Source organism: Dromiciops gliroides, chromosome 2 (genome assembly GCF_019393635.1).
Source record: "Dromiciops gliroides isolate mDroGli1 chromosome 2, mDroGli1.pri, whole genome shotgun sequence".
Taxonomy (NCBI): Eukaryota; Metazoa; Chordata; class Mammalia; order Microbiotheria; family Microbiotheriidae; genus Dromiciops; species Dromiciops gliroides.
In genome coordinates, this window is record NC_057862.1 from 301857331 (window position 1) to 301929419 (window position 72089).

The window sequence follows — 72089 nt, forward strand, 5'->3', positions numbered from 1 at the left end:
CAATAATGGACAATGAGAAAAGAAATTAAAAATTAATGGGAAATTAAATAATATAATCCTAAAAAACAAGTGGGTTAAAGAGCAAATCTTAGAAACAATTGTTAATTTCATTAAAGAAAATGGCAATAATAAGACAACATATTACAATGAGATACAATAAAAACTGTAGGGGGAAATTTATATCTTTAAGTGCTTACAATTTATACCTTTAATATATATCATATATGCATCATAATTTAAATTTTAAGTGCAATAAGACAGAGAAAAAACAGATCAATGAATTGGGCATGCAACTAAAAAAACTAGAAAATGAACAAATGAAAAATCCCCAATTAAACACCAAAGTGAATCCTGAAAATCAAAGGAGAGAATAATAAAATTAAAAGTAAGAAAATCATTGAACTAATGAATAAAATAGAAGCTGGTTTTATTTTAAAAAACATAATAAAATATATAAACTATTGCTTTATTTGACTTTTAAAAAGGAAAGAAAGCCAAATTACTAGTATCAAAAATGAAAGGGGTGAACTCACTACCAGTGAAAAGGAAATTAAGACAATTGTTAGAAGATATTTTGTCCAATTACATGCTAATAAATCTGACAATCTAAATGAAATGGATGAATACCTACAAAAATATAAATTACACAGATTAACAGAAGAGGAAATAAAATATTTAAATACCCGAATTTTAGGAAAATAAATTGAACACACCATTAATGAACTAACAAAGAAAAAAAAAACCCAGGAGCAGATAGATTCATAAGAGAATTCTATGAAACATTTGAGGAACAATTAATCCCAATACTAAATAAATTATTTGGGCAAATAGGTGACGAATGAGTCCTATTAAATTCCTTTTATGATATAAGTATGGTATTGATACCCAAACCAGGAAGAACCATAACAGAGAAAGCAAATTATAGACCAATTTCCTTAATGAAAATTGAGGCAAAATTTTTAAATAAAATATTAGCAAAGAGATTTCATCAATTTGTCACAAGGATCATATGCTATGACCAGGTGGGATTTATACCAGGAATACTGGGCTGGTTTAATATTAGGAAAACTATCAGCATAATTTACCACATCAAAAACAAAGACCAACAAAAAATCATATCATTATCTCAATAGATACCAAACAAACCTTTGATAAAATATATCACTCATTCCTATTTTTAAAAATATACCAGAGAGTATAGGAATAAATGGAACCCACCTTAAAATGATAAGTAATATTTATCTAAAACCATCAACAAGCATTATCTGTAATGGGGATAAGCTAGAAGCCTTCCCAATACAATCAGGGGCAAAGCAAGGATATCCATTATCACCTCTATTTTTGAATATTGTAGTAGAAATTTTAGCTATAGCAACAAGACAAAGAAATTGAAGGAATTATAATACCCAATGAAGAAATAGAATTATCACTCTTTGTAGATGATATGCTATATTTAGAAAATCCTAGAGAATCAACTAAAAAACTACTTGAAATTATTAACAACTTTAGCAAAGTTGCAGGATATCAAAAAAAAAATCACCCACATACATCATCAGGATTTTTACATATTACCAACAAAGTTCAGCAGCAACAGATAGAAAGAGAAACCTCATTTAAAATAATTATAGACAATATAAAATATTTGGGAGTCTACTTGCCAAGACAAACCCAGGAACTAAATGCTTATTAGCTGTCTAAAGTCCTGTGAGTCCACATCTAGTACTTCTAGTACTACAGGAGAAGAAGGATAAGAACTGCAGAGAATAAGAAGGAACAGAGGGATGGTAAGTCCACAGAAGTAGAAGAAGTGTCCATAACAATGAGCTCATAGATGATCTACTTTTAACTATAAAGAAAACTATGTACAACATTGCATTAGTTGTGCAGAGCAAGCACTTGATGCCATAAAGACTCCAACAGGTTGGGGTGGTCCCCTATAGTAAGATGATTTATAATTTGTTATTTATTAAGATGAAAGAGAAGCTAGCAGGATTTTCTTTAAGTATCATTCTTCCATCAGCAAAATGAGACCAACAAAAGAGAAATATAATGTATCATTGCATTCTGATATGTGTCAACTTAGAATTTCAAATACAATTATAAGATTCTTTTTTTTTTTTGGTCCAGCAATTGGAGTTAAGTGACTTGCCCAGGGTCACACAGCTAGTAAGTGTTAAGTGTCTGAGGCCAGATTTGAACTCAAGTCCTCCTGACTCCAGGGCCAGTGCTCTATCCACTGCGCCACCTAGCTACCCCATAAGATCCTTCTAATAATAATATAGGATGGCAAATAAGGCCCAAGGCCAATCAGAGGTGGCAAGAAATGACTAATAGTGTTTTCTTTCTTTTACTTCCTTTCTTTCTTTCTTTCTTTTTTTTTTTGGTGAGGCAATTGGGGTTAAGTGACTTGCCCAGGGTCACACAGCTTGTACATGTCAAGTGTCTGAGGCTACATTTGAACTCAGGTCCTCCTGAATCCAGGGCCAGTGCTCTATCCACTGCGCCACCTAGCTTCCCCAATAGTGTTTTGCATAAAAGCAGCTGAGGCTGACAATTCTGAGGATAATATTGTGGTCAAGTCAGAAGAATCAAAAGTTTAAAAGCATTTAATGTTAATTCTCATCACTCATACATACACACACACACACACACACACACACACACACACACCTCCTTTTTTCCATATTCATAGGCAGTAGCATGCATACATATTCATTATAAAGATCTTTAATGCAAAAAAGATAATATTAAAATTTTCATTTAAAATAAAGACTGTCCAGGGACACACTTTGTGTACTTTGTCCCCTACTCCAAGCAGGTAAAAGTGGAGATACTTATGGCTAAAATAAAACTGAAGTAAAAAATATAGGGGCAGCTAGGTGGTGCAGTAGATAAAGCACTGGCCCTGGACTCAGGAGGACCTGAGTTCAAATCAGGAGTCAGACACTTGACACTTCTTAGCTGTGTGACCCTGGGCAAGTCACTCATTGGCTACAATCCAGGCAAATTTCCTTGAGCCATAAACTTCCTTTCTAGGAAAAGATGTGATATTAAGAAGTGTGGAAATTTATTTTGATTTGGGGACCCTACCTTTGGGCTGAGATTAGAAAGCCTTAGGCCCTCAGGTTTTTCTTCTCTGTGTGGGAGGGGCTGGTGCCCCTCCCCCTCGGCTTCAGCTGAGGCAAAAAAGCCCCCTGGGCTATACAAAAAGCCAGGTCAGATGGCTGGCGGTAAAAGCCCCAGCTCCTTCTCCCCTGAGCAGATCTATCCGAGAGATCCCAGGCTCTTCCAGGCCGGCCTCTGGCGTAGCCCGTGCAGAGGTCCCTGGGTGCACAGCAAGGGGCACGGGCCCCTGGAGCCCTGGGTGTGGTACGCACGGGACGGAGCCCTGGGTGTGGTACGCACGGGACGAGTTCCCCACCCCTCCAGCCACAGCCCTAGTGCAGCAGGCAGATTAGCTTGTAGCTTGGTGTGTGTGGGGGGGGGGGTGCAGGGAGCCCCGAGGTTTGAGTGCTTAGAAGGAAGATATATATACAAGGGAGTTAGACAAGAAGGGAGGAACAGACAGAAAGAGGGGCACCAGAGGACTAGGAGGCTGCGGAGAGTACAGAAGAGGTCAGCACAGGGTACAGGTTGGAGAAAGCAAAGATTAAGAGAACAGAAAGGCTGGAGCCCTAACAGACGGGGAAGGAGAAAAAGCTAAGAGCAAGAAGGGACGGCGGCCGATACAGAGCGAGGGAGCTTTTCAGTGAAGGGAATGCTAGAAGAAGGTCTGCTGGTACACAGGAAGAGACTAAAAAAGTTCCAGGCGCAGAAGGAGGAAAGAGACGCGCCAGAACGCAGTCAGGTTGTACATTTTATTTCCTTGTATTCCTAATTTTAAATTGTATCTCATAAATAAACCCTCTGCTGTTAAAATGGAAGAGGCTTCTTAATCTTTTGCTTATCAATTTGGGAGCAGTGTGGTGGAACTTTATAAACGGCCCATATTAAATTAATAGCAGTCAGATAACCAAACAGTCAACAGTCCCAGATTAAGTACCCCAGTCAGATTAGCCCCCCCCCCCAAATTAGGCCAGTAAATCAAAATATTCTTACATTTGAATGGTGACTGCAGCAGGACTTATAGCCCAATTATAATTTTTCTAAACTTATAATTTTTCATATAATCATATTTTTATAAGTACAGTTATATATTTTTTTCAGACTAGATTAGTTAGTTAATAATTTTTTTTACAGAAGTGACGGCTTTACCAGGAGCTCCTAAAGAAGTTACTAGTAAATGGAAGCACAATGGTGGTCAATATTCACTAATTCTAAAATAACTGAATATAACTTTCAAAGTTTTCTCAGTCATTTGAAGGAACTACCTCATGCTCTGGCTTAATTTTTGAAACCCTATCAACTATCAATACTAGCAACTATTTGAAATACTATCAACTATTTGGCTTTGGATGATTGTGGCTATCTGAATTTTCGTGTAATCTCCCACAAAGCTGTTTGAAAGTTGGAGTTATTTAAAAAAATTTTATGTCCCCCAGTGCCTACCACAGTGCTCTGTATATAACACATAAATGTTTGTTGTATTGGATAGATTAGAGTCACTGTTTGCAGCAGAATGTTGCTAGTGGTGCTATTCCTAGGGAGAGGCTCAAAAGGCAGCTCTGGTGCAGTGACAAGAGTACTCAATGGGTCATTAGAAATCAAGATTCTTGTCTTGCTTCTCACTTGACTTTGCTGTGTTATGTTGAAAATTACTTCCTATCTCTTTAAATTTACTCATCTGTATAGATGAAGGGGTTGGACTAGATGAAATAATGGTTAACCCTTATTATAGAACTTTAAGGTTTGCAAAACATTAACATATGATGTGTGATTTGATCCTCACATTAAAGCCACAAGTTAGGTGCTGTTAATTATTCCCATTTAACAGATGAGCACGTTAGGGATGATAGATGTTAAATCCTTTGACCAAAATCATAAATGTTTGAATTTGAAGCAGGATTTGAACTCAGTTCTTCTTAACTATGTCTAGTATTGTATGCATTTTGCCACCTAACTATATTTAAAAGGCAGCATGGTATAATAGAGAATGGGCTAGGCTTGGAGTCAGATATCATTCAGTTATTTCAGTCATATCTGACTACTTGATCCTATTTGGGATTTTCTTGCCAAAAATATAGAGTGGATTGCCATTTCCTTCTCCAGTTCATTTCTCGGATGAAGAAACTGAGGCAAATAGGATTAAGTCACTTATCCAGGGTCACACAGTTAGCAAATATCTGAAGCCAGATTTGAACTCAGGAAGATGAGTCTTCTTGATTTCAAGCCAAGCACTCTATCCACTGTACTACCTAGTCAGAGTATCTGCATTCGAATCCTAGCTCTGGCAATTCAGTACCCTTATAACTTCTCTCTGTCTCAGTTTCCTCTGTAAAAGAAAGTGGCTGGATTAGATAACTTCTAGTGCTCCTTTCCACTCTGATTCTATGATTTTAAAATCCCTTCCCAATTCTAGTAATCTAGGGTTCTAATACATACCTGATTACAAACGCAAACCTCCAAAGAGAATCTAGCTTCACTTTTGTCTGTATCACGAATTCCATCGCACTGGTTGGTTGACAAACTTTCCACAATGGCAAAACTATGGCAAAAAAATATTTTGACAATTATTCTTAAAGTAAGCAAGTAGCATAAGATCAGCGAAAATTTTATTTTTTTAATCAATTTGATTCTAAGTCTGATACTGTTAATAACTTCCGTAGTAAGAAAGACCTTACTGGTTGGATTATGGGTTTCCTGAAGGCAGGAATTGTTTTCTTTATTTTTATATCCTCAGTGCCTAACACAGTGTTTGCCAAATAGTAAGTGCTTAATAATTGTTTGCTGATTGATTGATCAACATGATTATGTGCTGCTTATAAATATCATATAATTGTGAACAATTCTATGTGGGATAGCTCACCTTATACGTGATTTCCCAATGATTTTCTTTTTTCCCTTTATTTACTAATATTGATGTTTCGGAGAACTATGTAAGTTGACTGCTTTTTGGAAAAAAAAGTTTAACTTTTGCTTTTAAATTCAATGTGTGTCATTTCTAAATGTCTTCATAGCTTTGCCAGAGCTACTGTTTTTAATATAGTAAAGTAATACGCAATAAGCATCAGAATAAATAGCAGTAATCAAGAATTGGAGAAAAGCAACATATTTGTGTATCTGCTATATTTGATTCTTGGACTAGATTTGTGGATATTTGTTCCATGGTCAGAGTCATGCTAATTATTTTCACTTTGTCTTATTTCTTCAAACTTATCTGTTTTATCCAATTATCTATAATGGACCCTAGTGAAAGAAATATTGATATTTTTAAGAGGTAGAATACAAATAGACACTGATAATTTTCCATAATTTTTCACTTCTACTGAGTAAGAACCATTAATCAACTGATTGTGAACCATACAATAATGATAATACACCCAATTATTGATTCTATGAAAAAAAAACAACATTTTAGTCAGATGATTAATTTTGACCTGGCTGAATGTACAAATCACACACAATGGGTTTGCTCTACATACAAGTTTATCTTTTAACACTTTTTGCTTTGCAGAACCATGGGAGTTATTCTGTCAAACAACACAATTCGATAGAATACATTCTGAGAAAAAGGGTATCAGATAGTGCTTATATAAATGTGCATCACTCATCTCAAGGACAATCAGGTTTACATGTAAATGGCTCAGTACAAACCCATTCCCACCACTAGAAAATTCAAAGATCATTTTCTATTAATGAGGACAGAGGCTGGGAAGTCAATAATACTTTATATGGAAAGGGTGACACCTGTCTGAATTTTTAAATATTATTCTATAATTTCATTATTTTAAATAGTTACAAAGACAGTCATTTAAGATACTCTTTTGAAAACTTAACTCCCTCTCACTCAATCCCCAATGTCATAGCCTTAAAGTCTACTGTGCAATTGAAGACTTGGAAGCCATAGGTAATATCAGAAATAAACAATAGCTAATTAGCTGTAATTACTGCCAAATGATAGAATTAGTGATTTCAAAATGTTTGGTCCTTTAGAAGCATTTTTTCTTGTTTTTATCCTTCCCATTTTTCTCCCTATTTCTTAGTGAGCTATAATAAAATCAATATGATAAGATAAAAAGGGCCTGGGATTTAGTCAGAGGACATATAGGTTAGAATCCTGCTTCCATTATTTAAGACCTATGAATGTATACAAGTCACTTCTCTCTAGGTTTCAGTTTTCTATTCTACAAAATAAGGAAGTTGGATGAGATGATTTTTGTAAATACTAAATTCCATAATCCTACAATTCATAGTCTCCTAATTTCAATCATATAATTTCAGAGCTTATAGTATGAAAGTATTGGATTTGGAATTCAGATTACCTGGATTCAAAGCTTGCTTTAGGCACATGTTACCTATATGAGCATGGGCATGTCACTTAAACTTTTCAGAGCTTCGATTTTTTCATCTGTAAAGTGGGAATAGTGATGTTAACACATCTATTGTAAACCTCACAGGATTGTTAGGAGGAAAACACTTTGAAAACCTTAAAGTATTGTACAAATATAAGTAACTTTTGGTGACAAAACTTGAGGTCCAGAATAAATGAGTTGGCTAAAAGGGATTAGTTATTGGAAGAACCCAGGGCCAGAACCTAGATTTCTAATGGTCAGTCCAGTCTAATAGTCAGTTCCATTACCATATGACCTCCATAAGCTTCCTCTTTAGACCTTTTTATAAATCTAGACTCCCTAGTGAGGGATCAGTGAGCTGAACATGCAAGAAAAATTGGATGTTTGCAGTCACAAAAATGAGAACAAAAAGTGTGTGTTGGAAGGGGGTGTTAAAAAAGGCAAGGGTATGAACAATAATGCTGTTGTCAAGACATGGTGAAAAAAAAAATCAGCTATCCTTAAAGGGATGACATAATAAATCCTTTGCCTATCTTTCCAGATAAAGGTCCAATCCGTTCACTAGCCAGAGTACAACAGAATCATAGATGAACAAAATCACTACATGGGGTTTAACTTGTTTGAAGAAAAGGTGAATTAACTGGGACAGAAGAAAAGTTAGATTTCTGGAATAAAAAATGGCACCGTATAATTTTAAAGAGAGTGATAACATTGAGCAGTACCAGATATATTCAACTTATAGCAATTCACATCAATGGAAGGCAACAGTGGCAGAGAAAATTCAAAATCACAGATAATCCAAGTAATTTTTCCTTGGCTTTAAAAAATGATTGTTTTGCAACAAATTTACTTTCTTAACTGAATATAAATTACCTTTTGGAAAAGGGAGGATGACCAGAAATGTGTTGCAAATAGGATTATCATTCCTATCCCTTTAAAATTGCCACAGAATAAAACAAGCTATGGCCTGATGAATCCCTGGGGGCACTTCCTGACCTCTGATGGATCCCACCCTTCCTTAAGATGCTCAAATACCTGCAGGTTAGCACCTAATTGTAGGGGAAAGCAAAACCCTGGATCCTAAATTTGGGACAGTGGTGCCAAATACAGGACTTCACCTATGGGACGCATTAAATGTGTTTACCGATTTGAACTGAGCACTAGGGATTAGAGGAAAAATGGCTTTAGATGGAATCCGAGGATTTATGTTCAAGTTCTGATTTTATCACTAACTATATGTGTGGCCTTGGGGAATCATTTATTTAACTCCTCAGTGCTTTAGTTTCCAGGGGGTTGGATTTGATGACCTCTGAAATCCTTTCCAGTCTTATATCTAAATAATATCCACAAGCAGATAATTAAAGTTAACTTATGTTGAAAAAAAATCTGCTATTCCTCTAAATTCAGGATTCATTCATCCACTAAAATTCTGTAGAAAGAGGAAAAGAGGAATAGGAGAAAGGTGGAAAACACCCCTCCTTTTAACATAGTGGCCAATGCCAATTAACTTTTTTTTCCCACAGAATAAGATCTTTTTTCTTCTCCCTTCACCTTACCCACCCTCTCCAAAAAAGTGGGTCAAACTCACACTCCTTAGGTAGTAAGCAGCTGGAAGGAAAGATAGGAAGGCAAAATAACCGATTATCTCAGGAGATAAGAAATAGGCAACAGATTCTCAGAGATCTTAATCAACAGGGCCACCGCCTCCTCCGCCCCCTCCTCCCTCCACAACGTAGGGTCCCAGGGCCAGAGTTTTATCTTCAAGCCCAAGGCTTTACCCTCAACTACCTGGCCCGGTGCCTGTGATTTCAAGCAAAGATTAGTGAAGATGGGGCATAATTCTAAGTACATTTTGAGGGGATGAAATACCATAGCATAAACATAGAGGAGGGAAGAAAAGCCAACAAAACCCACTACGAGAACAGAAATGGTAACGAAATCGTAGATTTCGGCATTTCCTGTGTCTCGGTTGGCACCAGCTGCGAAGTACCCTGGGAAGTAACTGTGTGGCAGCAGGCCAAGGTCAATGAGCAGCGCGCTTCCTCGGTCACACAGAGCCCAGGTGCAAGGACAGCGTTGCTCGCCTGCGCCCTTCACACAAAGCCCCCAAATCCCCGGCAGCGGCTAAACAAAAGGCACCACACTCTTCCGGCCGTTCCAAGGAGAACTAGTCCGCCTTATTTCAAAGTGACTTTCAGATTTACTTGGCCTGGCCCCTTGGGCGGGGGGTGGAGATGAAGATGGGAAGGTCAGGAAGGCAGATTTGCGCCTGTTGCTTGAGTCTGTCTCTCCAAGTTCGGAAGAAAGCAAGGGATGGTATTTAGTCTCTCGGGATGTTGGCAAACGGAGGTGGTTAACTAACCAGATTCGGAAACAAAAGCTTCTTCCCTATCAGGGAGCTATCATCTGGGTAAACAGATGGTGTGGACGAAAACCCTTCCCCAGCTAGGGGCCTGACACTGATGTAGCTCACGGTTTGGCATTTCGGCTCAGGCTTGGCTCCCACACCTGTGTTTGCAAAAGAAGGCGGGAAAGGCAGCCTTGTTCAACCCCAGAGAAATAGGTCAAGCGGACTGGCAGCCTGCAGGTTTCTCTCCTTTGCTGGGAGACCACAAAGTTTTAAGTTCTGCACCCTGCAGAAAAAGCACGGGACACCTTTAAGGTCGGGTCTTGGGTCTGGTCCTTGCTTCCCAGAAAGCGCAAGCGAGCGAACAATCACCTCTCTTTTCAGCTCCCCATCACTTACAGGGTGCTTGCTGACGCTTCTCCCAGGGAAGCACCCGGGACACAAATTCCTAATCTGGTGGAGGTGTGGGACAAGGGCAGGTGTTTAGCTCCCTGTAAAACTTTGTGGCTTCTTAGGGGTTTCCAACCCGGTATGCACTTCCTCTCCCTCCCTCCTTGGGGTGTGTGTGTGTGTGTGTGTGTGTGTCCAACCGCTTCTTCCTTTCATTTCCTACTCATTCTTTGGTTCTTCCTAAAGGCTGGATTAGCTAGGGCCAGGGGATTTTCTTTTCTTCAACAGGTGAAGTGGGTTTATAAAGACGGGACATACTCAAATTAGTTTCAAAAGGGTTTATTGAGGGGTCGCTTTCTGACTCCACTGAAGTGCAAATTCGCTTGGCCACACCACCACGATTCGTTGAGTTCATTTTAAGAGGGAAGGGTTCTGGACGAGATGATCTTCATGCACCATTCCACTTCTAAACAGTATGATTCGAGTTTGGTGTCCATCTCAAGAATGCCTGGGTGCAGCCCTTTGCAAACGAAGCCCCACGCATGTATAGATGAGCTTAGGAGGGACTGTTTGATAAGGCTTTGGATTCCCATACCTCTATTTTTCTGTTCAACGCTCTTTTTTAGATGAAAAATATCACAAGCGTATAAAACCCCAACACGTAAGCCTACTATGCAGTTTAGTTTATGCATCAGCTTTCCGGAAACAAGAGTTTAAATTAGCTAGCGTTGTTTTCAAATAATTACGTCGTCATTTCATTCCAGTAAGTGCAAAAACAAAAACAAAAACAAAAACCTACTGTTGGAGACTCGGATGCTATTGTGAAAGGGATCTCGAAGTAATCAATAAATTAGTTTGTTATGGCAGTCCTGAAACTGGAAATAAAGCTGCTATCATGAATATTCAGGGTTTTTGTTTTGCTCTTTTGTTCTTTTTTTTTTTTAATTTAAGAGAGACCCTGCTTTGAAACTAGTGATTTTCTTTCAATCGACTTTTAAATGTTTTTCAGATTTTAGTCTATAGTCCCGTTAATTAAACTCTGAAACTTTTGGTTTCGGTGAAAGAAAAATAATTTTGTACCAACAAGAAAGAAATTAAAGTTTTAGGCTAATCAAATAAAGAGCGCTCTCTCGCGCGCTCTCTCTCTGTCCCTCCCTCCCTCTCTCTCTTCCTCTCTCCCTTTTTCTCTCACTCCTTTTCTCCTTCTTTCTCTCATTATAATCTTACAATTCTTGATTCTAAGAAATTTACTTTGGAAAAGCAAACTTTGTTATTCTTTTAAAGTAATCATAAAAAGAGTTGATACTTGAGGATCATCTTTTCCCGGCCAGGCTTGTCCACAGTTCTGCAAAGACAGGGCCCTCCATGGAGGAGAAAAAAGAGAAAGCAATCAGAATGGAAAAGATATGACTTTGCAGCATAGGAGGCTGAATGAAGATGTAAGATAGCATTTACCAGTCCTGGGGTTAAAGCAAAATTAAAAAGTGACATATCAAGCCATAAAAGAGCGTTCACAGGTAAATCTCCTAGTATTGTTAATTTTTTATAAAGCTTTTGAAAGATTAAGAACACCAAAAATAGAAGAGAAAGTCACAAAGCCCAAACTGGTAAACATCTGGTGTTCTTCAAATGATAAATTCCTGTGTTGTTTTATGTGTGTATTCAAATATTATTACTTAATTTGCAAATCGAAATGTATATTTTTCTTGCTTTTGTAATATGACATTTGAAAGAAGGCTTAAAGTCTTAGCCCCCTCCCCTCCAAAAAAGATCATTTACAATATATAAATACTTCAGTGTTTATGAATAAGAAAAGATGAAAATTGCATTTTAAAATCAAACACATTCATTAAAACCATCATCAGATATTATTCTCACAACATTTTGCAATATTAAATTTAGCAAAATGAAAGAGAAGTCCAAATCTGACTTTAAAAAATATTTGCTCTCATTTTAAATTTTCAGCATACAACTTGTCTCTTAAAACATATGGAAAATTATTTACTCGTCAGTAAGTTGTACATTCCATGCATTTTTTCCAAGTTCCACAATAACATTGTGAAGTACATGTTTGTATAGTAGTGATAAAGGAGAAAAAGAGTAGATAGAAAATTAGAGAAAAGTGTTTTTCTCTAAAACCTACCAGGTTCTGTGTTCGTGCAGTACATTTCCAAAAATAACCTCATACAAAGGATATCATGATGAGAAAAACATTCTTCTTTGTGCTTTAAGAGATTTAGCACACACAAAAAATTAATAAAGACATTTTCCAAAAATGTGTAACCCTCATACTCTACAGGAAGAGCAGTGACTAGGCACTAAGTTAATAGTTATACTGTTAAAAGCTTTGAATTAATGTATACATAGGCACACACACACACACACACACACACACACACACATACATACTTAAAAGGGCAGCTTCAAGAGGTGGTGGATCTCCTACCCAAGACATTTTTAAGAAGAGGCTGAAGGATCACTTGAAAACATCACAGAGGTTTCTTAGTCAGGTTCAGGCTGCTTGAGATGGTCCTTCCTACTTTGAGAATGAGAGTGCCAAAGGAAAACAAAACTCAGAGGTCTCCTACCAGGTGGGATGGGGAGGGTGGTAGATGTGGAGTGCAAGTTTTAATTTTTATTTATGTTCGACAATCTGCAGTACTTTTCCTACCTTTTTTACTTTTGTAAATGAAGCAAAGTACATATGTTGTTGCTATCTTTTAGTCATGTCTAACTCTTTGTGATCCTGTGGACCAGCAGGCCAATACTGTTCATGGGGTTTTCTTGGCAAGGATATGGAGTAGTTCGCAATTTCCTTCTCTAATGGATTAAAGCAAACAAAGGTTAAATGACTTGCCCTGGGTCACATAGCTAGTAAGTGTCTAAAATCAAATTTGAACTCAGGTCTTCCTGACTCCAGGCCCAGTATTCTATGCACTGAGCCACCTAGCTGTCTCAAAGCACATATACTAACCAAGGAATTTGGAAAAAGGAAGAGAACTAGCATAAGTTTCCTCATGCATTAATGCTATATGCAAAAGAGAGCTTATGATAATTTATTTCATATTTTAAATTTTTGTTTATTTTTAAACTAACAAATGCAGTATTTTATTCCCAGTACTGATGAAATTTAGCACTAATTAATTAGGATGGAAGGGTTTCTTCACCTCCATGAATTTACCTACCATTCACTACCAAGAGAAAAGGTTCTTTAAATTAGCCTTGGGGTTGAGAAACAGATATTGAGATAAATGCTCAGATTGAAAATCATTTCTATCTGGAAGTAAAGCAGCAGATACTGTTCAAATATCTCAAACCTGAAAATTAGACTATCAGACTATGACTGCTTGAAAATAAAAATACATTCTAACTTTGCCTGGATTTAATACTTGCCTTGTCAGCTAGGACACTTTTCTTGACACCATAGAGGTCAACTTGAGTGAAATTAATGTCCACTTGTGTTAGCCATGAGCTATCATTCCACTCATTAAAATGTCAGCAACCCTTTCTCATAATCCTTGAACAACCCTCTGAAAGTTTCTGTCTGAGAATTGAAATGAGCTAGGAATCAGAGTTGAGTATGCTCTTCCCTCACCCTTCTCCAAAAAGAGGAAGAAGAATCTGGCCAAGTACCATATATAAGCACTGAGACAACATAATGGCTTGAGTCTGGTAGGGGTTCAATATCTCCCTGTTCTTATTCTTATCTCTTATCTTTAAAAAAAAAAAAAACTTGTCTTAACCAGGTTAGGCCTTGACAATGGAGGTAGAACTTGATTGATTTGCCAGTGGGATTTGCAACTCCTAATATTTGAATGGCTAAATTTGAAGCTTAAACAATTAAAATAACCTATATTTGTATATTACTGTACAGTTTACAAAGCTGTTCTCTCCTTTGATATTCACAACGACTCTGTGAAGTGAGTAATACCAGCGTCATTCCCACTTTACAAAAGAAGAAACTGAGGCTGAGAGGTTAAGTGTTCTGCACGAGTCATACAAGGTGTAAGTGGCAGGGCTGGGGCTTGAAACTAGGTTTTCTGATTCCAAATCTAATACTTTTTCATATACTGTGATACTGAAGACACACATACACAAATACGCAGGGTTTTTTTTTCTTGAAAGCTGAGAATTTACTTGGCAGAAGCTCATTTATTTTATAATGCTTCAGAAGGTTAGAAGGGAGGAGGTCTCTCTGAACCTGAAAATGAGCACTAGTGTCAATTTTGAAGTTTGCCAATGCCTTTCTAAAATGTAGTACCCAGAACTGAACACAATATTCCAGATGAAATCTGACCTGGTGGATATCACTGAAGATTTTCAAGAACATACATGAGAACCTAGACTCTATGCATCTTAGAGTATTAAGATTGCAATTAGGGGCAGCTAGGTGGCGCAGTGGATAGAGCACTGGCCCTGGAATCAGGAGGACCTGAGTTCAAATCCGGCCTCAGACACTTTACACACTTACTAGCTGTGTGACTTTGGGCAAGTCACTTAAGCCCAATTGCCTTATAAAAAAAAAAAAGATTGCAATTAAAGTTAAATGCCAGTAAAACCTCCTTTGGTTTATATATACAGGGTGTCCCAAAATTCTTAATGCAATTTTAAGCATTAATAACATATATTTGTGTGTATATACATAGTGGATACAGTGCCGACCCTGGGGACAGGAGGACCTGAGTTCAAACTTGGCCTCAGATACTTATTAGCTGTGTAGTCCTGGGCCAATCACTTAACCCTGTTTGCCTCAGTTTCCTCATCTGTAAAATGAACTGGAGAAATAAATGGCAAACAACTCCAGTACCTTTTTTTTTTGTAGGGCAATGAGGGTTAAGTGACTTGCCCAGGGTCACACAGCTAGTAAGCGCCAAGTATCTGAGGTTGGATTTGAACTCAGGGCCTCTTGAATCCAGGGCTGGTGCTTTATCTACTGCACCACTTAGCTGCCCCCTAACTCCAGTATCTTTGCCAAGCAAACTCTAAATGGGGTCATGAAGAGTTGAACATGACTGAAAAAAAATGGCTGAATAACAATGTATACGTATATGTATATATAAATGCATAAGTATAGAGAAGAGAGAGATGCTAAGCACTATACTATGGACTGAGCATACAAAGAAAGGCAAAAGACAGTCCCTCCTGAAGAAGCTCACAATCTAAGGTGGGGTGACAACATGAAAACAACTATATCAACAATTAGGAACAGGAATGATTTTCTGTAGAAGATGAGATTTTAGTTGAAATTTAAAGGAAGCCTTGGAAACCAGGAATCAGATATGAGGACAGAGAGGGTTCCAGGCATGGGAGTCAGTCAGTGAAAATATCTTTGTTCCTATGAATATTAGGCTATTAAACTGCCTACTCCATCAATGAATGGCAGTCTTGAGAAAAACAAGATGCTGGTTAACCCTGGTGCCTTGGTCTAGGATCTGCTTCTTTCTCTGCCCAACCCCTGGCTTCTCAACCTTCACAATCAATCATCTTTTTCCCTTTTAATTTTTCATCTTAAATGTTAGGATTCAATCTCTTACAAGGGAGTTAACATTGAAGCTAAAACCAACTCTGCCACTGTTTGAAGAAAGCCAAAAAAATAAAAATAATAATGCTGATGTTATTATCGATGACAGTAGTGAGATTCTTTTAACAGAGGCAAAGTATCCAGAAAAGTTTACCACAGTGGATAAAGAGCTAGCCTCAGAGTCAGGTGCTGCTGGTTACATGATATTAGGCAAATCATTTAACTTCTTAGTGCTCCAGAAATTCTCTAAAGTTGTAGAGAATTTGGCAATTGCTACTGAAAGAACTCTCTACTCCAATGAATTCTCCAATACTGTCAAAAACAAACAAACAAACCAGGAATCTATCAGGAAAAAGGTTGTAATTCTATTGTTATCTGCCTTGACAGACCTCATCTAGAGTATTATGTTCAATTCTGAGCACCACATTACAAAAGGGATATTGATAAGCTGTAGTTTATCCCTAAGAGTGCAATCAAAATGGTGATAGGGCTAGAGACTATTTATTTCATTTGCAGATTGGCTGGAAGAATAGAGGTTGTTTTATTGGAAGATTTCTTTCTGGGGGTGTGGGGGTGAGGGATGAGTAGGAGGAGACCCTTTACTGTTATCTTCAATTATTTCAAAGGGCTATCATGTAAAAGAAGCATTTGACTTATTCTGAAGACAGACGTATTCCCAGTGGATGTTGGAAAACTGAGAAAAGTAAATAGAGGTATCCTAAATTGGAGTGAGATACCTCAGAAGATAATTAAGTTGTACATCCCTAGAGGGATATGGTAGAAGGGAATCCTTTTGAGGCAAAGGCTGGATTAGATGATTTCTGTCACTCTGTATGAATTCTGAAGCCCTCTTTAAATCTTACTTTGCAATTTTGTATAATAAGAGAGTTGGACTGAGGGTCTCCTCCTGTTTCACATCCTTTTAAAATGCCTTCTTACTCTACCACTTTATGTTTCTAAGTTCAATCCTAGCTCTAATAGTCTTTGATTTTACTTTTAAAAATTATGTCGATTGAGTTTTGGATTAGGTCAGGCACTTTGGGAAACTACAATCCTCTTTAAGATCATAAAGGAGCCATTTAGTGCAGTGAAGCCTGAGTGTACTAAACACTGTTAAGTAGCCTAATGCTGCTTTCCAAAATGCCTGACTTATTCCCATGAAGCAAATTATCTATACTAAGAACTATGGCTCATTGTCAACACTTGTTTAGTTACCTGAACTACATATTACCTTCTCCACTCTGTACACCGATGTGATTGAAGAATAGACAACTACACAATGACAACATTGTCATATACCCTTCCTCACCTCCCCCATAATAATAATTCAAATATAAACAGTACTTTAAGTTTTATAAAATATTTTTCTCACAACCACCCTGTGAGGTAGCTATTATCCTCATTTTCCATATTAGGAAACTGTGACTCAGAGAGTTGAAATGACTTATGCAAGATCATACATCTATCTAGTGATTTTTTAGCTTAGCAATTTTAGGCAAAAAGTAGGTGTTAAAAAGGTGTTTTCTGAGTGACTGACTAAGATTCAAATATCCAGGTCCCTGGACACCAAGTTTAGTTCTCATTCCATTAGACCACATGGCCTCACATGCAAGACATTATTTGCAATGCCATGTGTATATAATACAAAACTGAGATTTGGAACCTATCAAGCTTGGGCAATTATTCCATAATCATTATTTTCATCCGCCCTGGTTGTATAGCTGTATACATACCTGTACTTTTTTTGTTGTTTGTTTTTTGGGTGAATCTTTGTCTCATCTATGTGTACTTTAAAATTGCATGCTCCCAGTAGGCATTTAATGTACTTTGTGAACTGCTCAGTTCATAACAGAGAGAGACAGAGAGAGAAGGAAAAAAAGAAAAGAGAAAGAGAATATAAAAGGTGAAGTTTTTGTTGTTGTTTTTAAAATTTCAGTGGCTAGTTTCTTATTCCTAATTACACTTTTACAGTGTTTCGGGAAACTTCATTCTCAGCCATCTGCACAGGGGAAAAACCTGATTAGTCTATCACTTTTAGGTCTTAGGGTAATAGCTGCTTTTACCTTCCTAGTTTGAGTCACTACATTTGCAAAGCCTTAAATCTGTCAATTTGGCACTGACTTCTATCATATGCATATTAATAGGAATAATAACCACAACATCAGTGATTTGGGACTTTATAACTGAATTATTTTCCATAAGTGCTAGTGCCTAGTTGGCTTGAGAGTCACACAAATATTGCAAAGGATTTTTTTTAAACATTTATCTTCTAACTTAACCAGTGATATTTGAGACTTGAAAGAAGGACCTATAAATTATTGCTCTGTCAGATTCATAATGGCCTTTCCAACTTGGGTGTTCTTCTTGGCCAAAAGAATGGACTTTCTCACATTGAGTACAACAGAACTAAGGAAAAGCTACGTGTTGAAAATAGCAACTCTCTGAAAATAATACTTATTTGGAATGCAGTAGATGCTATTTATGGTAATACAATAATATGGAATCCCCTAACATTGACTCATCATTATATGTTTTTCTGTGATTTTTTTAAAAGTTTTTCTCAAGTTAATAAAATCTATTTCCATTTAAAACAAGGCAAAACTGGTGATTTTTGAGCCTTATAATTTTTGCTTTATACCTGTAGGTCTTTTCTTGTTTAGCATCAGGCTGGAATTTTTTCACTGTTTAAATTTTTTTTTTTAAAGGAGCTGCTTTTAAACGTGCCACACCGTTATAAAGCCTGCTAGCTACCTTAGACAATTTTATTTGCAGATTTCACAGTTGTTAAATTGTAAAACAGCAATTGTTCCATAGAATATACTAAAAGTGCTCTTAAACATCTTCCCAATTTGTATTATTTCAAATATTTGTGTTATCATTATTTTGTTTTTTAAATGAACTGTCAGCCATGGAAATTCATATGGAGAGAAAATATATTTGGGTCAGTTCAGATACTTACTAACCCTAACTTCACCCCAAATATTACTGTTTCATCTATTTTGTTTTTGTTTGGAGAATAAGTATAGGCACAGAGCTTTAGGCCAAATAAAACAATTTGTCACTCAGAGGAAAATAGATAGTCCCTGATGACTATATATAGCCTCCAAACTTCATTTTGTACCATAATAAATACAACTACCAATTATTTAGCACTCTTAGGCTTATTCCCCACCACAAGCCTGTGAAGTAGGAAGTGCAAGTGTTATTATCATCATTTAGAGATAAGTTAAGTGAATCCCAAGAAAGTGAATTCAGCTTTGTAAAGTCAGTCACAGCTAAGTATAGGAACCATTTCTTGAACTATCTACTTGACCATTCCTACTACACTAACCTGACTTGAACACAATACAAAACAATAAATTCCTTCTGTCAGAAAACTCTAAAAAAAAAAAAAAGGAATTTAAGTAATTTTTTACTCTGTGGACTGAGGAAGCTTTGGCTTTACTTTTGCTAGACATCTCAGCATTTTTGCCATATGTACCACCTACACACCTAACACTTCACTGATAATCCTATGCCATTTTCCCCCAAACACAATGGAAAGTTAATTGAATGTTTTATGCTTTAGTAATATCAAAGAAATGAAAAGAATGTTGGTTTCAACCATATTTCAATAATAAATGCATTAATTTTTACCTTTTAACTGACACTTGTACTAATTTCCTTAAATGCTCTCTTTTGCTCCCTTTTGATCTGTCTGGCTTTGTCGGGGCTGATGATGAGGACTTACTTCAAATGCAAAAAGATTAGCTCTCTTTCCTTTAATAGCACAATTACAGCCCGTGTGATGTCTAAATCATGAAAGATATCAGGGACAGACTTCTAAAGTCGCATCAGTTTATTACAAAAGTGGCAGTAATAATTTTAATTACTTTCCTTTACAAAAGATATCAAAATTGCTCTAATTACCTAGTGGCATTTAGGAATTGTTGGGAGGTGGAGGTGGTTGGGGGGAGGAAATTTAGTTGTCCTTTTCTTAAATTTGACTTAAGCGACCGTTTTAGGGAAAACCACAGAAGAAAAAGGATTGTGAGATGTCTTAACCCTGACCCACTCTATTTCAGAGAGAGACTACAGCCCCGAGTATGAAAAATTCACGAGTTATATAATATTTGTGATATATCTAATACTACATCTAGTTAGATTTATGGCTTACTATTTAAAGCTCATTAAATATAAGGAATTAATTTTCTTTATTTTGTCAAACATACAGTTGTTTGACAGAAAAGGTTCAAAAGACCAGATTTCTGTAGTATATAAATGATTATTTTGTATACTGTCTTTACCTACCATTCAAGCCATAACTCAAAATAAATGGTTATGGTTGCATTTTTATGCTTAAAGAATAATAACTAGATTGCATTATATTTAAAGCATTTACAATTTATCATAGAAAGCCAAAAGAGAGGGAGAATGAGAAAGACACCTATATACCCTTACAGATAAATGAAATTAAGTTCATGAATAAGAAGAAACATTGATCTCAAAAGAGAAAAGACCAGCTCTAATGCATTTAGGTTCATCGGAGATAAACTGAAGCAGTCTGACCCATTGTCAGCCTATTTTAAGATGAACATGTGTTAAATTCTGTTGAAAAATGTAGCACTTAAACTTTGGCAATGAAACAATAAGTTTTTACATGACTTGAATAAAGCCCTATTGAATTAAAAAAAAAAAGCTGTGTGAAATAAACACTTTCTAAAAACATTTCTGAAAGATTCAATGTTCTGGCAAAATTACATACTTTGAAGCAAGAGTAAAAGTATCAGTTTAGAATTTAGAAAACTGTCTAAAACCAAGATAATCTTGAGCAGATTGCATTTCAATAGCTGAAAAAGACATTACTCAGGTTCCTTCCAGGAAGGAATTTTCTGGCCACAGATTTATTAATTTAAAAAACAGGTCCTAATAAATGGTTCTTGCTTAAAAAGAATTCATCAGATCTACAAGTTTCAGGTAAGTGCATCACACCAAGGTATACTTTAAAAATCATTTTTAGTAAATCTGTTAAGATTTTTTTCTAATCCTTAGTTTCATAAAATGATGATTATAAAAAGCTGCGACCTGAGTGAAAAATTCTTTTCTCACTCAATGATACTTACCTTTAAGTGGTATAACATATGCAAATTGCTTTGTAAACCTTAAATCGCCATATAAATAATAGCTGTTATTCTTATTTCTCCTGGCTGTGTAAAGATCAAAATGAGAAGGACCTAATTTTTCAAAGGAAATATTTGAGCTAAAAAATCATACTAGTTGGCTGAGAAAGTACAAGGACATTTTAAAGCTAAATTATACATCATTTAAAGCCCAATTTTGCTAAGATTGACATGGGATTCATTAACTTGATAAGGTTTATCTCAAGTTGTAGGAAGTAGCTTAGAAGGGCATTAACCATGAGCTTCATGCTACCTCCTTCAGGATGCCTTTTCCTGTTCCCTTTCAGCCAGAAATAGCACTTGGCTACATTCATTCCTTCAACAAATAGGTGCACCGCTACCATGAACTTACCACATTTGCCTTGTGTCATTTATTTGTGTATATGCCACATACTCTCCCTACCCCTCAGTAAGCTCCTTAGGGAACAGAAACCCTGTTGTTTTTAATTGTGGTATCTGTAGCACTTAGCAATGTGCATTGCAAATAATAAGTACTTAACAAACAGTTGCATTTTAATTGTTCAAAACAGATCTTTTATACTTGCTTTGGCTAATATCAGGACTACTAGACTCATTTCAATTTTAAGAGTTTGAATTTTAGCCATAACAAAGTTATGCTATTGATTTTCTCCAGTAAAGAGAGAAGAGTCAATGAGAGAGACTGGGACATTTAAAGAATGTACATTTTTTTTCTAAGTTAATTCTATAAATATTACACATACTAATAAAGGTAAATGTAACCTCAGAAAGACACAAAGGTTCAAAAGTCATCAACTATTGCAAAGGTTGCTAAACTTAACCCAAGTACAATTAGGAATGAACTGGCCTCTCTCCGGGGTATCAAATATAATACAGCCTTAATGGTGTCTTGGTGGCCATTTAATGGCTTACCCGCTACTAACATGCTCCTTTTTCTATATTAATAACTGCTCCAAATGATGTGTCTTTTCATATTAGCGTGCTGTTCTGTCAGCAGTTTGAGCCTGATGGAAAAAAGATCGTGAGGCAGAGGAGTCTTTGCCAAAATTGGGAATGTGTGACACCGCAAGAAAGACATCGTCAAGAGCAGTTGCTAATTTATTTTAAGTGCCCCCTGAGTTTTTAATTTATCTGAAAAAATAAATAGATAAATGAAAGGCTCGCTGTGCCAGCCCACCCCAGCACCAACAGTGGTGTGGTCGTTTGTAGGAGGCAGTATCTGTTGCCAGAGAGAGGTGTCAGAATGTTCAGCCAACAGAAACATCTCATTGACTGAATATTTCTGATTATATATGTAATATATATACATATATATTTATAAAAGGATATATCACATTTGTATACAGCCGACCTTTCCTTTTCCTAACTTGGCTGGTGATGCACATGCTAAGTGTTTTTTAATCAGCCTATAGTACCAAGCAGAACTGGTGGCTTCTTAAAACATGGATTCTGGTTTGGAATCTTATCAGTCGAGTTTGGAAATTCATTATCAAAGTGAGGAGCACAGTGAATGCTATAGTTTCATGAATATGCAGATTGTGTTTATTTAAACATTTTTTATTACACTTTGTGTTTTTCTAAATTGGGTCATCATTTTCAATATAATTGGAATGTGATGTGTGTCCTGTTTTCCTTAAAAAGCCATCTGGTTCACTTTACACACTCAGACTCCAAATTCTTTGTTGTAATATTGGTCCCCACATGTACCCCTTACATTTGAATTTGTTTGATTTGTAGAGGCAAGGTAGAGTGGTCAGAAGAACACTGAACCTGGAGACAGAAGAACCGGGTTCCAGTCCTTGGGCCACCACTTCCAAGCTATGTGACCCTGGACAAATTATTTCACTCCCCTGGTCCTCAGTTTCCTCATTTGGAAGAATTATTTGAAATGGCCAAGATGTATAATTTCAGCATTTTGACCATTCTCTCCACCAGTAAAGATCATAACCCTTCACCCCTTAGTAAACTGTCTTCAGGATTTGCGGTTATAAAAAGAAAATCAAACAATCAGTAATCATGAAGCACACACTATTTGAGAGGTGCTAGGTGGTAGGGACACAAATATGCAGAACAAAACAATCCCTGCTCACAAGTATCTTACATTCTACCAGGGGAGACAGCAAGGAGCTATAAAGATACATATAGATATAGACAGACATATAGAAATAAATATAGATATAGACATGTAGAGAAGATATAAACTTCTTTGTAGATAGATGATAGATAACAGATACGCATGATTACATACATATATGTGTATACACACATAACATACATTTAATAAGAATAAAAGGAAAGAAAAAAAATAATCCCCCAGTGGCTAACCTTCTGGTGATTAGCCCTGAGCACTTAGCTACATTAGTCTTATGAAGACAGAAGCCCCATCTGTTGCCAGGCTTATGCCTGAAGCCTTCCCAGCTTTATGGGACCTGAAAGAATGTGCGTTATACTGGCACAGTCTTTTAAGAGCCCAGAATCGCCTCCACATCAGAATGAGATATTGGAAAAGATTTTAGAGCAAGTGTCTGTAAAATAAATATAATACTACCTACCTTACTCGTAAGAATGAAATAGCATAATGGATGTGAAAAGGTTCTGTTACTTTAAAACACTCTATAAATGCAAGTTATTATTATTTTAGTATGTTGGTGAAATCTAATATATTTATGTCCCTGGCAAAGCAAAGTATTGATTTTTTTTTTTTTGGTGAGGCGATTGGGGTTAAGTGACTTGCCTAGGGTCACACAGCTTGTAAGTGTTAAGCGTCTGAGGCTGGACCTGAACTCAGGTACTCCTGACTCCAGGGCCGGTGCTCTATCCACTGCGCCACCTAGCTGCCCCAAAGTATTGATTTTTAATGTCATGATAATCCTTAGTAGACAAGTCTTTAGTAAGACTTAAGAAAACAGTAGAAGGCAAATCTATTCACACACACACAAGTCCCTGAAGTGTAAGTAATTAAAACCAATGATGAAATTTGAGGACACTGGAAATACATACATATAAATCTTCTCTCTCACACAAAACTGAAAACTTTGAGAACAGACACCTTGTCTTTTATTCATCCTGGAAGTCCAATGGAGCCTAACATTGATTAACATGGAGATTTAATAAATACGTTAAAATTATTTAATTGCAATCATAAAATTATTTTCAAATTGTTACACCATCTTAAAAGAGTAAAATTTGGATTGTTGGAGCCCACAGGACATTGGAAATCATGTATACAAGGTACTTTTCAAGTATAAAATGCTATATAAATGTAATGTATGATTATAATTCCTAATACAGGTTGATTTTTTAAGAAGGATTACATACATGAAATGTACCCCCCTCCATTCTTTTTGCTTGATTATGCCTTTCACAAAGAGAAGAAATCTGGACTAGAGTAAAAAAAAAATCTTACTTTTTGGTTGTGTTTATTCTAGGAACCATAATTTTAAAAGTCAAAACAAATGATAGCGGTGTGCCTGCAGACTTTTGTACAACATAGCATTTCTACACAGGAGCAGGAAGTAGCATTTGGTTTTCTCATTTCAATGCCACCCCAGATCTGTCCAAAGTTCTCAGATTTGTATAATGCTTTTGACTTTTTTATTTTTATTTTTTGAGATGCTTTGTGATGTTGTTTTTATTTGTTTTAAATAAACATTAAGTTTTATAATTAGTACTTTGTATGTGTTGTTCTCTTTTCCCCAATTCATTTCATTTATCTTTCAAGATGAATTTAATTAGAATATACATAGGAATAGGACCTGTGAGTATCTGTGTGTGTGTGTGTGTGTGTGTGTGCATGCGAATGCGTGCACGCGAATGCGTGCATGCATACATGTGGGCATACCAGGTGAGAATACTCCCTCTACTGATGCTAGTCCATCACCTTCTCTGTAACAATAATATATTCATAATAGCTAACATTGATATATTAGGCTAAGGTTGGCAGAGCAGTTTACAAATATTATCTCATTTTATCTTCTTTTTTTAAATTTTTTTTTATTTTTAATTTTTTTTAGTGAGGCAATTGGGGTTAAGTGACTTGCCCAGGGTCATACAGCTAGTAAGTGTTAAGTGTCTGAGGCCGGATTTGAACTCAGGTACTCCTGACTCCAGGGCCAGTGCTCTATCCACTGGGCCACATAGCTGCCCCTCTCATTTTATCTTCTAATTAATGTTACTTACCTAGAAGGTAGGTGCTAATGTTACCCCTATTTTATAGATGAGGAAACTGAGGCAGGCAAAGGTTAAGTGACTTTCTGAACAATATGGCTGGTAAGAGTCTGAGGCTGTTTGAACTTAGGTCTTCCTAAGTCTAGGTAGTAGTACTCTATACACTGTGCCACGAGCTGCTGCCTAAAATAAAGAGAGCTAAAATGATCTGGTCACATATCCAGCATGTATTGCAAGCAGAACTTTGTGAATGCAGGTCTTTCTGACTTCAGGGCCTTCAGGTATTTCTATCCATTATGCTACATTTCATCTCTATTTGGAATATCTTTTCACTAATTAGGGGGAAGAAACAATTTCATTTGTGTGACAATACTCTGGCCTTGCCCTGGAAGAGGATGGCCTGAAACCTTTCCCTTTCATGATTTTAGGGATTAGGAAAGTTTTTCTGTAATGCTGTCATCTTGAATCTCCATTCTGGTAAATTCCTTGCACTGTTAGCTGCCAATGATGAATACCCTATTTCCTTTTAACCCCCTATTCCACTCTAATTTTATCAAACTAGGGGCAGCTAGGTGGCGCAGTGGATAGAGCACCGGCCCCTGGAGTCAGGAGTACCTGAGTTTAAACCCGGCCTCAGACACTTAACACTTACTAGCTGTGTGACCCTGGGCAAGTCACTTAACCCCAATTGCCTCACTAAAAAAAAAAGAAAAAATGTACAAACTAACCTTTTTGTCACATAGATAAAAAGTGTTTTAATTTTCCTTTAACCGTAAAGGTAATGGGAGGTAATGAGAACTGCACAATGAAAAGCATCTCTGGAGAAAGTTATAGCAAGTGATGTCTCAAACCAGACAATCTCCCATATACCACAGAAAAGCTAAGGCCTATCTTTAAATCTTTGGCTTCACGAGAGTTGTTGATAAAGAGGTTTAACAGAATTGAGCCAAGTCTCATTTAGCAATCTTTGTGTATAAGTTCATCAACAAGCTAGAAACCTACAGAAAAGTAGTACAAGGAATAGGATACTGGATTTCGTATTAGGAAGGCCTGAGTTCAAATACTACCTTAGATAATGGTAGTGTAGGCCTGAGCAAATTAACCTCTCTCACCTATGTTTTCTTCATCTGTAAAATAGGAACCATATAGAGTTGTGAGAATCAAATGAGATATTTCTAAAGTGTTTTTAAAACCTTAAAGCCCTATAGAAATGTGAACTATTATTATGAAATAGTTATAGGCTTAGTTTGCCATTCTCCATCTTATCCTCAAATATAAAATGAATCTTTTTTAAAAGCTATACTAAAAAACTCAGTTATACTATATGACTAGACTTCCTCTTATAGGTTAAAACTCATAATAAAGGAAACATAGTTAGTTCGACAGATCCTCTCGCAGTTAAATTGTTGTTCCTTGAGGTTTCACAGATCATAATACATAATATGGTTCCAACTTAGCAACCAGACAGCTGCTTGGGACAGTAGACAGAGCTCTGGGCCTGGAGTCAGGTGGATCTAAGACTAACCACAGTGCCTAGAGCATAGTCAGTGTTTAAATAATGTTCGTTGTCTCTTCCCTTCCTCCCATTTCAGATTTATTTTCCAAGATGTACTCCCAAGGAAGTGTAACGATTGAAATGACACCACCTGCTGGAGACTTACTGTAGAAAAGCTGCGCCATGAGGTGAACGTCTCTGAGGGCAAGACCATGCGTCTTTTCTTTGGTGTCAGGAAGTGACGTTTGCTGGTGGGAGGAAGAAGGGGGAGCCGGGCGCTCTGACTCGTGCTTTCCTGAGGACTTCAGTGAAGAAGGGAGCTAGAAATGTGCTCTCCCTTTAATAGATAGATGAATGTAGGCCTTTTCTTCTCTCTTTACCAAATTCTTATTCTCCTTAATAAATACTTAAAAGTCTAACTCTTGCTAAAGCTTATAATTTATTGGCGACCACTCATTAGATATTTTAGACAGACTAGCTAGAATTTTAGCCTTTGACAGAAGCATCATGTCAAACATTGGAACTGGAGTCAGAAGACCTGGATTCAAATCTAGGCTTTTGCCACTATGAGATATTGAACAAGTGATTGCATTTCTCCAAGTCTCAGGTTCATCATTTCTAAAATGTGGGGACTGTTGGTATTGTTCAGTCATGTCTGACTCTTTGCGACCCCATTTGGGGTTTTCTTGGCAAAGATACTAGAGTAGTTTGCCATTTCCTTCTCCAGTTCATTTTACAGATGAGAAAACAGAGGCAAACATAATTAAGTGCCTTGTCCAGTGTTACTTAACCAATAAGTGTCTGAGGCCAGATGAGCTCAGGAAGATGAGTCCTGACTCCAAACTCAGCACTCTAAGCACTGTACCACCTAGCTGCCCTTAGCTATTATACTAGATTATTTTTAAGGGTCCTTCCAGCTCGAAAAGCCTAGAATCTTTAGTATTGAACAATCTAATCCAATTGAAAATTATACCAGACTCACTTTATATCCTGTCCTCATGATACTCCCTTATTGCTATGCTGATGATATTATCTCATTTCCTGTGCCTAGAATTCCCTTTAGCTACCTATACCTATTGACATCTTTCCCAGTATAATGGGACCATCCCATGCATGCCTTTCCTTCTTCTGGCCATGAGTGATTCGGCAATTGCCACTGGGGATGATGGTAAGAGGCTCTGCTTCTTTATATGTGGCTTAGTGCTGAAGTGCTTGTACTTTGAGATGATGGAGGGAACCCACTGTAGCTCTTTTTTCTCCTCCTGAGGAGTAGAATATGGGAACCCTTGTAAAGGGAAGTAATATGAGATCTACCTGGAAAAATGGAGTTCAGCTCATTTTCAGAGTGTCTTAAGTATCAGCCAAAGGAAATTGAAGTATCAGGTAGGACTGCTGAAGCACATCAGCCCCTGCTTTCTAAAGTCAGAAAGTGTTATTAAAATATAAGTTACAGTTACTGCTATATTCTGGTAGAGGAGGCAGGGCAAAATGACTACAAGATGAGACAGAATGCTAGAAAAGTGATACTGAGTGCTGGGCATGGGGATGGGGGGCATATGGTCTAGGTTACAGGGGAAATCAGAAAAGTTTTCACAGTGATTATACCTGAGAGCTACCTTGGAGAATGGGAAGGATTCGAACGACTATAAAAGAGAGTTCAGTCAGTCAACTAGTCTTTATTGAACACCTACTATGTACCAGACACCATGCTAAGCACTGAGGATGATACAAAAGGGGGAAAAAACCCCTTCTCTCAAGGATCTCTTCTAGGTGTCAGAAAGATGTAGGACATAGTAACAGAAGACTACATGCTCCACAATAACTGGATATTAGAACAGATGGGAAGGGGGGGGTGGATAAGTAAGAAGGAAATAGGGTGCAAGAGGTAAAGTAAATTACCCTACATTACAGAGCTAGTAAGCAGTGGATTGGGGAGATCTATTGATATAGACTAATCTCTAGCCATGTTGCCCCCCATGTTCCGCCTTCTAGGAATGAGGAAGACCTGAGTTTGAATGCAGCCTCAAACACTTCCTAGTTGTGTAACCCTGGACAAATCACTTAGCCTCTTTTTGCCCCACTTTGCTCATCTATAAAAATGGGGATAATAATAGCACCTACCTCCTGGGATTGTTATGAGGATCAGGTGAAATAATAATTGTGAAGTGCTTAGCACAGTGTCTGGCACATGGTAAGAGCTATATAAATATTACTACTACTCTTATTATTATATTTGAAAACTTTTTTGTTTAAATATTAGTTTCTATTACTCCCTATTGAATTTCATCTTGGATATCCTAGCCTATCGAGAATTTTTTTTAAAATTCTGACTCTAACTTCACTTGTTCAAATACCTGCCATTTCAATGTTTTGTTTTGTTTTTTCTTTAGCTAAGCATTCTACATCCCTAAGATACTTGTTCTAATACATTTGATTAAAAAATAGTTAATTACTTTTATTTTTCAGGTAATAAGTTAGTTTTATTTTTTAACCAGTCCCTACCCTTGCCCCTCCTGCCATCCATTAAAAAAAATTAAACCCTAGAAACAAATTTGTCAGTCTATCTATATAGTCTGGCAAAGACAAATTCTTACTTTAGTTGTGTCTGAAGCTGTATGTCTCTCCATGAATTTTAAGCTTATTACCTCTCTGACAAGGAGGTGGGTGACATGCTTTATCTCAGTTCTTTTGGATTCATGGTTAATCATTTCACTGATCTAAATTCAATGAGTTCAAATCCGGCTTCAAACACTTGACACTTACTAGCTGTGTGACCCTGGGCAAGTCACTTAACCCTCATTGCCCTCACCAAAAAAAAAAAAAAGTTTCTTTAAAGTAGTTTTTCTCTATAATGTTACTACTTTTTATTCGTTTGATTCTGTATTAAATTCTAAAGGTCTTCCGAGATTCCTCTGAAACTGTCCATTTCACACAATAATAATTAATTGCATTCATATGTCATATATTTGTAGTCATTCTGGAATAGGACACCTCCGCCCCCGCCACTAACACTCCCTCTTAGCTACCATGAAAAGTATTGCAATAAATATTTTTCTACATAGAGAACTTTTTTCTCTTTCTGTGATTTCTTTGGGGCAGAGGCCCATTAGTGGTATAGATAAATGCACACTTTGTTAACTTTGGAGTCTTAGTTTCAAACTGCCTTCTGGAAAGGCTGGTTACAATTCTACCAATCTACACTTGATTTGCTAATCATTATCTCAAAGAATTTTACCATCCACTTTTTCTACTCCTACCCTTTGATTAACATTATTTCTCTTTTTAATAGTATTTTTATTTTTTCCAATTACATGTATAGAGAATTTTTAACATTCATTTAAAAAAAATGAGTTCCAAAATTTTCTCCCTCATTTCTCTCCCCTTTCCTAAAGTAAGCAATTTGGTGTAAGTTATATATTTATAATCATGTAAAATATATTTCCATATTAGTCATGTTGTAAAAGAAGAAACAGACCAAAAGGGGGGGGGAACTATGAAAAAAAAAACAAAATGAAAATAGTATGCTTCAGTCTGGATTCAGATTCCATCAGTTCTTTCTGTGAATGTGGATAGCATTTTCCATCATGAAACCTTTGGAACCATCTTAGATCATTGTATTGCTGAGAAGAACTAACTCATTCATACTTGACCATCACACAATGTTGCTGTTACAATGTTCTCCTGATTCTGCTCACTTCACTCAGAATCAGTCCAGGTTTTTCTGAAATCTGCCTGATCATCATTTCTTTTCTTCTTTTTTTTTTAGTAAGGCAATTGGGGTTAAGTGACTTGCCCAGGGTCACACAGCTAGTAAGTGTTAAGTGTCTGAGGCCGGATTTGAACTCAGGTACTCCTGACTCCAGGGCCGGTGCTCTATCCACTGCGCCACCTAGCTGCCCCTGCTCATCATTTCTTATAGCCCAATAGTATTCCATTACATTCATATACCACATTTTATTCAGCCATTCCCCAATTGATAGACATACCCTCAATTTCCAGTTCTTTGCCACCACAAAGAGAGCTGCTATAAATATTTTTTTACATGTGGGTCCTTTCCCCATGTTTATGATCTCTTTGGGATACAGACCTAGTAGAGATATTACTGGGTCAAAGGATATGAACAACTCCATTGCCCTTTGTGCATAGTTCCAAATTGCTCTGTACAATGGTTGTATCAGTTTAGAACTCCACCAATTAGTTCATTAGTGTCTGAATTTTCCTACATCCTTGCCAACATTTATCATTTTCCTTTTCTGTCATATTAGCCAATTTGGTAGGTATGAGGTAGTACCTCAGGGCTGTTTTAATTTGCATTTCCCTAGTCAACACTGATTTAGAGCATTTTTATATGAGTATAGATAGTTTTTGCTTAGCATTACTAATTGCTATAGCAAGTCATGTGACTAACAATTTGTTAAATTACAAAGTCATGATTTCTAATTTAAAATCATCTTGTTCTTTCATATTTCTTCACAGTGGTAACTCAAAAATTTTCCATTCTTCTCATTTCCTCAGCTCAAACTTTGACCATTTCTATTTTAGTGGGCAGTCATTAAGACCCTTAACTTTCCTACCTCTGAATTCCCAAATCAGTAGATATCATCCTATTCTTAGAGTCACCCTCCTCCTTATCAAGACTAGACAACCTACTTAAATCCTTGATCCCATTCCTTTCCCTTTGCCTCCACCAAGACCTTTCTATATCACCTTCTTCTCTTATTTCTTAAACTGCTTCCTATCCACCAGATGTTTTGTTTGTTTGTTTTGTCAATAAATAAATATGTGCCGTATTCTCTAAAATTAAAACAACAACAACATAGGTTTCCAAATCCTTATTTCCATAAGGAATTAATCGTGATTTGGGGTTTCTATGACCCCATCTTTGGCTAAAATTAGAAACCCCGGCATGCTCCCATGCGCCCTGACCTCACGCTGGACACCTGCATGCCTACATGGGCCTGGCCAAATTATACCAGAGGGAAGCCCTGCCGTGACGAGAAGCCTAATGAGGGCAAATCAGGTGGTCTTCAGTGTCCAGAACAGCCTGGCTTGCATCTGTAGAACGGCTTGTTATTTCTGTCAATCGGGGCTGCCAGCCAATTAGCTTGGGGCTGTGTGTGTGGACAGCCCTGTTTCCTGTGGGAGAGGGGCTTTCTGGGAGAGAGAAGGGAGGAGAGTTTTCACTTTGGCATGTGTGAGAGAGGGAGAGGGACACTGCACAGTGGGTTCTCTTTGAAACTGTGCTGACCCCAGGTGGTGGTGAGTTTGTGGAAGCAGGGCCAGCTCTATGAGCTAGCTGAGCTGGAAGCAAGTTTGGGGTTTGAGTCAGTCTTTGCTTGAGCCAGGGAGCTTATTTGTTTTCTTTTCCCCTGTTCCCTTTGTCATTGTCCCTGGCTTTATTAACTTCACCTGTGTTGTGTGAGATTTAAAATTGGATATTAGATCATAAATCTCCCTTCTTTAACCTTTCCCTTAATTTATCTCCCAGACTAGTAAATGGAAGAATCTTCTGGTTTTCTAGTTAGAGCTTTTATTGTATGGTAGTCACAAGGTGATGTTGATTAGAAGGATAGGAAAGTAGAAATACAATACAAATCGTCTTAAGTCTAAGCTTAGTCTATATTCTGTATAAAACTCGCCAAAAGCCGAAGGCCACCTTTGGGGAGAGAGAGAGAGAGACCGTGTCAAGCGCGTGCTGCTGCTAACCGCAAGCTGGGCCCAGTCGAACTCTCATCAGCATCAGCCTGTGCAGCGCAGTCAGGAGACCAGCAGAGCAGGAAAAAGTTTCCACTTCCATTCTCTCCTTGCCTTTTAAGCTCGAACCCCGGAAGTCGAGTGCGTAGCAGGCAGTCTGACATGCACAGCAGGCGGACTGGCATGCATAGCTCATGCCGTTGGTCTCCTCCCCGAAAGGGTGGTCCTTCAAAAACTGGCGTCTTTCAGTTATCCTAACCGACTGTTAAAAAACTTTCATATTTTTTTTTTACCACAGTTGTAAATTCATTGTTCCCTTTAATAAAACTTGGTTTGTTTGTGGAAAAGAGTCTGTTAATCTCCTTTCTCATTAGTCTGAGAGAAATAACTAAAAAAGGTAGTTTGGAAGGGAGGAAACTTTAGACCTAGAGGTCTCTCATTATTTTCTGAACCCCAATATTATGGTGAGCCACCCAATTAACTCTCCCAATATTAAATTTGGCCCTTACATTTCCAAATCTTTACTTGGATATTTTACCTTCAGCTCAAACTCAACATTTCTAAAACCAAACTCATCTTCCCTATGCAACTTCTGTCCTCCTAAAACTTACTATCTGTTTAAGCTTGAGTGGGTCACCAAATCTCTCTATGCCTTCATTTGCTTAACTGTCAAATAATGAGATTAAACTAGATAATCTCTGATATGCTTTCTAAGGTTCTAGATGTATGATCATATAATCTGTATAATGACTTGAGCAGGGAACACAACCTAGAACAGAAGTTGGTTGATAGATTTCAGTGGGTCCATGAACCTGGATGGGGGGTGAGGTGGTGGAATTACATCTTTATTTTTACTAACTTCTGACTGAAATATAGCTTTTCTTACAGTTATGAATTTTAAAAATATAGAATTCACAACGTTCTGAGAAATTATCTATAAGATTCATCAGATGGCCAAAGTCATAACAAAAATAGTTAAGAACGCCTACACTAGAGGATCCTCCAAGGTATTCTTTTTTTTTTTTTTTTGCAGGTCAATGAGGGTTAAGTGACTTGCCCAGGGTCACACACAGCTAGTAAGTGTCAAGTGTCTGAGGTCATATTTGAACTCAGGTCCTCCTGAATCCAGGGCTGGTGCTCTATCCACTGTGCCACCTAGCTGCCCCCTCCCAAGGTATTCTTAAGCTCCAAATCCTATGGTTATATAGGATAGGGACTATATCATTTACTTCCTTTATGTATGAAACTGCCATAATAGGAAATAATAATAAAAATATACTGTTATAATATTGTGATATGATGATGAGGTGTGGTATAACATAAAATATTACTTTTATAGCTAGCACTCATTTAATGGTTTAAGGTTTGCATAGCACTTTACATATGGTAACTCATTTAATTTTCAACAACCCTGTGCTATTACTATCCTTGTTTATACAGAAGAAAAAACTGACACACCAAGAGGATGACTTGTCCAGTGTCATATAGGTAACATGTATATGAGGCAGGATTTGAAACACATGTTTTTATGACTCCCAATCCCATATTCTATCTATTACAAACTTAGAAGCTTAGAATAAATCACTTCTACCAATGTAGTACGAGTGCCTTGCCCAGAGTCACATAGCCAATATATGTCAGAAACTGAACTTTAAACCATGTCTTCCTGGCTCCAAAGTAAATACTATATCTATTACATCACACTGCTTCTGTACAATTAGGAAGGCAGCATGCTACAGTGGAAAGAACATTGATGGAAGAGCCAAGGTGGCAGAATAGAGAAAGGAATATTCCCCTAAATTCCAGTGCAAACAACTTTAAAATAACATCTCAAGTCAGATTCTGGAGTGGCAGAACCAACAAAAGGTTGGGATGAAAAAATGTTCTAGCCCTATATAACTTAGGAGGTCAGCTGGCAAGGTCTGTCACACCAAGGTGGAAATCAAACTGGAGCACAGTGCAGGCCACGTCAAGGAAAGTCCAGCAACAGGCCTTGAAGGAAGCTACATCAATGGCAGTGGTAGCTTTGAGAGCTCTCAGCCAATAGACAGTACAGAGATCAGACAACTGGTCAGAAAGAGATAGCAAGGGATCTTTTTCTGGTGCTGGATTTAGGACCCTGTTGCATTGCCCTTGTGCAGTTCCAGGTCACAGTTCCAGAGTGAAGAGGAGCACTAGCACTTGTAGCTGCAGAGGTACAGGGTCCTGTTCAGGCCAAATTTGTTATGGGGAGTTAATTGGACAGCTCACCATAATACTGGGGTTCAGAAAATAATGGGGGAACTCTAGGTCCAGAGTTTCCCTTTTTCAAACTGCCTCTTTTCCAGTTATGTCTCCCAGACTAATAAGAAAGATTAACAGCCTCTTTTTCACAAACAAATCAGTTTTTAATAATGTCAACAAAAATTGCAACACAAGTGGAATTAATAAAGCTAGGGACAATGAGAAAGGGGATAGAGATAGTTAGACTCTAAATCTCTAGGGTAAAAAGGACCCCAGGTACCTCGAATAAGCTCTACTACCTTAGCTACTCAGAACAGCTTATCTCTAACAAAAACTGACTCAAACCCCAAAATTGTTTCCAGTAAGGCCAAGCCAGCCTTGCTAGAAGGAACACAAACTCACCACCACCTGGAATCTGCAGTTACAAGGAGAAATCAGCTTTGCAGTGTCCCCTGGTTAGGTCTGAAGAACAAAACACCACCAGCTCCTCTCTCTCTCTCTCTCATTCTCTCTCTACCTTCCATCCCTGTCCCTCTCCAAGAGTTCTCTCTCCCCCTTCCTGCCTCTCTCACAGGAAGGGTGGTTCTACCCCAATGCTGAATCTCCAATTAGTTTTAACATACCCCCTGGGCTGTCCCCATTATAATTTGGCCACACCCATGTGGGCGGGGGGGGGGGGGAACACCTAAGTTGGGGTTAGGTACTTTAATTTGATACTTTGATTCATTAAATGTTCTTTGTGTTGTTTGTTCCATAATATCTTAAAGTACACACCCATCTTCTCTTAGGCTTTTAAAGCTTGCATCTTTTCTGTCTGACCATGATGAAACAAAGATGGGGTTATAAAAACTCCAAATCACAATTAATTCCTTACAGTCCCTTATCACAGTTTCAGGGTGAAGAAGAGTGCTTGTGGTCACTCACAAGGGAGGAAAGACCCTGGTCTCAGTACCCTAGTAGCTACAGAAAAGCAGGGGCCAGAGTCATAGGTCCAAAAGGAGCAATGATGTTTGTGACTTCAGGGGAGCAGAGGAAGAAGTCTTCTTCCAAGGAGAAGACCGCTTGTAGCCATTCCAAACAGAATAAGGCCCCTGCTCTCAGTTCCAAGGTAGAAAGTAGAACTAGTACTTGAGACTGCAGTAGAGCAGAGGACTTGATCACACTTCTAGGGAAAAGAGAAGTGGTAGCATTTGTGGCTACAGAACAAGGTCATTCCCGTGTACAAGTCAGAACAGAGGCCGGCAGAGCAGTGAACATACCTCCCCTTATTTCAGAGCATCTTGGAAACATCAAAAACTTACAAACACCTAGAACTAGTTCTGAAAACAGAAGCACAAGAAACCCAAGGCTTAGGAAAGTACTCCTTTAATCCTGGGAGCAGAGCTCAACTTTAACATAGAAATTAAAATTCAAGAAATAAACTGTAGGGATGAGCTAACAACAACAACAACAACAAAGAACTTGACCATAGAAGGTTACCATGATGACAGGGAAGATCAGAGTACCAACTCAGAAGATATTATTCTTAAAACAGCTACAAGCAAAGATTCTGGAGAAAAATGTGAATTGGACACAGGCCCAAGAAGTATTCCAGGAAGAAATCAAAAAGAATTTTTTAAATCAAATAAGAGAGGTAGAGAAATATTGGGGAAAGAAATTAGAGTGATGCAAGAAAATTATGAAAAGAGAGTTGTAGGGGGCTAAAATTCTAGCTAGTCTGTCTAAAATATCTAATGAGTGGTTGCCAATAAATTATAAGCTTTAGTAAGAGTTAGGCTTTTAAGCATTTATTAAGGAGAATAAGAATTTGGTAAAGAGAGAGAGAAAGGCCTAGATTCATCTATCTATTAAAGGGAGAGCGCATTTCTAGCTCCCTTCTCCACCAGAGTCCTGAGGAAAAAAAAAAAATGAGAGCGCCAGCCTCGCCCCTCCTTCCTCCCACAAGCAAACATCACTTCCTGACACGAAAGAGACGGATGTCTTGCCCTCAGACACTGCCTCCTCATGGCGGAGCTTTGCTATGGTATGTCTCCAGCAGGTGACTTCATTCCAATCATTACAGAGTCAACAGCTTGGTAAAAGAGGCACACGAAAAATACTGAAGAAAATAACACCTTAAAAACCAGAAATGGCCAAATGTAAAAGAGGTACAAAATTCATTGAAGAGAAAAACTTCTCAAAAAGCAGAATGGGCTAAATGGGAAAAGAGATACAAAAGCTCACTGAAGAAAAATTGGAATTGGATAAGTGGAAGCTAATGACTCCATGAGACATCAAGATACAATAAAACAAAATTAAAAGAAAGAAAATATGGAATATCTCATTGGAAAAGCAAGTGAACTGGAAAATAGGGAAGAGATAATTTAAGAATATTGGACTACATCAAAGTCACAACTAAAAAAAAAAAAGAGCCTAGGCATATTTCAAGGAACAGATTATATCCACCCATAAAACAAGGCCTATCCCTTCTTCCACAAATCTCAGCCTAGAATTAACCCTCTGTTTCCTGGGGGCAGGGAGTAGGGAGGAGGGAATCATCTTTTTGTGGATTGTTGTTTGGAAGATAAAAATCTTGTTGGCTCACTCCTTTTAAGAGGGCTGCTGAATCTCAAATTTTTATTAATGACTGAAAAGCATCCTTTGTGATGTTTGGATACTTTTTTCTTTTTTGTTGTTTTAAGGAACTCTCTGCCAACTAGTGAATGACAAATTATGCTCATGCATGTAGGTCCATTTGTTTTTTCCACTGGAAACTCTTTTGATTTCTTTCATTATATTTATAGCCATGATATTCTCAAACCAGAGGCTAAAATAGATATGGAAAGAATTCACTCATTACCTGTTAAAAGAAATCCCAAAATGAAAATGCTCAGGAATATTATAGTTGAATTCCGGAGTCAAGGAGAGAATACGGCAAGCAGCCAGAAAGAAATAATTCAAATATCATGGAGCCACAGTTAAGATCACACAAGATCTAGGAGCTGCCACATTAAAGGAGCAGAGAGGTTAGAATATGATATTCCAGAAGACAAAGGAGCTAAGATTACAACCAAGAATGAACTACTTAGCAAAACTGGGTACAATGTTTTGAGGTGGAGGTTGGGGAGAATGAACATTCAATAAAATAGCTTTCAAGCATTTTGGATGAAAAAAACCCAAAGCTTATTAGAACATTTGACTTTCATATACAACACTCAGGAGAAGCATTCAAAGGTAAACATGAAAGAAATCATAATGGATTCAATATAAGGTTAAAATGTTTATATTCCTATGGGGGAATACTTATAATACCTAAGAACTTTATCACTATTATAGCTGTTAGCAGGAGTATACATAGACAGAGGGTACAGGTTTGAGTTGACTATGATGATATGATTTCAAAAAAAAATTAAGGGGTGAAAAAGAGGGATACACTGGGAGAAAGGTGAAGGGAGAGGAAGACTAGGGAAAATTATCTCACATTAAAGAGGTGAGCAAAGAGCTATTATAGTGGAGAGGAAAATGGGGGAGGTGGCAGGCAACATTACTCTCATCAGAATTGGCTCAAAGGGGTATTAATATACACATTCATTTGCATATAGAAATCTATCTTGCCCTTCAGGGAAGTAGGAGAAAGGGGAAAGGGATAAGTAAAGTTGGAGGTTGTGCTGATAGGTCAAGGGTTGATGAGGGAGAGAATGGTCAGAAGCAAATAGACTTTTGAGGAGGGATAGAGCAATAAGAGAAAGAAGGTTAAACAGGGAAAAACAGGATGGAGGAAAACTTGTCATTTGTAATCATAATTGTGAATATTAATGGGATGAACTCACCCATAAAATGGAAGCAGATAGCAGAAAAAATTGAAAAGCAGAATCCAGCAATATGTTGTTTACAAGAAACATACTTGAAGCAGAGAAACACAAACATGAGGGGCTTGAGCAGACTCTATTATCCCTCAGTTGAAGTAAAACAAAAACAACAAAAAAAGGGTAGCAATCATGATCTCAGACAAAGGAAAAGCAAAAATAGACCTAATTTAAAGAGATAATCAGTAAAATTACATTTTTCTTTAAAAAAGTCCCATAGACAATGAAGTAATATCAATACTAAATATATATTACCAAATGGCATAATATCCAAATTCTTTTTTTTTTTTTGTGAGGCAATTGGGGTTAAGTGACTTGCCCAGGGTCACACAGCTAGTAAGTATTAAGTGTCTGAGGCCGAATTGAACCCAGGTACTCCTGACTCCAGGGCCGGTGCTCTATCCACTGCGCCACCTAGCTGCCCCATATCCAAATTCTTAAAACAAAAATGAAACAAATTAGTGGAGGAAATAGAAAGGAAAACTATACTAGTAGGAGCTCTCAGTTTCCCCCTCTCAGAACTATATAAATCTAACCAAAAAATAAACAAGAAAAAACTTAAGGAGATGAATAGAATTTCAGAAAAATTAGATATAATAGACCTCTTGAGAAAATTGAATGTGAACAAAAAGTAGTCTAACTTTTTCTCAGTGGTACATGGCATCTTCACAAAAATTGAACATATATTAGGGCATAAAAACCTCACAAGCAAATGCAAAAAGGCAGATATATTAAATGAATCTTTTTCAGACTATAACACAACAAAAATTACATTCAATAAAAGGCTGTGGAAACATAGATTAAAAATTAATTGGAAGAAAAAAGATTAGAAAAATTAATTGGAAACTAAATAATCTAATCCTAAAAATTAATGGATGAAAGAATAAATGATAGAAACAAAAAATAATTTCATTAAAGAGAATGACAAAAATGACACAACATACTAAAATTTATGGGACACAGTCAGCACAGTACTTAGGTGAAAATTTCTGTCTCTAAATGCTTATATCAATAAAATGGAGCAAGAGCATATCAATGAATTGGGCATGCAGCTAAAAAAAATAACTAGAAAAATAACTAATTAAGAAAGAACACATGTTGTTTCCACCTGTAGTCTGTTGACCTGGATTCAAATGCATTTTCTTTTTTCTTTTTCTTTCTTCTTCTTCTTTTTTTTTTTTTTGTCAGGGCAATGGAGGTTAAGTGACTTGCCCATGGTCACACAGCTAGTGTCAAGTGTCTGAGGCTGGATTTGAACCCAGGTCATCCTGAATCCAGGGCTGGTGCTTTAGCCACTGTGCCACCTAGCTGCCCCCATAAAATGCATTTTCTAAGGCTTGCCACTTCTCTAACCATGAACAAATCAATTAACTATATTGTCTTCAATTTCCTCATCTACTTTTGCATTTTAGGAAATGCTAAAAACAATTAGTACATTGTAAAATCTAAGTGATTCATTGATTGATTGGGAAGTTTCAATGGGCTCAGGAAAATCAGGATCTCCTGAAATTACAGATAGTCATTTATAATGTAACAATGTAAGAAAATGAGCATTATAGTGTAGGAGTCAGGAGGCTTGGATTCTATCACCAGAATTGCCAATAACTTTCTCTATGATACTGAGTAAGTCTCTTCCCCAGTCTGAGCTTTAGCTTCCTCATCTGTAAAAGGATGGAGTTGGACCAAATGATCACCAAGTCCCTTATATCATGTGAACATTCATAGTTTATGAACCTATGGGATCTTTTAGCTCTGACCTTCTTTCTTTTTTTTGTGTGGGGCAATGAGGGTTAAGTGACTTGCCCAGGGCCACACAGCTAGTAAGTGTCAAGTGTCTGAGGTCGGATTTGAACTCAGGTCCTCCTGAATGCAGGACCAGTGCTTTATCCACCGAGCCACCTAGTTGCCCCCATAAAAGAAAGACAGTGAAAGTCCCACCCATTTCTATTTTTTTTTCAGGGCAATGAGGTTTATCTGACTTTTTTTTTTTTTAATGAACCTGCTGCTCCTCTGTAGAAGACTAGATCTCTTCTTACTTCTCCATCCATCAGTCTACCTCCCAGAAAATATAAACCTATTCCAGTGTCATTTGTGAGGCACTACTCCATAAAAATAATGGGAGTTATCCTATTCTAATGGTGAAATGTAAGTTATTACATGGATTATTCCATATACTTTGATTTGTTTTATTCATGACTATACCTTCAAAACTTCATTATAGAGGAAATTTTGTATATTTCTACGTAAAGTCAATATGCCAAGCCCATCATCTCTAACAGTAAAGTGTTTCCTAAATAAAAAGCCAAATTAGCTCCTTTTGCTAAAAATTCCTTGTCTAATTCCAGAAATATGGGAAATTTCAGCTCTTTAGCCAACCATCCTTTTTCCCTCAAATGTTTTAATTTATTTTAAAAATCAGAAATGAAATGGTTAAACATTTTATTATTCATACTGCATTTGTAGTAAATTGTGTAATAGTTTTCATGTCTTAATTACTTAAATTTTATATTGAGCTATAGTGATATTATCTCTCTTTCTGTCTCCACACAATTGTATTTTATAATAGCTTTTATTAGGACCTACATGAATGGAATTTAAAATGAACACATCATTTCTGTTAGTAGTGCTGTATAGAAAAGAGAGCACTTTTCTGATATTTGGCATGAAAAGTACTTTCCTTTGTATTTTATGACACATAGCAAGTTGTATTAGTTGGGGACATATTTTGAACAGAATGGTAACTAAGGGAGACTACAGAACAGCTTTTTTTCCCCCTGCTTTTAGTAAGTTCCTCTGTAAAACATGGTATGGTATTTAGTGCCTCAAGAAAACCCCCCTCACTTAAAGATTCATCCAATTATAGAAAAATACAATATATATGTATATATATATGTATGTGTGTGTGTGTATGTATACACATGTATATATGTCATATATTTAAATAAAACCTTTTTTTCTTTTTGAGAATTGGATATGGTCTGTGCATATGCCTAAATTGTTTGATAATTGGGTATAAAATTACAGTATCATATTTCATTTGTTAATAGAGAAACTACATTTTTTCCATTTGGTAGTTAACATTATGTGTAGAAAATTGCAGATATTGTGTGTATAGACCCCGACTTTTAAGCCCTGATCTTTCTAATACAAATTTTAACAAATGAAACAGCTTGATTAAAAAAAAAATGTCCAGAGCTTTCATACCATACTAAGACTTTAAAAAAAAGAAATCAAGAGTGGAAGAATCTGTGAATCAAAAGACCTCTTTACATGTAATAGTTGAAATGCAAAAGGAAAGAAATCAACATAGGATTAGGTGGATACTTGAAAAAATGATGGCTACAGAAATAGATGTGAAGAAATATTATGGATGAATATTTAATATTATTGTTTATTGACTTATTGATAAAAGTCAACCAGCCAAATTCCATGAATGAATAAACAAGTCAGAGATGCAGCTTGGTATAGGAGGGGGGACGGCCTGAAGTTAAAGTAAGGGGACTTGGGTTCTAGGCTTATCTCTGCCATTATTTAAGTAGGGGACTTCAGTTTCCTCTTCTAGAAAATGAGAGGAGGATTATCTGGAAGGTGACTTTCAAATCTAACTTCTTGTGAATCAGCACTTGGAGTCAGCTACCTATACTTTAGAACTCAAACTAGCATTGTGACATTAGACTACTCAACTCTCTGGAACTTGGCATTTCCTAAATTAAATCAATCCCAGAATGTTTCTGGATTTTACAAAATTTACAACCACAGGCTAGGAAATCTGGGAGGGGAGGGAAGCAAAGAGAAAGAGTAATGAAGAGGAGGTTGGGGGATGGAACCATGGTTTAGTAGAAAGAGCTGTGGGTCTGGAGTCAAGTATAGAATTAAATGTTCTGGTTTCAAATCCTGACTTTGAACTTTCCTACCTTTATGGATTTTAAGCAAAACAATTCACTTGTTTGGGTCTCAAGTTTCTCATCTCTTTCCTTTTTCATTTCTCTCATCCTCATCTTTCCTCATTGAAAGGGTTAGAATACAGGGTTCCTTCCATCTATTATCTTCCTTCTGGGGTTCCTTCTATCCCTAAATCTGTGATATTATGAGTAGCACATACATAATAAAGGATATTCATAGAAATTTTGACATAAAAAGAGGAAATTAGACTTATTTTTATATCCTGAAAAATATTGCATGGAAGTATTCACAAAATCTCAGAGTTAGAAGGAATCTTAGAGGTCATTGAACTCTACTCATACCTGAATAAGAATCCCTTCTATGACATAGCTAATAAGTGCTTTTGTTTGAAGATCTCCAGTGACAGGTAACCAACTACCGCTGGGATATTTTGTATCAGATACATCGAATTATTAAAAAGTTTTTCCTCATATAAAATGTAAATTTGCCTCTTCACATCCATTACTCCTAGTCCTTCCCTCTGGTTCCAAGCACAACAAATCAAATCTTTCTTCCATGTCATAGTCCTTCAGATACTTGAAGATAGCCACTATGTCTCCCCTAACCACTTCCATATCGCCCCAGTCTTCTCCAGGATAAACATCCCCAATTTTGAAAAGTGATCTTCCTATCATCATTTCCAGGCTATTCACCATCCTGGTTGTCCTTCAGTAGTTTAACTCCAGTTAACCAAATGTGGTGGTCAAAACTGAACACAATGCAAAGATGGTGGAGAGGAACCAGCAAACTGCCTGAGGTCTCCTTCTGTTCCCTCAAAAAGAACATTAAATCAAGCTTCTGTACAGATTCTGAAACTACAGAACCTGCAAAGAGACAGAGAGACACAGTCTTCCAACCAGAGATAATTTAAAAGACTTCAGGAAAGGTCAGTCTGACTTGGGCAAAAGGGAGGTGCAGTGCAGGGCAGCAGCCCAGCGCCGAGGGGGTCAGGGCAAGTCAGCAGGAAGCTGTGGGCCACAGCCTAGCAACTGAGGCCCCTGGATTCTGGCTCACAAATCTGGTGGCGCAGAAGGACAGTGGTGAAACCCACCTGCACCAGCCGAGAGGGCAAGTTGCCAGCTAGAGGGCCAAACACAGGATAGGCGCAACTAGACCCACTGATCCCAGTGCATTCAGACAGGAAGTCCAGGGCAGGGGAAATCTACACACCATAGAGGCCTCAGTGTAAAAAGCCAGTGAAACAGCCCCTATACCCCTGCACAAGAAGCTCAAAACAGGGACCCTGGTGCCCCCAGAGCAGACCTCAACTTAAAAAATAAATAAATAAGCTGCAATAATGAGTAAGAAGCAAAAAGGAGCCCTCTCCATTGAGAGCTTCTGTATCAACAGGGAAGAGGCAAACACAAACTCAGATGAGGACAATACTCTCAAATTGCCTACATGTGAAGCCTCAAGAGGGACGCTGAATTGGTCTCAAGAACAAAAAACCTTCCTGGAAGAGCTCAAAAAGGATTTCCAAAGTCAATTGAGAGAGGTAGGAGAAAAAATGGGAAGAGAAATGAAAGCAAAACAAGAAAATTATGAAAAAAGAATCAGCATCTTGGAAAAGGAAGCACAAAGATTGACTGCAGAAAACAATTCCTTAAAAAATTCATCCAGCCAAATGGGAAAAAAAAAAAAAGGTGCATAATCTCACTGAAGAAAACAATGCCTTAAAAAATTCATTTGGCCAAATGGAAAAAAAAAACAAAACAAAACTGAACACAATGCTCAGGATGTGGCTTCAACTGGAAGATAGTATGGTGGCTTAATTACCACCCAAGTCCTGGACATTATGTCTTTCTTTATGCATCCTGAGTTTCTATTGCCTTTTCCATTTTCCATATCAAACTGTTGACTCCTGCTGAGCTTCCACTAAAACCCCCAGATCATTTTCAGATGAGCTGCTATGCAGCCAGACCTTTTCCATCTTTTACTTTTAAAAATGATTTCTGAATCCAATTGTAAGACTTTAAATTTAGCCCTAATATATTTTAACTTACTAGAGATAACAGACTCTTCTATATCTCTAAAGAAGTCTCAATTCTGACTCTATCCTTTCTTTTTTTTGTTTATCCTTCATTCTTTTTGGGGTGGTGGTGGTGGTGAGGCAATTAGGGTCAAGTGACTTGCCTAGGGTCACACAGCTAGTAGTGTCAAGTGTCTGAGGTTGGATTTGAACTCAGGTCTTCCTGAATCCAGAGCCAGTGCTTTATCCACTGCGCCACCTAGCTCCCCCTATCCTTCATTGTTAAAGAGAACCAATAACATCAGGATGGTGGTGTCTTGACTTGCAAATGAATTGGATTTAAGTGAGGCAGGATTGTGCAAAGAGATCAGTCCCACTCTCTCCTCCAGAGTCATCAGAATCCAGTGGCAGGATAACTGGGGATAGCCCCAGATGCAGAGGGAGATATTGACCTTTTTAAGTTGAGGTCTTTCTCAGGTCTCAGTTTGTCTGAGGCAACACCCATTCAATAATTAAAGATTAGGTAAGAATTGAGGGAAAAGATGGGTTAGTTTGCCTTCACAAAAGAATCAGTCTGGGAAGGGAAGAAACTTTGCAGGAATTGATATCAATTTAACTGGTCTATATCTGGTTTGCAAGCTCCCTTCTCTTTCCTGTTTTGAAAAAAGGGATAACATTTGTCCTTCTCCACACCTGCAGTATCTCTTCAATATACAATGATCTTCTAAAGATCACTAAGAGCAATCATATATGCTAATTCCTCATTTCTTTTTGTCTTTAGAATTGCATTATTCAGAACTTCTATCTCTTTGGGCTTCTTATAATGGGACCACCTTTTTGGAAGCTGCCCCTATTCACAAAGCTGATGATAGTACAAGGATTTGTGGTGGAAGACTTTTATTTCCAAGGACCTGCCATTGACTCTACTCATTTTGCTCTATAAATGAAGAAGTAGCATGGATCTACAGTGACAGATCATTGAATGAAAAAGCTATATGAGCTTCAGCCCATTTGAAGGAATAAATCTATACCCCATAATGCAGAGAAGAGCCAAGGCTAGATCCAAAATCTGATGACTGGCACTATGGGGTATGTGAGAGATTCAATAGTGTCAGACTGTATTAAATTTTCTAATCTTTTGTCTTATGGCAGGAGAAGCCTTTCAGAACTAAACATGCCAACCTGCTTCTTCCCTAGAACTTCAGGGTTTGGAGCATCTTATTTACTGTCTGGGGAATACCAGGCTCTAAGAAATGCTATGGTCTTGCAGCTGTGCATTGCATGTTTTATTATCTATTGTTTAATAGCTTTTGTTGATTCCATGCAAAGTGTAAATATTGTGTATTGTATCCAAGCTCTGTACATTCCTGTGGGAAGCCACGACTATTATACCAAGGTCATATTATGATTGACTTGATGAAATAGAAAAAAATCCATGGAAGTCTTAAGGGTTTGCCCAAAGGATGAGAGGCTTGAGAGCTAATTCTGTTTGGATATAACCACACTAAACACACCCCTTAGGTTTAAAAGGCAGTTTTCCCCCCTTTTGATTAATTGACTTGAGTCTAGTACTGGGAGTTCCCATAATCAAATAGCCAGCACTCCTCTATTAGGAATCTCCCACAAACATGGCATGAATCAAATAAACAAATAAGTAAAGCAAAATGCTGGGAAAGACTAATCAGATCCTCTAGGAAAAGTCCTATAGGAAGACTAAGTACTTAGAGGAACAATGACATGATGAAGCAACCCATCCAGAGGTCACTGATCCATATAAGTCCCACCCATTTACCAGAATCCCAGCTGAGGCTCAGATGTGCCAGCTACTTAAAAGAGCCTTGGAATGGAAAAACATATTGGCAGAATGAAACTATATCATGTAACTTTTACTCATAGCTCAACATACTGTGGCAATTTTACTCATTATGAGTACTAGAACAATACAGATATTTCTTCAGTTGTCCCATATGATTTTGGAGGAGATCACCTTTCTTACTTCTGACTGAACTTTACCCTTAGATTATATAGAAGTAATGTTTCTCACACTTAGGCTTTTCAAATTTGTCTTATGCTTCTGGATCCTTTCCCTTTAACGTACAGTCGGGATGACACTAACTATACTCAATATCTAGATTCCTTTTGGTGGTATGTGTGATACGACATTTCACATTTAATATTTGGGATGGAAAAATATCACCAGTATTGAAATTTTCTTACAAAATTTTTTGTCTCACCACTTATGTACTGAGTAGAGTGATTTTGATTGCTGGGGAAAAGTAGGACAAAAGTTATCAGCTTCATCAGCTCCACCCAGCCTTTTACAGACTTGCTCCTGAATAGATTTGCATAGGAATTAGCAACATTATGGGAGAGAAAGAGAATTGCCTCACCCTGGTTCCTTGGCAGTTTTGCTAAATTTTGTGATAAAGATATTTAAAGCACCTTATATGATGCTGTGGGCAATTTGAGGAGATGATGTCAGGTACTATCTAAGGTGAACAAATTGTATGAGGAAAAAGACATAGAACTGAAATATATAATGTAAACTCTCTGGGGGGGAGGGGAAATGATTCATTTTAACATTCCTAAAGAGAAAACCATTGAGGAGGATATTTTGCAACTAATTCCTAGATTCTCCATGGCAGATAAGGAGATGTGAAGGAGGCTAAAATGACCTTGGTCAGGGAAGGTTGGTCTGAAGATGAAGGAAGATGATTACTAGAAGAGATAGCACCAACGTTAGTATCACTAGCATTGGTTAGGGTTGCAGTAGATGGTACTATCATTACTTGGAGTTGGAGAGTGTTGGAGTTGTCAGAGAAAATTTCATGACAGATGTGAACTTAGATTTCAGTTTTGAAGAATGGATAGGAACTGGATAAGGGAGAAAGGAGAGGCACTGGGGAACAAAAAGAACATATGATATTGAAAAATAGTATTTTTTGTTTGGTTTGTTTTGTGTTTTTTTGTGGGGCAGTGAGGGTTAAGTGACTTGCCCAGGGTCACAGTTAGTAAGTGTCAAGTGTCTGAGGCCGGACCTAAATTCAAGTCCTCCTGAATCCAGGGTCAGTGCTTTATCCACTGTGCCATCCAGTTGCCCCCAGAAAAATAGAATTTCTTTAAAGATACTTTGAATAGATACTGCTAAATAGTCTGGCCCTATGAAAAGTCATTAAATATTTCAGCATCCTCATCACCCCTCAGCAAATATTTAAAAAGAACATTAGATAAAGTTATATTGATATTATACATATGTTTATATATATGTATATATACACACACATACATATATGTGCATATATGTGTATACACACATAAAGAAAAAATGAAATGAGCTCCTCTATCCTGTCCAGAACTACACAAAAAGACTGCCTAAAACTAACAGAGGCTGAGACAGTGGTCACATTAGAAAACAGTTCTGAAGCTGGAGGGATCTGAGAGGGCAATCATAATAGTAAATGAGCCTGTGAATTCTGAGAAAGGTCTAGACCACAGAAGTCACTGTGAACTCCAGGTTTAAAACTTTCAGTTCTCTGAATAAGGATGTTCCATGGGTATTATATGCCAGCCTAAGCCCCAATAATTTTGAGCCTGAAGGCAGATCCTTGACCTGGCCAGTCATAGAAAAAGCAGAAAACTGCATCTTTTCCCCCAGGTCACTGCACAAGAAGATAGGGCCTATTTGTATGCTCCTTAAACTCCTAAAAACCATAGGGACCAATTCAAAACCTGCATACCTGAGCTGTGACAAGTAGGAGGGGGAGGTATTTCAAGAGGCCTGTGGTAAATGTGAACTCCCAAATTTTACTAGGGCTAATTAGGGTGAGAGCAGAGGACAGAGCCAACTCTCACTAAGAAAGAAGAAGATGGCACTAGGTCAAGGTCAATAACTGCAGTCTACCATCAGGAGACAAAAGCTAGGAATAGAGGGAAAGGGTGGCATTCCAGCCATGCCATCCAGAATGACAGTGACAGTGACATCCAGACTCCAGAGGGGACAGGACCAAATAGGATCTACTCAACCCACCCAAGAGTTCTGGAGAGGACAGAGCTTGGTCCAAGTATACAATCCTAATCCAAAAACTGATGCTGAGAGCATGAGTAAACAAAACAGTGAACAGAATGAAGAAATATTATAGGTTAAGATAATTGGGTTTTTTGGGGTTTTTTGGCAGGGCAATGAGGGTTAAGTGATTTGCCCAGGGTCACACAGCTAGTAAGTGTCAAGTGTCTGAGGCCAGATTTGAACTCAGGTCCTCCTGAATCCAGGGCTGGTTCTTTATCCACTGTGCCAGCTAGCTGCTCCAAGATAATTGTTTCTTAGCTATAAAATGACATGGAGAAATGGGGTTTGGGTTTGGGATGGGGTAGGGGTTAAGGGTTTGGGGTCCTTAGGAACTGCTCTTTAAAGAATTACAAAGGCCGGGGCGGGGGGGAGGGGGGGCGGCAGAGCCAAGATGGTGGAGAGGAATCAGCAAGCTGCCTGAGCTCTCCTTCTGTTCCCTCAAAAAGAACATTAAATCAAGCTTCTGCAAAGAGACAGAGAGACACAGTCTTCCAACCAGAGATAATTTAGAGGACTTCAGGAAAGGTCAGTCTGACTTGGGCAAAAGGGAGGTGCAGTGCAGGTCAGCAGCCCAGTGCCGAGGGGGTTGGGACAAGTCAGCAGGAAGCTGTGGGCCACAGCCTAGCAACTGAGGCCCCTAGATCCTGGCTCAAAAATCTGTTGGCCCAGAAGGACAGTGGAAAAACCTACCTGCACCAGCCTAGAGGGCAAGTTGCCACCTAGAGGGCCACAAACAGGATAGGCACAACTAGGCCCACTGATCCTAGTGCTCAGACAGAAAGTGCAGGGCAGGGGAACTGCACACACCATAAAGGCCTTAGTGTGTAAAAAGCAGGTCATACAGCACCTATATCCCTGCGCAAGGAGCCCAAAACAGGGACCCTGGTGCCCCCAGAGCAGACCTCAACTTAAAAACTAAATAAATAAGCTGCAATAATGAGTAAGAAGTAAAAAAGAGCCCTCTCTATTGAGAGCTTCTGTATCAACAGGGAAGAGGCAAACACAAACTCAGATGAGGTCAATACCCTCAAATTGCCTACAAGTGAAGCCTCAAGAGGGAAGGTGAATTGGACTCAAGAACAAAAAGCCTTCCTGGAAGAGCTCAAAAAGGATTTTAAAAATCAATTAAGAGAGGTAGAAGAAAAAATGGGGAGAGAAATGAAAGCAAAACAAGAAAATTATGAAAAAAGAATCAGCAGCTTGGAAAAGGAAGCACAAAGATTGACTGCAGAAAACAAGTCCTTAAAAATTCATCTGGCCAAATGGAAAAAAAGGTGATTAATTTCACTGAAGAAAACAATGCCTTAAAAAGTTCATTTGGCCAAATGGAAAAAAGGTGCATAATCTCATTGAAGAAAACAATGCCTTAAAAAATTTATCTGGCCAAATGGAAAAAAACGGTGCATAATCTCACTGAAGAAAACAATGCTTAAAAAATTAGAATTGGACAGTTGGAAGATAAGGAATCCATGAGACACCAGGAATCAGTCAAACAGAATCAAAAGAATGAAAAAATAGAAGAAAACGTGAAACACCTCATTGGAAAGACAACTGATCTGGAAAACAGATCCAGGAGAGACAATTTGAGAATCATTGGACTGCCTGAAAGCCATGATCAGAAAAAGAATCTAGACACCATATTCCAGGAAATTATTAAGGAGAACTGCCCTGATATTATAGAATCAGAGGATAAAATGATTATTGAAAGAATCCACTGATCACCTCCTGAAAGAGACCCCTAAAGGAAAACTCCAAGGAATATTGTAGCCAAATTCCAGAATTATCAGGTGAAGGAGAAAATACTCCAAGCAGCCAGAAAGAAGCAATTTAAATATCATGGAGGCACAGTCAGGATTGCTTAGGACCTGGCAGTTTCAACATGAAAGGACGGCAAGGTTTAGAATATGATATTCCGGAAGGCAAAGGAGCTTGGATTGCAGCCAAGAATCTATTACCCAGCAAAACTGACCATTCTCTTTCAGGGGAAAAGATGGACATTCAATGACATTGGGGACTTTCAATGTTTCCTGATGAAAAGACCAGAACTGAATAGAAAATTCGATTTTAACATATAAGACTCAAGAGAAGTTTAAAAAGGTAAACAGGGGGGAAAAAAGTTAGGTCAATTAGGTTAAACTGTTTATATCCCTACACGGAAAGATAATACTCATAACTCTTAAGAACTGTAAATGTATTTGGGCAGAGAGAAGGACTTTACACAGAGGGTATAAATATAAATTGTCTTTGATGTGATTATACAAATAAAATTAAGGGGTTAAAAAGGGAATCTATGGGGAGGAGAGGAAAGGGGAGGTGGAATGGGGTGAATTACATCATATAAAGAGGTAAAAAAAAAAACCTATTACAATAGAGGGAAAGAAAGGAGGGGTGAACATTGTTTCAACTACTCTATGTATAAAATAAGTATATAAATATATTATCTATAAATACATATATACCAGATATTTTTGGAAGGAGAGGCACTAGCACCTGGGGTCGGGTGGTGGGGGCACAGGAATAAGATGATACAGAAGGTGAATCTGAGATGAACTCTAACGGGAACTAGAGAATATTAAAAAAGCATGCCCTTCACACCCATATTCACCTATCTTGAGAGTAGACGAATGATTGATTCCCAAATGGGTCATGAGATTAAGTAGGGTGATTTTTCATTTTAAAATGGGATAAAGTCATCTTGGTGCTTGGTCCTTGAAGTCATGTGGACTGAATTAAGTTTCTGTGCTTTTAATAGGAGGTAAGCTCTCCTCATTCCGTTTTTTCCCCTCAATGATATTTATTTTATTTTTTCCAGTTACATGTAAGAGTAGTTTTCAACATTCATTTTCACAAGATTTAGAGTTCCAAATTTTTCTCCCTCCCTTTCCTCCCCCCTCCACAAGACAGCAACCAGGTTATATATCTACAATATGTGCTCTTTATATCTATATATGTGTTTTTTTTATCAGTTCTTTCTATGGGGTTGGATAGTAAGCTTGTCATTGGTCCCTTGGGATTATCTTGGATCATTGCATTGCTGAGAGTAGTTAAGTCAGTCACAATTGCTCATTGAACAATACTGCTGTCACTATGCACGTCCTCCCAGCTCTGCTCACTTCATGAGTCTTTCCAGCTTTTTCTTGGATCATCCTGTCTGTCATTTCCTATAACACAATACCATTCCACCACAATCATATATCACTGCTTCTTCCGTCATTCCTCAACTGATGGACATTCCCTTGATTCTCAATTCTTAGCCACCACAAAGAGTTGCTATAAATACTTCTCATACAATTTTTCCCCCTTTTCTCTTTTTCAGGATTACTATTGTTAATGGTTTCCCTTCCATCCTATTCCCTTCCCCATGATATTCTATTATCCATCTTTTTTCATCCTATCCCTCTCCAAAAGGGATTTGCTTCTGTCTATCCCCTCTCCCAATCTGCCCTCCCTTCTTTTGCCCCTCTCTCTTTATCCCCTTCCACTCCTATTTTCCTGCAGGGTTAAAGAGATTATTCCAATCAGTTGAGTGTGTATGTTATTCCCTACTTGAGCCAATTCTGATGAGTGTTAGGCTCATTTACTGCCCAGTTTAAATAGATTATTCCACCCAGTTGCTTGCGCGCATGTGTGTGTGTGTGTGTGTGTGTGTGTGTGTGTGTGTGAGTGTAAAATTCATTTACTGCCCTGCTCCTCCCCCATATCTTCCCCCACTCCATAAATACTTTATTCTTAATTTGTGTATTTATAATAGTCAGAATGACTTAGTCACTCAAAGGCATTCTTAAAACAATATTACTGTTACTGTATACAATGTTCTTTTGGTTCTGTTCACTTTGTTCTTCATTTTGTGCATGTTTTTCATGCCTTTCTAAGATCAGTGAGTTTATAATTTCTTATAGCATAGTAGTATTCCATCACAAACATGCACAACAACTTGTTCAGCAATTCCCCAATTTATGTAAATCTCTGCAATTTCCAGTTCTTTGCCACAAGGAGAGAAGTATAAATGTCCCATTCATGTTCAAAATTATAATTACTCTTTGTGAATTTCCCTCCATCTTATTTTTCCCACTCTTTTCTTTCTTTGCCTTTTTTTTACCCTAACCCTGTTACCTTATCTTCTCCCCTAGCTACACAACTCCCCAATTCACCCACCCTTCCACAAGTCCCCTCATTCCCTACCCTTACTTCCCCAAACTCAATTCACACACCCCTCCAAAAGTCCCTACAGTGCCCCCCCAGTTTTCTCACCTCTTTACATGTTTAGAAGACTTCTACACCCTTTCAGATGTACACACTGTTTCCTCTTCAAACCAAATGTAAGGTTCCAACATTACCAGCCCTCTATCTCCATTTGTTTCCTGTTAGTTCTTTCATGCCCCATTTTTATAATATAATCGGTCCCTTTTTCTTTTTTCTACCCAATTTTGTTTTTTATAATCACCTCATCATACACAACTCAGCCCCAACTCAGAACGTAAGCTTTTTAATGACTAGGTCAGTCTTATTTCTGTATTTGGATATGATATTTGCTGAGTTCTCTTGCAACAAAAGCTGTTAATCTTTCAAATCTACTAAATTTCATGTTGCCTATAAGTGTGCACATATTACCTGCATTGATGGTGAGTAGAATCATTTTTGCAAATATTTTTGTGGTTTGACCTCAGGGAGGTATCTTTGCCTAATGTGGTAAGCAGGCTAGGTTGAGTGAAGCAGACAATTTTTAGAACACCTTTTTTAGCCCCTTCCTCATACCAGGAATTGAACAGCCCTGAATGAAAGAAGGCTGGCAAATAATGGCAAGCTCGCTGAACTTGGAACTGGATACATGTTTTTCTGGAGTGGCTACAAGGAAGGGGAGTGCAGAGAAGCTGGTTTAGGTTTTGCAATCAAAACTAATCTAGTCAACAAGCTTGTATGCCAACCAAAAAGAGTAAACGATAGACTCATGACAACGTGATTATCATGTGCAGGAAAGTACCATTTCACCACCATGAATGTGTATACTCTCACTATGATGAACCCTGATGAGGTCAAAGAAATATTTCATGAAGACCTAGAGACCCTCATCAATGTGTCGAAAGAGAACAAGTTTATAATTTTGGGTGACTTTAATACAAGAGCAGACACAGACTACCAGACATGGCAGGAAGTCCTTGGGGAGAATGGAGTTGGAAATAGCAGTAGCAATGGTCACTTACTACTTAGGAGTTACGTATCTCATGACCTCATCACCAACGCTGTCTTCCAGTTACCTAAATGCAATAAAACTCTGTGGATACACCTTCACAGCAAACGTTGACATTTAATTGACTGTCATTGTAAGAAGAGAGACAGGATGTAAGAGTGATGAGGGCAATGTGTGGTATGGAATGCTGGGCTGATCATAGACCTATCCTCTCCAAGCTAAATATTTGTATTCAATAAGAGTAGAGGCCAACTACCAGAAGACTAAATGTCAACAGATTAGAGTGCTTCTCCAAGCAGGAACAGTTTGTTGCTAACTTGGAGAAAAAACTGAACCAATATACAGTTGGCAACAGGGAAGCAGAAAAGGAGAGGGCATCTTTCAGAGATTTGGTGTATAGAACTGCATTTATTCAATTGGGGAAGAACTTACAAACTTCAAGATTGGTTTGACAAAAATGATGGAGCAATTCAGAAGCTGCTAAATGAAAAACAAGATCTCCACAGAGTTTACCAGAAGAATAGTCCATCTGTCTCAAAGAAGGCAGCATAAATGCTCTGTCAAAAGTAAAGTGCGAGATAAGTTTAGAGAGATGCACGATTCTTGACTCAGTAAGAAGGCAGATAAAATTCAGTTTTATGTTGATAGTAACAATCCAAAGTGCTTCTATGATTCCCTGAAGGCTATTTATGGATCAAAGACTAATCATGCATCTCAAATACATGATGCTGATGGAGCCTCATTGATTAGTGATAAGGACATGATGTTGGAGAGATGGGCTGAATATTTCCAGTGTTCTCAATAGACAGTCATCAATCAACACTTAAGCCATTGACCATTTACCTCAGGATGAAGTCAATCCTTTTCTAGCTGAACTTCCACCTGAAGAAGAGGTTTTGAATACCATTAGGTTTCTCTCCTCTCATTAGGCAAAGAACCTGGTGCTGAATCTATTCCATAGATTTACAAGTCAGGGGGTCCACTACTAATACACAAGCTGAATGAAATTTTCTGGGTTACATGGCAAGAGGAGGCTATCCCACAGGAGTTGAAGGATGCCTCCATTGTCCATCTTTATAAAAGAAAAGAAAATAGATTGCCTTGTGAAAATCACAAGGAAGCTTCTCTTAATGCTGGAAAGATTCTTGGCACTCACATAGTGGTCAGAAGAAGCAATCTAAGGACACTCTTAAAGTCTTTCTGAAGAACTTTGAAATTGATTGTATGATATGGAAGACATTGGTAAAGGACCACCCAGCATGGCATGCCCATTGTCAAAGAAGGTGCTGTACTCTATGAGTATAACAGGATTGCAGTAGCTCAAAGGAAACATGAGACATGCAAATTTAGAGGCACCTCCACTCCAAATGTTCATATGGACTATTTGTGCCTGAGCTGTGGTAGAACTTTCTAAGCTAATATTAGTCTGGACACACTGTACCTTGACTCCAACAGGGTGATGTCATTTTGGTCTTCTTTTCAAACTAAGGACAGCCACCATTAGATTTTTACAACAACAATTTCTACATTTGTATTCTCACTCCCTCATCAGTAGCTAACATGGAATAAGTGCTTAAACACATATTGATTGGTTGACAAATATCTTCTTTGAAAATACTGTATATCAGTCAATAAACATTTATTAAGTTCCTATTAGGTGTCAGGCATTGTGTTAAGTACTGAGGATACCTACCCCTAACACCTCCCCCACTACCACCAAAAAAAAAAAAGGCAAAAAGTTCCTGCCCTCAAGGAATTCACAGTGTAAAGGGAGAAGACAATACATAAAAAGAAGCTAAAAAGATATGAGGGAGGAGGATCTCTGAGGGGCCATGATGAAAAGGTTACCTTCAGTACTTTCATTAAATCCAGGATCTGGGAGCTCTCCCAATGACCAACTTCTACCCTCTCCAATCAAAGGGAAGGCAGCCTGAGGAGCACGGGGTACAGAGGAGGTGTGAGTTTCAAAGGTGATGTGAAGTTGCAGAAATATGTGTATGTTCATGAAAGATCTTCTTTGTTCAGATGTTTTTGCTAGAAAATCTATGCATCCTCTTTCCTGTTTGTATTTAAGGTTTCTTAGTGCAGATTAGGCCTTCCATCTATTTGGTCAAGTGAAAGGATTTGAAGGAGGTAGAAGGATACAATGAAAAGATACAAGAAAAGGATGTATCTTATTTCTGCCACTCACTATCTGTGAGAACTTGGGTAAGCTATTTCCCTTTTGTGTTTTTGCATTTGTAGAAAGAAGTCTCTGAGGTCTAAGGTGGTATGGCTGCTATTGGTTTCCATAAATATACAATCTTTTAAAATATTTTTATTATGCAAATTGTTTCTCATTCCCATTTTTCTTCCTCCAGTCACCTTGTTTGTTTTGTGTGTGTGTTTATTTTTGTTTTTTTTATCATGTCCATTCTTTTACTAAAACTAAAAGACTTCTTGATAAGCCAATTGGAACATATTTATTGGGAGTGTTCTATGGGTATTCAAGATGCAAACAGAGAAACACAAAGATAAATTTGTTGATTTATGAGACAACCCTCTTTTCAATTCCCCATCAGTATGGGCAGGCACGGCACAGTGAAAAAATGAAACATCTGGTCCCCTCACGTTTCTTTGGTGAACTTTAGCACCAGATGTAAATCATTCATAAAATCTTAATGTGTTAGTTAAAAGGTACTCTTCTCTCATTTGAATATATATACATATATGTATGTATAATATGTATGTATAAATTTGTAAATATACACATAAAGACAAATATATGTGTATATATTTATTATATTATACATACACACATATATTCTCTACTCTGTACATAGCACTTTATATTAGTCATTACAAACAAAAGGGAGGGGATTTTTTAAGATTTCAAGACTAAATTACTAGGAAAAGAAATAAACAAGTGCTTCTGGAAATTTGTGATGTTAATTGCAAATGCCATGATGTGTTTATAAATGTTTAACAACTGGCTTCCCCAAAAATGCACAATATATTTTTACATTTAACCTGCATCACTAACTTTTTCCCCATTAATTTCTTAAGTTTAGATAATAAACAAAACAATAAATCAAACCCTGTTTTATAGAGTTTTCTGATTTCCTAGGTATAAAGGCTCACTTTAAAAATTTTAGAATCAGTTTTTGATATATGAGCTGACTCCAGCACACCCCTGATTAGTTCCCTATTAAGAACAAAACTATTACTTTAGGTTATTCCAAATAATAATAGTTCTAGGGGGCAGCTAGGTGGCACAGCAGATAAAGCACCGGACCTGGATTCAGGAGTACCTGAGTTCAAATCCTGCCTCAGACACTTGACACTTGCTAGCTGTGTGACCCTGGGCAAGTCTCTTGACCCCCATTGCCCCAGCCCCCCCAAAAAAGTTCAAATAATAATAGTTCACATTTATGTGACACTTTACAAAACCCCTCATTTCATCCTCATAATAGGTTTACAAGGTAAGCAATGTAAATATTATTACCTCCATTTAACAGATTAGGAAATTGAGCTTCAGAAAGATAAAGTCACTTGGTCACCATCTCCCAGCTAACTAGTGGCAGAGCTAGGCCTTGAACTCTTCCAGGGCTCTTTCTACTTGACCAAAGCCTCTACAATATAACCTGACATGGAAAAAAATACCATGTTTGTCTTTCCCACCAATTCTTTCTGATAATGTTAAATCTGTATAGTAAATAATGACTTGATTTACATGTGACTATGATTATAGGTAAGATACTTTGCTTCCTTGGTCTTCACAGCTTTCTCTTCTGTAAAGTCAGTAAACTATGCTCTGAGTTCCTGCTTTTCACTAATTAGCTATATAGTGGTGTGAGAGGTATGTCAAAGGTAAACATACGTTAGTTAAATAGTCTGTTTTTCCATGCCTGCCCTTGACTATAGTGCATAGATTTTCTACTGCATTTCAGTTCCCAGGCCATTGAACCGCATTTATCTCCATTTCTTAAATAAATTTCTTAGCCTTTTTCTGATATGTGCTATAATATGAGACTTTGTTGCAATATTATATCTGCATTTGAGAATTTCTATAATTCTAGGAAATTACTGCTTCTTAGTGCATCAAAATACGTTTATCAGAGTTCCTCATTCCCTTAATAGAGACAAACTTCCAGGTATATTGGAAGTTAAAAAAAGAAAGAAAGAAAAAGAAATCCTAGAAATACTTTGGGGAGTTGAATGTCTTATAGTCTGATGAAGGCACTCAAATCTCATAGGTTCACTGGTCCTTCTTCTGACAATGCCAACAAACAGTTTCATCAGTAAAAATGACCTTTTTCTAATTTTCAGTATTTCATTTTTTGTAATGTTCTTTTGATGAGAAGTCTTTCCCTCCCTCAGTGGTTGGTTGGTTCTTTTTATACCGATGGTTTTGCTATTCTTTCAACATTCACTCTCCATCAACATCTCTGTTTGGTTTCGATTTCATGAACATCAGATCACACCCAGGATAAGTTGATCACCTGAAACCTCATCATTCTGCTATTTCAACACCTTCTCATTTTCCTTCTCCTCCTTCTGATAGAATGGCTGGAGGGAGCACTAAGGCCCTCCCAGGGCTTTCCTATATCTAGGGCTGGCATCTGAACTTTCCACCTATCTTGCCACTTTCTTTCTGCAGTTCTTCCTAGTTTTGATTCTAGGGAATATTGTACCCCTGGGTTCCCCCTCCCACTGCTGTTTTCCAGCTTCCTTTTGTATGTTGTATCCTCCATTAGACTGTAAGCTCCTTGAAGGAAGAGACTTTCTTTTTCCTTATCTGTATCCCCAGCAATTAGCATAGTGTCTGGAACATTATAGACACTTAATAAATGTTTATAGAATTGAATTAATATCAGAAAACATACAGCCTCAGTACAGAGGAATTCATAACAATCTATTCAGTTGCTAGATCCTTGAGAAGTTCTTTACTTTTTCCCTAAGGTTGGGATAGGCTGTTTATCAGTTCTCGATTTTTTTCCCCATTTTTAATTGTACTTTCCTTTATACTTCTGTTCTTGGTGGTCCTGTTTAATTATAGGAATATATGATTCTGGAAATTCATGTCTTCTCCACAGAATTGTTGCAATATCTCTAACCATTAATGAAGTGCATTCTTTAACAACTACAATTTCTATGTTTCCTTTGAGTAATATTCATCCTTAAAAACTACAGAATTAAGAACAAAGTCAGAGAGCAATGAAATACGTGTATATAACATGAAGTAGCATTCTTCTCACAGTGAACTAAAGGTGGGGAAACCTGATTGGTATAGTTTCTTCTGGCCAGAGTTAGATGTTTTGGACCAAACTGGTATCAGGAGAAGTATACATGAATGATCACTGCTGTCATAAAATGAAATCATATCAAAATCATTGCTCTATCCAAAAAGCATTCCACATAACACTGGCTGACCTCGAGCAGTTGCTGTTGAGTCATTTTTCAGTTGTGTCCTACTTACTCTTCATGATCCCATTGGGGATTTTCTTGGGAAAGGTACTAGAGTGGTTTGCCATTTCCTCCAGCTCATTTTACAGATAAGGAACTAAGGCAGAGTTAAGCATTTCATGAATATGTGCCTGTCTACAAGTGAACTCTGTGTGTGTGTACCCACTCTTTCCACTAATGTTATGTGTATTTGTGGAGTAATGGGACCCAGGTTTATTAGGGGACAATGGGGGAGAGGGGTGGAATAAGCATTTATTAAGTGCTGGGCACTATGCTAAACCTTTCATAAATGTTATCTCTCTCTCTCTCTCTCTCTCTCTCTCTCTCTCTCTCTCTCTCTCTCTCTCTTTTGGCAGGGCAATGAGGGTTAAGTGACTTGCCCAGGGTCACACAGCTAGTAAATGTCAAGTGTCTGAGGCCGATTTTGAATTCAGGTCCTCCTGAATCCAGGGCTGGTGCTTTATCCACTGTGCCACCTGGCTGCCCCACTAATATTATCTCTTTTGATCCTCACAATAACCATCAGAGGTAAGTGTAATCATTATCCCCATTTTACAGCCAAGGAAACTGAGGCAAACATAGGTTAAGTGATTTTCCCAGAGTCACATAGCTAGTAAGTATCTGACATCAGATTTGAATCCAGGCCTTGAAGCATCAAGGCACCCTTAGGAAGAGATGGGAGAACAGCATGTGCCAAGCAATTCTAATCACTACCATCTTGACCACCATCTGTTCTTGGCTCACAATGGAAAAAGAAAAGGAATCTGAACCCAAGAATCTTAGTGATAAGATTACTTCAGCACATACACATATCCTTCTCTCAGATCATAAGCTTTGCTTCCAACATGGCCCCTACAGCTGTTATTGGGGGAGCAATCACTGTGGAGAAGGGGCCCATCTTCATCACCAATGCAATCTAAAACTTTTACTTAATTACAAAATGATAACTCCATGGCACATTGTTAAATATTGCTTATGAAAGTCTGCTTGGTTCCTACTTTTCACCTCATTGAAGATGCCCTCAATTCATGTGTAAATGTCTCATAATGGATTTTGTAGGTAGAAGAGAAGACATAAAGGTTGGTGGTTATTAATGTTTCCTCAGTGGCCTTTTTTGATATTAACAAGGACTAAATTTATTTCCATGCCTTTCTTCTTCCCCTACTTCAAAAACCATGAATACTGATCCCTCAACATCTTATGACTGTAGTTGCTCCTTCACTATATACATTTTGTCTAATTTGGCCATTTTCCCCATCTTTGCCCTTTTTAGCCTTAAGCATTTACTTCCCTGTAAGCACATTAGACACTGTGAGTGAGCATAAAAATGTAGTGGTTCCAGTGTCCGTGATAGTGAAAACATCTTGCTAGAGTAATCTTTGTAGATCTTTTTCTATTTTTCTTCTTATGTAGTTCTCTTTTCATCCTTAAACATACTTGGGATTTATTTAATGAGTTGGATCTCTTACCAAACATTCTTTAACCTGGCCTTCCTATCTATTGTTTCTCTCTGCTGTTTTGCAATCATACTATGCATAACTATATGTCATCCTTCTCCTTACAAATGAATAAAATAACCAGTATGCCTTTGTCCTCTTTTTTTTCTGCTTGGTAACTAAATCAAATGTTTGCTGACTTAGAAACTTTACTTTCAGTACTCCTTGGGTCTTCTTGTTGTAATAGTAGATTTACAGTGGTTAAGCTTCTATAGAAAATTATTGTTACTTATTTCAGTGACATATCTGATGTTCAGTTTCCATTTCTCATTTCTGATTATTTGCTTAAATAGTTCAGTGTTGTTCTTTTTCTATCACAAGCCATATATTTTCCCAATTATTGTTCTTTCTTCTCAGCTTTTTTTTTTTAACTAATTCTGATTTTTGTCCTGATAAGTTGGTAGTCTGACTGTAAGTAGACAGGTTATTCAGTGATAACTGCCCCATTAATAAGAAGTCTTTTCCTGGCTGTTAAAATGTAATCTGTTTCATTTTTATAATGCTCTTTAGTGCTTTCTACATTTAGTGCCTACCAATTTTTTTTACTATAGAGTATCAAGTCAGTAAGTATTTATTAAATACCTACTGTGTTCCAATCATTGTGCTAAGCACTGAGAATACAAAGAAAGGCAAAAAACAGTCCCTGCTCTCAAGGTGTTCATAGTCTAATGGGAAGACAACATTTCAAACAACTATTTACAAACAAGACATTATGCAGGATTAAATTGGAGATAACAAAAAGAAGGAAGATACTAAGGTTAAGGAAGATTAGGAAAGGCTTCTTGAAGAAGGTGACACCTTAGTTGAAACTTGTGAGAAAATAATTATTAATAATGAGTTTTCTTGGGGGGGGACCTAGATTAATTTTAGCCCCCTTCCCCCTCACCCCAGAAAGTCCAGTTCTTAGGAACATTAGCTGGTTTTGGGACCAACCTGCAACAGAAATGGAGATAAACTAAATTGAACTGATGGGATTAAACCACATTTAAATAATGGACTTTGCCTTGGGCATCTTGAGGAAGAACATTTTAGTACACTTCCCCCAGATATTATCTTAGATATCATTTTAATATGGACCACCCTCAGGTCATGACAACCAATGGAATGGAAAGTTAGCTTTGATCAGTGTATAGTGACCCACCTCTATCAAAAGAAGATAAAAGTCCAGACTACTCCAGGCTCAAGACTGTCACCATCTTGGATGGCCCTGGAAGGCTGTCAGTTGGTGAGCATTCTCTTCTTAGGACAGGGTAGGCTGGTAGGACATGTATTCTCTCTTTTAGAAATATGGTGCCGGGGCTTTCCTCAGGCTTGTGTTAACTGCCACATGGTCAATTCTTTACTAATATTCAATATTAATTAATAATAAATACTTAATGCCAAAATGGGTGCATTAGCCATTATTATATAAATAGCCATTAATATATAAATAGCAAATAATTTTAGAAAACTCAGCCTAGCCCCAAATAATTTTAAAAAACACAAACTTGAAGGAAGACAGGAAAACCAGAATTTAAAGATGAACAGGGAGCAAGTTCTAGACATGGGGAAAGCTAATAAAAATGTCTAGAGTGGAGATAATGGAGTATCCTGTGTGAAGAACAACAAGGATTCCACTGCTGCTGGATCAGAGTCTGTGGAGGGTATTAAGGTATAAGAACACTTGAAAAAAATAAGAAAGGGGTAAAGTTATAAAGGGCTTTAAAAGCCAAACAGGATTTCATATTTGACCCCAAAGGTAACAGCACCAGAGTTTACTGAGTGAGAGAAGGGGGGTAACATGGTCAGATCTGAGTTTTGGGAAGATAATTTTTACAGCTGGAAATGAAGTATAGAGTGGATTTAATTGATCAAATTGATCAAGAGGCATCCCAAAGAATTACAAGGCTCAGTGACTCAGTAACTCAGTTTCCCAAGTTTTTGTTTTGTTTTGTTTTGGGGTTTTTTTGGGGGGGCAATGAGGGTTAAGTGACTTGCCCTGGGTCACACAGCTAGTGTCAAGTGTCTCAGGTTGGATTTGAACTCAGGTTGTCCTAAATCCAGGGCCCATGCTTTATCCACTGTGCCACCTACCTGCCTCCCTGCCAAATTTTATCAGAAGACTGGTGGCCACAGGGAGATGCCAAAGGAGATAGGTATCTCAAATAGGGAGATGAAAATGGTTATATTTATAGTGAGAAAAGTAGGTTATCTTTTCATTATCTTAATCTCCTTGTGGGAGGTTCATATACTATTTTGGACTTCCTGGGGTCCTAAGACATCCTCCAAGGCAGGTACTTTTTCATAGGGGTATGTTTTTGGGGTTTAAACATACATAAACACATTTGGTCTCTCTGCAAGACATGTTTAAAGTTGTCAGACCTCAGGGGTCTCTCTGTTTATGATATCTCTTTACTTCAAGATCTGGTTTCTAGGTGCAGTTTCCCTTTCCTGTAATCCAGGAATATTAACGGCTATTAATGGTTAATGGTCCCTGGTAACCTTCCCTAAGCTTCTGTTGATATTGTTTGTTGATAATAACATTCAACCCTCTGGTTACCATTGATAAGAACTCAAACCTTAGTTTCTCTATTAACTCTTCTGGCTACTATTGATAGGTTCTCTGTTAACCCTTTTTTTTAGCTACAGTTGATTGGAGCTCAGGTTTTGATTAGAGCTCAGGTCTTAGGTTATCTGTTAACCCTCAAATTTAGGATGTGCAAGAATAGAGAGAGATTTGAGGAGACCAACCAGCAGGATATTTCAATAATCCAAGGGTTAGGAAATGAGGACTTACTCCAGGGTGGTGGCACTATCATAGTAGAGAGGAGGCATATATGAAAAAACCAAAACCAAAACCAAAACCCCTTTCCTATGATTCCTTCTCCGTCATGTTCATCTGAAAGGGGGCTTCATAGAACAGAGTACAACTTTTAAATTATTTTCTTTGCTTCATGGTTTTGTAGTAGGCGTAGATTTAATTAATCAAATTGATCATGAGATGTCCCAAAATAATTACAAGTCTCAGTGACTTAGTTTCCTGTTTCATTAAAACACTGTGAGGCCACAGAGAAAATACCATAGGAGAAAGGAAAAGGTATAAAATAATGGGATTTTTCCCTTTCCCCACCCCACCCTGCGCATTGGAGGAAGCCTTGACTGACCTCTTTTAAGGCCAGCCCAGAGTCAATAATGTTGGAGCTCAGATTCTGAATAGAGACAATAGAGATTAGAATCACACCAACCTAAAAGCTTTGCCCTCAGAGGGTCTGTCTTTCACAGACCCTGAGCAGCAGGGCACTGCTCATTTTGATATGGACTACCCTCAAGTCATGCCAATCAATAGACTTGAATGTTACTGGTAATAACTAGAAATTTACTGAGAACTGACTGATCTCCACCTACTCCCCCTTCCCAGGCCAATTAGTTGCCTGGGGCTAAACAATCCTTGTCAATTCCAGACTCTTGATGGATTTGTGGATCTCCCCCAAGAAAACTATCCCCTCCCAATGATTCCCCACCTTACCCCCTGGACTTTATGTTATTATGTAAAAGGGTATACCTACTTTAAGTAGTTTCTTTTCAGAGTTAAGGAGCATCTATACTTAACTCAGGAGCAGTTCTATAGTTTCTTTTGTTAAAGGTTCTTTTAAGAACCTTTATGGTGACTCCTGGAGCAGTCTTTTGGTTCCCTTTGTTCTGTTACCCCATAAAACCCTGTCCTCAGTTCAATCTTTGGGTATTCCTAGATTCTTGCTTTTCGATACCATGAGCTATAAAGTTCCTCTGCCCTGATTAAAGACCTTATTTTCTCCTATATTGATTGTTTCCTTAATTTCCAGGTTAACACTGGCCAATTAGCTTGGATCACTGTGCAGTGTCCCACCTCTACCCAAGAGAGGATAAAAACCCTTGGGGTAAGGGGGATGGCTCTCTTCTCTCCCCTGCTCTTCTCACTGCACCTCTCCCCATCCTAGGATTTTATGCTTGGCATGGGATGCTGGAGGATGCAGCCAAGAGAGTGCCACTTTCTCTCTTTTCTATCTAGGTATGTAGGGCTTCTGAATTCTAATTCTGAGCAATGTGCTCTCTCTCTTTACTAACATTTAATATGCTTTAATAAATGCTTAATGCCCCAAACTGGTGCAGTAGTCTCTAATTTACAAGTAACAATATATTAGAAACACCAGCTAAGTTCCCTAAAACCTAGAATAGATATAGGCACCCCCATATATTTTCAAATGACATAAAGGGAAGAAAGATGGATATATTTATAGAAAGTAACCCCCCCATACCCCCTCTCCCACCCCAGCCTGTCTCAGTAGAACACAATGGGGTAGAATTCACCTACATTAAATTCTCTTTGTGAGGTATTCTAGTTGAGTTGGGTAACAATTACACCTATATAAGTTGGTCTAGGTAGAGTGAATTTTTGGGTAGGGTCAGTAATGTCCTTCATTGTGCCTGGCTGTACAACTTACAGGTGGTTATTTCTGAATGAGGAAATAGAAAAAGAAAAATCATAATCTCAATTAATAATCAGTCATTAATATGAGAGAAATAATTATTTCTCTCCCTAGGAATGCCAGTTATCTAGGCAACAAGTATTCTCTCTCCCATTAGTGTAATAGGAAGCTGTGAGTTCATCCCTGTTTATGGGGGATGGTGTATGGGAGGAGCAGAATTCTCCTTGCTATGTACCTTGATTTTCAGTTTCTGTTAAATGAAGTTAGCTTTGAATTACTCCATTCTCTAGCATGGTAGGATAAATTTGGTATTGCGTAGAACTGACCCAAAATTTGACTTGAACTTTGGCATGCTTTCCCAAGGCTCATATTTGAAGGGGAACTGAGCTATTTAACTTTCTATCAGGGAGGGTTAACCCTGGGAGTTAGGGAAATCAGGTCTTGATGGTAAGAGTCCCCCTTTGTCCATTATTCTCAAACTAATATTTTTTTTTCCTGCATGGTATGAAAATTTAACTGTGGTGAATTGGATCAGCTTAATTATTTAGAATTCATTGATGAGACTAACAAGGTTATATATTTGGTCTCCTTGTGATTTGGTGAGGTTTACTCTATGCAGTGGCCCTTAACTTCGACCCATTTCATAAAGATATGGCAGTAGTTTTATGAGAGGCAGTGTGATACATTGGATAAAGAGCTGTTATTAGCACCATGAAGGCCTGTGTTTGAGTCCCACCTCTTACATAGCAGCCCTGTCACTCCTACATGGCAAATAATTTGAGATGTTAGTGCTCTAGGCAACACTGTAAAACTATGAGGTCCAGATAAGGTTCTAACTTTCATTGGTAAAGAGAATTTCCTCATCTATCCCATTAAAATCATATTCTCAGTCCCTACACTATCCTGTGCCCTGTGATGAAATAATTCGATTTAGCAGATACTCAAAGACCCACTTGGAGATTAATCTAAACTGATTGAATCTAGTGAGAGTGATTAACTGCTGATTAGCCTATTTCAAGTTAACTGGATTGTAATCACACCTTGAGAACACCTTCAGAACCAATGGATTTGGATGATGCCAACCAATCAGCTTGAAGCAGTGTGTAAGGACCGCCTCTGTTCCAGACTTATAAAAAACTTCCATAATCAGTTTGCTGGAGAGAGTTCCTGATTAAAGCAGGCTCGTGGAGGAGGACTTGAGGAAGAACTCAGCCAGGCTGGAACTCTAAGGTAGATAGGCTTTTTCTTAACTTTCTGATCTCCTTGTGAATATCTCTATGCTTTAATAAATGTTTAATGCCCAAGGACTGGTGCTAAAGCTTCTCATTTAAGGTGACCACAATTTAGATTTTAAACATCACAGCCCTTAGGATGGTCCTGACAAAAGAGTATTTTTAGAATAGCACAAATATACATCCAACAATTAACACAAATAAAAACAGTAAGAATAACAGAGTGCCGGGGGAAGCTAGGTGGCTCAGTGGATAAAGCACTGGCCCTAGATTCAGGAGTACCTGGTTCAAATCTGGCCTCAGACATTTGACACTTACTAGCTGTGTGACCCTGGGCAAGTCATTTAACCCTCATTGCCCTGAAAAAAAAAAAAGAATAATAGAGTGTCAGACCTAAGAGGGTTTTAGAGTCATATAAGTACAGAAGTTCTGTACTGGAAGAGCCCTTAGAATTAAGGAAATAGACTGTTTGAGAAGGAAGAGATTCTTAGATATGAATCCAAACCCATTTTGTTTTGTTTAGTTTTGCTTTTTACAGATACAGGAACTAAGGCCAAGGTATGGGAAGTAACTCACTCAAGGTCACTTAGCTAGTTAACAGAGGAACTAAGTAAGCCTAGATCCCATTTGATTATGCCAGGTTGAGTGTTTATTATTTTTCCCATTGTCTTCCAATCATGTTACCTAAAGTTGTGATTAGAAAAAAAAATGAGTTGTCTAATACTTTCTATGCCCTCCATGTGATTGTTGTCTAGTAGCACAATGCTGTTCATATTGAACAAAAACCATAGGATGGTCAAGGGACCTATGTTTAGTGGATTAGAAAGGTTTTTTCTGTTTCTGATTTTTTTTTTAATACCAACAGTTTGTAGTTCACAGATATGGAGACTTAATTAAGAAATAGGGATTTCATTGGCCAAAACAGTGTGTTAAATGAATTGTACTGAATTAATGACAAGAAATTTTGCCTCTTATTAAATAAATCATTATCTCCCATGTGAGATATTTTGCATAAGAAAGTTAAGTAATAATAGTTAGTATTTACTTAGTGCTTTAAGGTTTGCCAAACACTTTACAAAGATTGCCTCATTCTCACAACTTTGTAAAGTAAATACTATTACTATCCCCATTTTGCAGATGAAGAAACTGAGATAGAAAGAAGTGAAGTGATTTGTCTAAGGTCTCACTAGTAAATATCTAAGGCTGGATTTTAATTCAAGTCTTGACTCAGGGTTCAATGCTCTATCCACCACTATACCTAGCTGCCCTTTTAAATGCCATTTACCTGATTGATCCAAAATGCCCCCCACCACCCAAGAAACTACATATCATCTAAATAATGAAATAACCAGGCATTCTTGTAATCTAGAATGTTTTATTCACACTTGTGTTGAATATTTATTATCTACCAGTCACTGAGTTAGGTGCTCTGGATACAAAGAAAAGAGTCCCTGCTATTCTATGAGGGGAGACAAGTGTGTAACATATATAGCTATACACAGAATATTTTTCTAAATAGGAGAATCATGGGGCAGTAAAGAAAAAGTAGCTGAGGAGATCAAAAAAGGCTCCATATAGGAAAGAAAAGATTATAAGAGGAAGGTGAAGAGGGAGGGATCTACATTAATGGGGAGGGGAGACCAGCCAGAGTGAAGCCACAGAGATAGTAAATATAATATTGTTTATGAGGAACAAAATACCAAATATGGTAATGAGCTATGTTTAAAAAACCTAGTTGAAGATCTAAGTAGTATGAAGCCAAATACCTTTGTACCTACAGGAAATATAATGCACAGAACCCTCAATAGGGCACTCTCTTTGCAATACTGATTGTGGGACCACTTTATAGATTGAATCACCTTTATTTTTAAAAGTAGGAATTAGCGTTGGAAGGGACCTTAGAAATAATCAAATTCAATTTGCTTATTTTGTGTAGGAGAACATTGAGGTTCAGAGAAATTAATGTGGCAGACATGTGACAGACCTGGGTCCAAAACTTAGGTCCTGTGATTGAGTTCTATTCTCTATGTTACCAGCTCTTTCTGCTTTATTATACTGCTAGTTAACCAAAGCAGGGTTAATAGAGAAGAGTCAGCATGACACAGGGGAAAGCACTTTCATTGACTAAGAGGCAAGAAACCAGAATATTTTTATTTATATCTTTTGTTTTTATGTCAGGTCTTCTGACTCCAAGATTAGTTAGATTTCCATCACAGCACAGTACCCTACAGGAAATGATTGTCTTTTCCAGCTTGAACATTTTAGGAATCCATGATGTTGATAACTTTTGGACCATGGCCCAGATTGGAAGGACAAGGGGCCTAGTCAACCACCTACTTTGTTGGAAGTTTAGCAGAGAGCAGGCTGGCACCCAAGGCAGATAGCTGATGTGTCAAAGTTGTTCAATGACAATATGAACTGCATATTTAATGAGATTCTGTTGAGAGGCAGTTTATTTAAATATGGCAATATAAGCCTGAATGATGCCTTATTCCAATGACATATAAAGGCTGAAGGACTATTTCTATGGAGGGGAGCAAGAATAGGGTTATGAGGAGACTAGTATCTACTTCAGAATTAAGAGTTTAAATCATCTCTAGTGTTTTCATGCATTTTGAACCTTTAAAAAATTATTATTAAAGAAAAAGAAAACTTATCCTTTTTATGTCAATGGTACTATTGAATTTATATAAAAAACTCTCTTGGGTCTCACCTTGGTTACATAGCCATCTTGTATTCAGATATATCTAGCAAAGCAAGTGCTTTGCTGTTATCGAGTTTGTTCCCCCAGTGACTCAGGGTGCTATTTTTTCAGTTTAATCCAATGCTACATATAATTGTGTGTGACTAATGCAGCTCACTTAGGTGAGTCACTGAGCTAAGCCATGCCAGAAGATAGGATTTCTAAAAAGTATAGAAATATATCTAGTGGAAAAGGGAAGAAGAAATACACTTTTTAAGGTTATTCAAATCATTATGGTTGTTTCCAAAGGCCTTTTGGCCATTTGCAAAGCATTAGTTTTAGTATGTGAATAATGATTAAGGGAATGTGGCTGATAATTTGTTTAAAGAAAGACAATTTAAGGTTTAAGGGGAGATTTTTAAGGGGGGAATTGATCATTAGAGCTGGAAGGTACCTTAGAGATCATCTTGTCCAACCCCCTCATTTTGTGTAAATTGATGTTCAAAAAGATTAATACTGATTTTTCTGCTACTACTATTATTACTACAACTAATAATAATAATGTCACAATTTTATGCCACTTTTTGTATTATCCCCATTCAAAAGATAAGAACACTGAATTTTAGAGAAGTTAAGGAATTTGCTTAATATCTTTCAACCAATTAGTGGCAGAGCTAGAACTAGAACCCTAATTTCCTAAGGACCACTTTACTCAGTATTTTTTTCCTATGATACCTTAGTCCCAAAATTGGAAGGACAATTTGCAAGCCAGAAATAAGAAAAATCTATGTTTATATTGTTAACATAACAAATTTTAAAAGATGGACCACTATTGCAAAGCAGTACGGAATAATGTAAAGGACTGATGTGAGACTCTGAAGACCTGAGTTTTAGTGGCAGGTGGATGCCTCTGAACATGTCACTTCCCCTATCTTAGCTTCAGCCCTTAGGATAGGGTCGTTGTATAGAAAACTCTGTAATTTTTAAAGCACTATAACAATGAGGGCTAGTGTTATTTTTAAAGAGTACAGGCACTGGAATCTTAGGTTTGCATTTTGCCTCTACCTCTGGCTCATTGCATGACTGTGGAAAAATCATTTCCCCATTTGAGCCTTAGTTTCTTTATCTGTCAAGTGTTGATAATACCTTTCTACTTCACAGTATTATTGTGAGGAAGGCACTGAAAAGCACTGTAAAAAATGAGAGCTATTAATATATTAGGCTTTTATTCAATTTCTTCTAGTTATCATTCTGACAGCCAGACAAATGAATTGTACCATGTGTCTACATAAAGCAATACTGACATCCTGTGGCCAGGGAAGATGACATGTATGGACTTCATTATTCCTTAAATACTTGCTTCCCAAAGTCCACACTAAATAGAAATGGATTACAAAGAAAAATCATAGATAATTCCCATATCTTATTTAGCAATAGTTTGAATTTCCATCTCATCTCCAAAAGTAAAATATTTTTATGAGTGACTAAAAAGGAATAAACTGAGTTGACCATGATATCTGGGTTCCTCTAATGTCAATACCTGTATTAGGATGCCATTTTATGCTTTTTAACAAGCTTTCATATCCTTTATCTCATTTTATCCTTAACAACCTTGTTATGGGAATCCCCATCCAAAAGCATGGGAGGGGACAGGTAGGGCCAAGATGGCCAAGTAGAGAAAACACCCAAGCAAGTTCTTCCTAAAGTTCTCCTCCAAACAACTTTAAAATAACACCTCAAATCAAATTCTGGAGTGGCAAAGTCAAGAAAAAGTCAGAGTGAGACATTCTTCCTGACCAAGACAACCTGGGAGGTAATAAGAAGAGGTGTATGACATATGGATGGAGGCTGGTCTGGAGCTGAAGTGGATGAAACACCAGTGGTGGGACTAGGTAGTAGTGACAAGAACAACAGGAGGTTCAAGAATGATCGAGCCAAAGACAGTCAGAGGACCTGGCAACTGGTCAAAAAAGAGATTTACAGGGTAACCTTGTGCTAGCCCTAGATGTAGGACCAGACATTGAATGTTGTTTGGCAAATCTATTGCCTATAATCGACTTCTGGGTCATAGTTCAAGGGTGAAGAAAAACATTCTTGGTCAAGAGGGAGTAGGAGCCATGAGGAACTACATCATTTCTGGTCCCCTAGGGCCCTGAAGAGCAGTATTAATTGCAATCTCAAGGGATCAGGGGACCTTCCTGGGTAAATGCCAGAGTCCAGAACAGGAGAGCAGTGACTATACCTCTTCCCAGATCATACCACCTTGGAAGTAATGAAAACATACAAACCCACAGAACTATCTCTGAAAAAAGCAGTTTGAAAAAGCCTGAAACTTGAGACAGTGTCCTTCCCCATCCATATCAAGTACACAGCCTAATTTTAATATAAAGTTCAAAATCAAGAAATAGGATAGAAATATGAGCAAACAACAACCAAAAATAATTTGAACATAAGAAACTACTATAATGATTGGGAAGATCAAGGCACAAAATCAGAAGACAATGAAGAGAAAATATCCACAAGCAAAATATTGAAGAAAAAATGGTAATTGGACAAAAGCACAAGACTTCCTGAAAGGGATAAAAAATTATTTCCAAAATCAAAAAAGAGTGGTAAAGGAAAAAATAGGTAAAGAAATGAGAGTAAAGGGATAAAATTATTTTTTAAAAAACAGTTTAAAACTTGAGTAAAGGGGATAGAAAAAAATGTTGAGGAAAATAGCACCTTAAAAACAAAATTATCTAAATCGAAAAAGAAAAATAAAACTTTGCTAATGAAAATAATTCCTTATAAAGCAGAATTTTCCAATTGGGAAAAGAGCTACAAAAACTCATTGAAGGAAACAATTTGTTAAAAACTAAAATTGGCAAGTAGAAGGTAAAAACTCCATGAAATACCAAAACACAATAAAGTCAAAAGAGTGAAAAGAATATATAAGAAACTGTGAAATTTCTCAGAGGAAAAACAACTAACCTTCAAAATAAATTGAGGAGTCATATTTTAAGAAATATTGGACCACCTGAAATTCATAATCAAAGAAAGAGCCTAAACATCATATTTCAAGAAATTATTAATGAAAATGTCCCCATTATCCTGGAACCAAAGGGTAAAATAGAAATTTAAAAAATCAACTTATCACCACCTGAAAGAGATCCCAAAATGAAAACTCTCAGTAATACTTCCTCCTAGTCAAAGATGAATTCCTTAATTGTTTAATTTTTTTCTTAAATATTAGTACTTATTCATTCAACATTTAACAAGCATTCATGAAGCACTTAGTATGTGTCAGAGTGCTAAATGCTTGGGATATAAAGACACACACACACACACACACACACACACACACAAAGAT